At 44.5% G+C, this 72,089-nt stretch overlaps 2 protein-coding genes across 5 annotated transcripts; both read left to right on the forward strand.

Annotated features, from left to right (window-relative positions):
- The first annotated feature begins 34,261 nt into the window (after nt 1-34,261).
- Nucleotides 34,262-56,496, forward strand: STEAP1 (STEAP family member 1). 4 transcript variants are annotated; one of them, XM_072154866.1, is made up of 6 exons: nt 34,262-34,360; nt 38,078-38,160; nt 40,032-40,130; nt 49,693-50,205; nt 51,229-51,393; nt 56,210-56,496. In XM_072154866.1, the coding sequence occupies exons 2-6, from the start codon at nt 38,107-38,109 to the stop codon at nt 56,465-56,467; spliced, it is 1,089 nt and encodes a 362-aa protein (XP_072010967.1). In that variant the 5' UTR covers nt 34,262-34,360; nt 38,078-38,106; the 3' UTR covers nt 56,468-56,496. The 4 variants fall into 4 exon arrangements, with proteins under 4 accessions (XP_072010967.1, XP_072010970.1, XP_072010969.1 ...); XM_072154868.1 differs by having other exon boundaries at nt 34,281-34,360; nt 38,092-38,160; XM_072154867.1 differs by lacking the exon at nt 34,262-34,360 and adding an exon at nt 37,669-37,825.
- A 6,806-nt stretch (nt 56,497-63,302) lies between these two features.
- On the forward strand, nt 63,303-71,901 carry STEAP2 (STEAP2 metalloreductase). Its single transcript, XM_072154234.1, has 5 exons — nt 63,303-63,494; nt 66,345-66,864; nt 68,672-69,199; nt 70,130-70,294; nt 71,306-71,901. Exons 2-5 carry the CDS (start codon nt 66,376-66,378, stop codon nt 71,588-71,590), a joined length of 1,467 nt encoding a protein of 488 aa, XP_072010335.1. The 5' UTR covers nt 63,303-63,494; nt 66,345-66,375; the 3' UTR covers nt 71,591-71,901.
- Nucleotides 71,902-72,089: the final 188 nt, after the last annotated feature.

Here is a 72,089-nt window from a genome sequence, read left to right on the forward strand (position 1 = left end):
GAGAAACAGAATCACAGACTGGGATTGATACGAAACATAATTAGGGAACAGGGGAGATCTTGTACTTCACTATGGTTTAGTGTAGTACTAAACGATAGTATTGCACCTCAGTATTCTATGTGCACCTCAAGAGTAGGTTTTAATATGTCCCCTTTTATTGGATAGGTAACCATAACAAAAAGGGAAAGACTGTCTGTAATAAAGGCTTCCCAACAGTGAAATGAATCTATAGAAAGCAAAAGAATAAATAGGTAGTTTACCCCCAGGGGCAGATGATGGGGTTCCTCTTTGTAAGTCATGATGAGTGTTCTAAAGGATAGACAGTAGATCCCTAGGACTAGAAGCATCCCACTATCAGTCTCGATCAGACTTATCACCTCGGTATTTGGTAGCCGATCATGCATACAAATGTCAGCCATGTGCCATCCGTTTTTTTTTTTTTTTTGCGGGTCCATTAACTTCTATGATGGTCAGTGTGAGAAAAAAATAATTGTGCATGCTGCAATTTTTTTACTCACTGTCTGCACATCAATGAAAAATGGGCAGACATATAAATCAATGGGTCTGTATGCCAACCACAAAAAAAAATCTCATAGCCTACTGACTTTAAAAATTCCCATCTAAATGAGCCCTACGGCTACATTCACATTGCCGTATGGGGGACATATATACGGCTGACGTATATACAGCTAATATACATCCCCAATAGATGGCAATGGAAGCACGGTGCCCTACGGGAGCGGTACGGTGAAGCACACGTGCGGCACTGTACCGCTCCATACCCCGTAGAAAGATAGGACATGTCCTATCTTTCTCCAGAATACGGCGGGTTGCATTGTATTCCTATGGGTAGGGGCTGCGCTCTCTCCCTCCTCTCCCCTGGCACTGCCGTGTGCCGGCCGTGCTACGGTACAGCGGGCAATGGCAGTGTGAATGTAGCCTTAGGGTCTGCTCCAGATGACCTTGACCAGCCCAACCTTGGACATTCTTTGAGAACTGAGAATGAGAACTATCACCAAAAACAACACAAAACACATTTACCTTACAGCATGCAGAGCTTACATATTTTCCAAATACTCGGATCAATTGTTACAACAAAATGCATCAGACTACACAAGGTTTGTTTTTAGTCTGTTACCATGGCGTTTTCATAGGAAATATTAACACAATGGAACATATACTTACCCGGTCCCTGCGCGATCCCCGATCCGGACTGTCCGACGATCATGCACTCTGCCGCGATTCACAAAGATTGTGCACCCGATATCTTGTATGTGTCGCTTCCCCACTCTGGTCCACCAGAGTTCACCTTCTTCTTCCTGGTGCATGTAAGTGCATGGCTTAAGTGCTCGCAATTTTGAAGTTAAATCCTGAGGTTTGTCCAAATCCGTCAACTCGTCTGATGGCCCGTTTTAGCTCCTATCACTCAGTGATGGTCAGTGCAAAATTCCAAAATGTGGGTGGGGACTCTCTAAGCAGACACTGCATGATTCCTCTGTGCTGTGAGATGCTGTGTGCTGACAATGTGCTCAGATTATCAGGATACAAGGTTTCTATACACTTTCATTTACCTCTGAACATTCACAAATATCTGACACAGAAAGAGAGACATGAGACAAATCAGAGATGAGATGATGAAATCCATTAGATGTATATAGCACACAATGACACAGTCAGCTCTGTACATCTCTGTTCTGCCAAAAAAAACTCCATCTGCTGGGCCCCCCGATCTGTGTCACATGAAAGCCGGCACGATTGCGCCAAAATCCGATCGTGTGCGCCAGAAGCGCTTTTAAATCCCTGTCCCAGCGGCGCAAAATGGAAATCGTTGGGATGTCCGACGAAAGAGCGGTCTGCGGGGCCCTTAGTAAATGAGCCCCAATATATATATAAATTTGTGTTTTTTCTATTTTACATTTAGTGGACTAATCAAATTTGTTTCTAAGGTGGCCATTAGGCTTTGAAGTGACTGTGCTCCGTAGTTGTGGGCATGCTCTCGCATATTTTTGTTGGAAACATGCCACGTTTTCACGTTTCAGATATTGGTGTGAGATGAATTATCTTTCTTTGTTTAGCAACATTCTAGAAAGCGAGAAGACGTTGCTAGAATCCTTCTCTCTGCTCACAAAGCGGCTCTAACCTTTCAATCCTCTTATTAACACCCATGTCAGGATTCTCCTTGAGAACGAGCCGGAGTGTCACCATTTTCAATAAGTTCCTTTCATTAGGAGCCCTGTTTCCCTGACATGGGATAACAAATGGTCATTGTCTGATCCTAATGTGCCTTGTAGCAACGCTCCTGCGGTACCAGAGCGCCAATTATTTGTCATTGTAATACAACATGGCACATTCATATACATATATAGTGGAGGGAACGTGTCAAATAGAAATAGAGGGAAATGAAACTTACAATTAATATGTAAAGTTAGAGTAAAGTAAGAAAAGTAAGTGAAATACCTTTCTTTTATCATATTATGAATACAGGGATATTTATATACAGACAGTCCCCGGGTTACATACAAGATAGGGTCCATAGATTCGTTCTTAAGTTGAATTTGTATGTAAGTCGAAACTGAAAATTTTATAATTGTCGATCCAGACCAAAAAATGTTTTGCCCCAGTGACAATTGGAGTTTACATTTTTTTGCTGTAATTGGACCAAGGATTATCCATAAAGCTTCATTACAGACACCTTACAGCTGATCATTGCAGTCTGGGACTATAGTAACATCCAGAGACTTCACCAGAGGTCACAGGGGGCAGAGGGGTCCGTCTTTAACTAGGGGTCGTCTGTAAGTCGGGTGTCCTTAAGTAGGGGCCTGCCTGTAATATATATCAATAGGGTCCTATATGAATAGATACATAAACATCTATAAGGAAGGAATTATAAAAATGTATGTTCCAAAAAAGCCAATACATTCTAGGAGATCTGGGGGTGTTATAGGGGACAGAGAGGGACTATGGGGGACAAGTGAGCATTGTGGGGTATGAGGGGAGTGGGCACGTGGGGGACAAGGCGGCAACTGAGCAAAGTAACTTTGGGGGGGACAAAGGGGCAAAACATATGCAATGTCAAGATTCAGAAAGATGAGTATTTTGGATATATTTTGAGGAGATGTCACTGTTCTAAGATAGAAAGGGGGTATTATTAATGGCCAAAACAGTAACCGCCCCCTTTCTAAAGACAAGTTAAAAATGCCCCATTTATATTATTTTATTCTTTTTTACCAGGTACAGAAATGGGGTATCCACCGGATGGGGAGTGTCTGTAGGAAGGAATATGTAATGAGGATGCAGGAAAAACTCATAACCACAAATGTCTCCTAGCCAAACAGTTGTAGCCGGAAGTAGTCGTCATGGTGGGCTGGGTCACATGAAAAGATAGAAACATTTTTTTTAAAGGGGTTTTCCCATGAAATAAAATTCTCAAATTTCAATCCCCTAGTGATGTTTACACAATAAAGATAATTTTTAACCACTTACTTTACAATTTTACTCAGTGTTATTGCTGTTTTAATGATGGTCAGTGCAAAATTCCAGAGTGCGGGTGGGGACTCTCTAAACAGACACTTCATGATTCCTCTGTGCCATGAGATGCTGTGTGATGACAATGTGCTTAGATTATCAGGATACAAGGTTTATATACACTTTCATTTACCTTCTGAACATTCACTAGTATCTGATACATAGAAAGAGAGACATGAGACAGATCAGAAATGAGATGATGAGATCCATGAGATGCATATAACACACAATGACACAGTCAGTTCTGCTACATCTCTGTTTTGCCACAACACACTACATCTGCTGGGCCTCTCTCCCCCTCTCTCAGATAAAGAACTTATCTGCCTGTAGCTTGTAGCTCTCCTCTCGCTGCTGCTGTTGTTTGCTGGCAGGAACTGAGTGTGTGAGTATCAGTGTGAGCTTGTCCTGGAATGCAAGAGGGAGGAGCCGCTGCAGGGAGCACAGAATATCTCAGCTGCACAGCGTCAGCCAAGATGGCTGCCAAGCCTAAAGTCAGAAGTTACAGAGTCATGTTTAGGGGCAACTGAAATTGTGTACAGCAGGACTGATAGAGACAGGTTGGACTTATATCTGTGAAATGTTGCATTTTTGTTAATAACAGTGAATTAGAAAATGTGTTATTTTGTTATCCTGAGTACATATGAGAAACTTGTCTTTGTGGGAATATCCCTTTAAAGAGATGTCAAGAATAAGTCAAGGTCCTTCTAGTGCAGTGATGGCGAACCTATGGCACGGGTGCCAGAGGTGGCACTCAGAGCTCTTTCTATGGGCACTCAGGCCCTCACCCCAGGACAGAGTTCACCAAACACTTCAAATCTTCCTGCAGTCCCAGGCAAATTAAGGGATGCTGCTCTCTCAGTGCTATTCGACGCTTCGTTGGCTGTTTGGAACTGTGGGAAAAGTGAGGTTTTGACAGAACTGCATTATCTTTGGAGGTCATCATGTTGGACCCGACCATTGTTCCTTTACAGAGAGACTTTGGGGAGAAGCTACAATGAAAATCTGATTTTGCCCTCCTTTTAACTGGTGGCCTTAGACCGCCAATACAAGTGAAAGATGTGAAAGAACAGGTAGCAATAAGTTACTGCTTAAAATTTCATGTTGGCACTTCTCGGTAAATATGTGGATTTCGGTTGTAGTTTGGGCACTCGGTCTCTAAAAGGTTCGCCATCACTGTTCTAGTGGTTTTCAAGGTTAAAGGGGACAATGACTTTTCCTGTGAATCAACTTTATTTTTGCCACCTTAATCACAATGTAAACATAATCCTAATGTATGTTATATATGTGTATGTGAACATACAGTAATTACAGGTACACATCCATGAACTCCTAAAAGGCATTGCGAAAGGGAAGTTCCAAAAAGGCCAACACATTCTAGGGGACATGGAGCATTGTAGGGGACGAGGTGGCACTGTGATGTGAAGACAGGAACTACGGGACTAAAACATATGGAAAGTCACTGTTACCTGTCAAGCAGCAGAAAGATGAGAATTTTTTAAATGCTGCAGCTGTTATGTACCGTATTTTTCGGACTATAAGGCGCACAAAAAATCCTTTGATTTTCTCAGAAATCAATGGTGCGCCTAATAGTCCAGTGCGCCTTATACAGTATATGGACCCGTACTTACAGATAACAGTTGCCTTGAACTGTGCACAAGTCTGCCACCTGCTGGTCATTCATTGATGGTGCGCCTTATAATCTGGTGCGCCTTATGGTCCGAAAAATACGGTAATTGTTTCTGTTTCCAAAACCGTAACAACCCTTTTTCCGTCCCCACTTAAAATTGTCCAATTTGTATAATTTTATTATTCATTATGAATGGGAAGTGATGGTGCTCACACTGTAGTGGGTCCATCTGTGTGACTCCCTTATACTTCCAGACAGTGTCGGACTGGGTTTCCTTAGGCACACCAAAGAAAATCAATTTGGGGGCCCACTCTTCATTATCCCCCAGGAAATATACTCTAGCAGTCTCCAAATTGTGGTGTTTTCTGATGGACCTCTGGGGTTCAGTATTGGGTTGAGCTGGGGCCCACCGGAGGATCCTCTGGTACTCTGGTGGGCCAGTCCAACACTGCTTCCGCATAAGTAGAGGTCTCAAAGGTCGGACCTCACTCATGATAAAGGGAAGGCATAGACCTGCCCAATGATATCTATTTAAAAGACGAGTATGAAGTAAGGATTTTTATAATCGTTTTTTTTTTTTTACTACTGCGGAACAGGATGAAGTTTACTTTAAAAAGGAATGGCCGATATTTTCTAAAACGGACAGTAAAAATAACAGCGGCTTCTGGTGATCTCGGGAGTATACTTTATTTGTCCTTGGAAAAAAAATCATATCCAATGTACCTTTCAGAATGATTTATAGTGCGTTATTGTTACAGGGTTCAATATTGTTCAATACTGAAGCATTGTAGTGATTACCTCTCTCCAGTCTGATTTCGCTCTATCATGCGCCATTATTTACCTCCCGAGGCAAAAACATTTTAATTGGTTTAAAAAAAGAAGTCAGAAGTCTCTTTTATCGATGACAGATTACATCAAAGTGGAACGGATCCGGCACAACGCAGTCCTCCGACGATGGATGCCGCCGCAATTTGGAAGGAAAGACGGTGAATTTGCAGTTATAAGAGTTTTGTTTTCGGGAAGGAGACATTTTTATTCTTTACCTCTTACTATGGGAGAGGGGGGGGGGCAGCTAAGGGGAATATGTGAGATCCAAGTTGATACAAGCTAAATATCCTTTGTGGTGGATTGTCATATACATCACAATACAGGCAGTCCCCGGGTTATACACAAGATCGGTTCTATAAGTTTGTTCTTAAGTTGAATTTGTATGTAAGTCAAAACTGTATATTTTATAATTCTAGATCCAGACAAAAAAATTTTTTTGTACCAGTGTAAATTGGATTTTCCAAAATTTTTTGCTGTAATGGGACCAAGGATTATCAATAAAGCTTCATTACAGACACCTTACAGCTGGTCATTGCAGCCTGGGACTATAGTAACATCCAGAAGCTTCACAGAGGTCACAGGGGGCAGAGAGGTCCGTCCGTCACAACGTATTACATTGTGTTGTGAAAGGTATATATTACTTAGGAGCACAGTGTGTGGCATAGCTGTTATCCAGGGAATGTTATACTGTTTGCAACTGTGGTAATTTTAGGAGCGCAGTGTGGAGATGTTCTGAAAAGAGCCAAAGACATCTTGGGGCAAATTCAGAAGGGATAAGTAATGGCCAGATGAAATTGTCATGAAGTTCTGTACCTGAATCAAAACAATGGTCACCTGTAAATTGCTAGATACCACTTCTACCTGTGTTTGACTGTAGTCACTGACTGCCTTCTAGTGTGTAAGGAATGGAGGCTTTAAAATGTCTGATGTCAGCCCCATAGGATACCATGTCTGCCTCCATTCCCAATCATATCCCATCTTGCATCCAGTCTATAGGAAAACCAACAGGGTCAAAGAATTTGTAGGTCTGCTCATAGTGACGCAGCTTCCACAGAGTAAAATATGAGCACATTTGATCACATTTTTTTTTAAGATGGGGGGGGGGGGGGTCTTCTCAAAGTGGCATATGGTATATATATGGTACATCAGAGGTAGATAGATAGATATGAGATAGATAGATATAAGATAGATAGATGGATATGAGATACATATGAGATAAATAGATAGATAGATAGATAGATAGGAGATAGATAGGAGATAGATATGAGATAGATATATATGTGAGATAGATAGATAGATAGATAGATAGATAGATAGATAATAGATAGATAGATAGATAATAGATAGATAGATATGAGATAGATATATAGATAGATATGAGATAGATATATAGATAGATATGAGATAGATAGATAGATAGATAGATAGATAGGAGATAGATATGAGATAGATAGATATGAGAGAGATAGATAGATAAATAGATAGATAGATAGATAGATAGATAGATAGGAGATAGATATGAGATAGATAGATATGAGATAGATAGATAGATAGATAGATAGATAGATAGATAGATAGATATGAGATAGATAGATATGAGATAGATATATAGATAGATATGAGATAGATAGATAGATAGATAGATAGATAGATAGATAGATAGATAGATAGATAGATAGATAGGAGATAGATATGAGATAGATAGATATGAGATAGATAGATAGATAGATAGATAGATATGAGATAGATAGATAGATAAATAGATAGATAGATAGATAGATAGATAGATAGGAGATAGATATGAGATAGATAGATAGATAGATAGATAGAAGATAGATAGATATGAGATAGATAGATAGATAGATAGGAGATAGATATGAGATAGATAGATATGAGAGAGATATATAGATAGATAGATAGATAGATAGGAGATAGATATGAGATAGATAGATAGATATGAGATAGATAGATATGAGATAGATAGATAGATAGATAGATAGATAGATAGATAGATAGGAGATAGATATGAGATAGATAGATAGATAGATAGGAGATAGATATGAGATAGATAGATATGAGATAGATAGATAGATAGATAGATAGATAGATAGATATGAGATAGATAGATAGATAAATAGATAGATAGATAGATAGATAGGAGATAGATATGAGATAGATAGATAGATAGATAGATAGATAGATAGATAGGTAGATAGATAGGAGATAGATAGATATGAGATAGATAGATAGATAGATAGATAGATAGATAGATATGAGATAGATAGATAGATAGATAGATAGATAGATATGAGATAGATAGATAGATAGATAGATAGATAGATATGAGATAGATAGATAGATAGATAGATAGATAGATAGATATGAGATAGATAGATATGAGATAGATAGATAGATATGAGATAGATAGATAGATAGATAGATAGATATGAGATAGATAGATAGATATGAGATAGATAGATAGATAGATAGATAGATATGAGATAGATAGATAGATAGATAGATAGGAGATAGATAGATAGATATGAGATAGATAGATAGATATGAGATAGATAGATAGATAGATAGATATGAGATAGATAGATAGATAGATAGATAGATAGATAGATAGATATAGTGTAGGTAGAGGATGACATGAACATCCAAGGTTGTAAAGCTATTGAAAAGAAAAGGAACCGCACACAGATTGATGTGAATGTTGTTCTGCTGATAAATGAAATCTGGATGACTGTGAAAATTACCCGGCATCAATGTGACCGGCTAAGAGCCCACCGGGGGCCGCTGTGTAGTAATCTCCGCCATTCTCCCAGGTTTATAACAAGTTTACAAGCAGAGTGTAACCCAGTTGGGGTTTGGAAGAGAAGCTGATATATTACACAACTGATTTTGCTGCTTCAATTGAAGCAACGTGTTCTTCTACCTAATGGGGAATTTTATCGTCAAATAAAAAGAAAGTGAGATTAAAGGCGTCAGCGACACGGGGCGAGCTTTACGGAGAATCTGATCTTGAGGCAGTAGAATGATCTTTGACTTTAGGAAGTGAGGGGCTGGAGGATGACTGCTTATTAACTCGGCACTGAGTCTTTAAAGGGAACCTGTCAGGGGAATTTGGGACACCAAACACAGCACAGATCCTTATGGCCTAGTGGTTTAATAGCCCAAATTTCCCTATGTAATATCTGTCTGGATGACATAGAAACACTCATTTACCTTGTTTCAGAGCTGTATATTCAGTGAAGCCTGAAGTCTAGCGCATGCCATCGAAACAAAGCACGGGCTGGCTGGCGAAATTTGATGACTTGGGATGAGCAGACCCGAACCCAGACTTCGGGTTCAGCTCACCCCCCCCCCCCCCACTACATTTAACACCCGTGATTGGTGCACTTTAAATTATGCCGGCAAAGGGGCATATAAATGCAGGAGTCAGCCGCAATGAAGATGAGGAGCGGTGACCCCTCTCCATTGCAATGCATTACCTATGGCCCGTAACATGGGGAAAGATAGGACCTGTCCCCCGTGTACGGAGCGGTACAGTGTCGCACGTGTGTGGCACCATATTGCTCCGTGCGGACATTGTCTTCTAAGGGGGGCCTAGGTACGGCCGTGAGCTTGCGTCTATACATACATCCCCCTTAAAGAGGACCTGTCACCTAAATTTTCTCCTAGTGCTTAATCAAACGCTGCAGTGTTAGAGTGATTGCGTTACCAGAAACCTCCAGTAACGCTATCGAACACTGCGGCGGGGTACAGTGTAATGAATGTATTCATGAGGGGGCGGTCCGAGGTGCTGCCTCTACCCCGGACTGCCCCACTCGTTCCATAGACCGGCATTGACTGCTGCGCGCTAGGCGGCAGTCACCGCCCCTAGCCACGCCCCAACCCGCACCCTCATGAATACGTCGGACAGCTTGATTACACTGTACCCCGCCACAGTGTTAGAGGTTTCCGGTAACGCTATCACTCTAACACTGCGGCGCGTGATCAAGCACTAGGAGCTGCTTACTTTAGTAACATCTCCTAGTGCCGATAAATTGGGTGACAGGTCCTCTTTAAGGTCGTGTGAATGCGGCCTAAGTATCTCCTAGTAATTTCGTCTTCTATTGTTTTTCAAAGTTACGGGAGCTACTTAAAAGAGGGCATTTAAGTGGGAATAAAATGAAAGGGAACATTATTTGCGAGGAAACTACATAAGAGAGGGGAATTTTTATTTTTGGGCCACATTAGGGGGTATAATAGATGGGGTCCATGGGGGATGAATTACATGGTTTTGGAGGGAGCACAGGAAATAGTTACATGGTGGGGGTCATAGGAAATAGGGCATTATACAGTGTAGGAGAATCACAGGTAGGTGGGCATTATACAATGTGGGGTATTACAGCAAGGAGGGTATTATACAGGGTGGGGTATCACAGGTAAGGGGCATCATACAGGGTGGGGTATCACAGGTATGGGGCATTATACAGGTTGGGGTATCACAGGTGGGGGACATTATACAGGCTGGGATATATCACAGGCAGGGAGCATCATACAGGGTGGGGTGTCACAGGTAGGGAGCGCTATACAGGGTGGGGTGTCACCAGGCATAACATACTATGTGGGGGCCACATGTGGGTTTTATACTGTGTAGGAATAGTAAGGAGATGAGATTATGTGGGCAAAGTGTGTGGCTTAGGACATGACAATCTTTTCTTCCTCTTTCTCCATTGTAAAAATGACTATGGTCGTTGTATGTTGAAAAGTTATCAAATTAAAAAAAAAATTTAAAACATGAGAAAATTGGGAATTTTTTTTTTTCAAATTGGATCCTATAGAATTTTCCCTCTTGGTGGCTGAACCTGAATACTATAATAATCTGTGAAATGAAGATCCCAGATTGTCTCTGTCACTGACTCCCTGCGTGTGAATGGCACAGATGGCTCCATCACATATCAGCCCTGATTTATATTAGATTCTTAAAATTTCAAAAACTGAAGATGTGGCTTAGGATAAAGGTTTCACCCCACAGGAAGGATTGTGAACTGTAGAACCTTTTTTTGCGGCAGGGCTCTTTGTAGCACCAGGCAGGGGGTGCAGCCATATGGAAAAGATTGGGGGAGGGGGCGCCCTAACCTGCTCCAAATCATACTACAATCCCTAGTGTACTCCTGGACAGCGCCCAGTCCTGGTGCTGTATTTCTTGGTGAAGCGCAGTCCTGATGCTGTATTTCTGGATGAAGCCCAGTCCTGGTGCTGTATTTCTTGGTGAAGCGCAGTCCTGATGCTGTATTTCTGGATTCAGCCCAGTCCTGGTGCTGTATTTCTGGATGAAGCCCAGTGCTGGTGCTGTATTTCTGGATGAAGCCCAGTCCTGGTGCTGTATTTCAGTATGAAGCTCAGTCCTGGTGCTGTATTTCTGGATGAAGCCCAGTCCTGGTGCTGTATTTCAGTATGAAGCCCAGTCCTGGTGCTGTATTTCTTGGTGAAGCGCAGTCCTGATGCTGTATTTCTGGATGAAGCCCAGTCCTGGCTCTGTATTTCTTGGTGAAGCGCAGTCCTGATGCTGTATTTCTGTATGAAGCCCAGTCCTGGTGCTGTATTTCTGGATTCAGCCCAGTCCTGGTGCTGTATTTCTGTATGAAGCCCAGTGCTGGTGCTGTATTTCTGGATGAAGCCCAGTCCTGGTGCTGTATTTCAGTATGAAGCCCAGTCCTGGTGCTGTATTTCTGGATGAAGCCCAGTCCTGGTGCTGTATTTCAGTATGAAGCCCAGTCCTGGTGCTGTATTTCAGTATGAAGCCCAGTCCTGATGCTGTATTTCAGGATGAAGCCCAGTCCTGATGCTGTATTTCTGGATGAAGTGCAGTCCTGGTGCTGTATTTCTGGATGAAGTGCAGTCCTGGTGCTGTATTTCTGGATGAAGTGCAGTCCTGGTGCTGTATTTCTGGATGAAGTGCAGTCCTGGTGCTGTATTTCTGGATGAAGTGCAGTCCTGGTGCTGTATTTCTTAATGAAGCATAGTCCTGGTGCTGTATTTCTTGATGAAGCACAGTCCCGGTGCTGTATTTCTTGATGAAGCACAGTCCCGGTGCTGTATTTCAGGATGAAGCCCAGTCCTGGTGCTGTATTTCTGGATGAAGCCCAGTCCCGGTGCTGTATTTCTGGATGAAGCCCAGTCCCTGTGCTGTATTTCTGGATGAAGCCCAGTCCTGGTGCTGTATTTCAGGATGAAGCCCAGTTCTGGTGCTGTATTTCAGGATGAAGCCCAGTCCTGGTGCTGTATTTCAGGACAGAGCTTAGTCCTGGTGCCGTATGTCTGGGCATATCCTTGTTTTGCTGCTGTACTTGTATATGGAGCTAAATTCTGCTGCTGTATTTCTGTAAGGACCTTACGTCTGATACATTATTTCTCAACAGAGCTGGGTTCTGGCGCTGTATTTCAGGATGGAGCTTGGTTCAAATACATTTACTTACCCGGCCACTGGAGTTCACTGAATTGTCCGTGTATAATGCCCTGCACCGCGATTGTGCGCCCGATATCCTGCATGTGTCGCTTCCCCGCTCAGGTCCGCCGGAGTTCACCTTCTTCTTCCCGGTGCATGTAAGTGCATTGTCTTGTGACACAATTTGAAAGTTAAATCCCAATCAGCTCAGTCTGAATCAGTCGGATCGTCCGATGGCACGGCCCCCTAATTTGCTTCGCATGTAGAACTGAAAGACAACAGAAAGAAAAGCCCCAGTCACCCCCACGATTTTCATACAGCCCAAATCCCATGTCATCAGTGGTGTAACCTTGCCTTGCTTCACTAGCTTCTAGTAGCCAGGGGTGCACCATCCATGAAGCGAGTTGAGCCTCTTGCCTCAGGCAGCACCAACTGCAGCAAGACGGGGGGGGGGCAGCAACAGGGGGGGCCATGAAATAAAATAACTTCTCCTTAAAATAATGTCTCTTCACAGTCAGCAGGGTGTGAGACACTGCATGGAGAACCCACTTACTAAGAAATATAATCTAAAATATTACAACTGGATGGGGGGTGGTAGTCGTGGCCTATCCCAAATTTTTCCGGCAGCTCCGGATCTATATTGTAATTTATAGATTTCATCATTTCTATATGACACTAAATATCTCTCCCAGTTTTTGATTCATTTCCATATCCAGCAGCACATCAGCGGCAGAAGACTCCGATCCTATAAATAAAGGCAGCTGCTTTAATTACTATGCTCCATGTGTTCCCGGATATCTTCCGAGGTGTCTATACTTCCAGCAGTTACATTAACACTTTTTTTTACTTCACTATTTTCTTGGCAAACGTCGCTTGTTTTGAAATGTAACCTGCGCGTAGGAGCTGTCACATAAGGGCGCCTCCGAAGACGCCAAGCAATTCTCCGGCCTAGATGGAAACTTCAAAACCATCAGCTTTATTTTTATCTTCTCAAGACGTTCACACCTTTCCCGGCAGCGCGGTCGTCCCCCCAAGTGACAAAGAAGTAATGTATTCTAATATATTTCATGCCCCTTACCAGAACCAATCATCTGGATACTGACACTTCTTCCACAGATATCTGAAGGCTACAACAGATCTTGTGTCCTCCTATTTTTTATTAACAAATTTTTGCATGTCTAATTCCCAAATTGCCTGTAGGGGGAGGTATTACAGTGTTTAGGGAACCTGTGATAAAGACACAGCGGGTTGCGAAAGTAATCACAGTACAGGAAGTCCCCGGGTTACATACAAGATAGGGTCCATAGGTTTGTTCTTAAGTTGAATTTGTATGTAAGTCAAAACTGTAAGTCATGGAGGCGGAGATTTTAACACTGAAGTCAAGCTCTCTTTTCCTCAGAAAGCCCCTTCACTGTAATTGGTGCTCCTGCATCCAGAGACATCACTAACCAGATCTCCTGAAGTCCGATGTATGATGTCAGTCACAGAGGAGGAGGCGTTCAGAGCTCCACACCTCCCTGACTTCAGTGTTAAACTCTCCGCCTCCTTGACTTTATACAACCAATTTACATCTCACTTCAAAGTTGATTTTCTAGATGATGTCACCACCAAGGTCCATGAAAATAAAAAAAAAACTAGAAGGTGTCACGTTGCTTGTCAATATTCTGGTAGTGGTTTATTATCCCTTTAAAGAGAACCCAGTACTGTAAATGATAGTAAAGATGGGGCAATAAATTCTACTGTGAGACCACATCCACTTCAAATCTTATCCCTTTGAAATAGATCAAGTTTTACTATTTTTTATTTATCATATGTCACCCATAATAATAATTCTTTTATTTATATAGCGCCTACAGATAATGCAGCGCTGCACAAAGAATGACAAATTGGTCCCTGACCTAGGGGGCTCACAATCTAAACAACCTACCGGTATGTTTTGGAGTGTACCCAGAGGAAACGCATGCAAACATGGAGAGAACATACAAACTCTTTGCAAATGTTGACCTGGGTGGGATTAGAACCCAGGCCCGCAGCGCTGCAAGACTGTAGTGGTAACCACTGAGCCACCATATTTCCTTACTATCTTTGTATTTCCCATTGCTCTGTCATTTGGTCACATTTGGCGGATGCAGATTTTGTTTTGAGCGGCGGCGACTACAATAAAATGTCCAAAAACCTGAAAACATGTCAGCGTGTATCAATGTGAATGGGACAACAGGACGGGCACACGATGAGTCTGAGCGGTGGATGGGCGATGTGTGTCTGGCAATTAGTGCCGATCCCATATGTGAGCCGAGTTATGTGAGAATCCCGTCATTTCCCATAGTACTTGACATCGTGTGTTATGCAAGCAGCGATAAGCTGCCATATGCATCGTGTTTATTTCTGGAGGTTCTCGAAAATAATTTGTGAGCATGTTATGCGGCATTCACAAATCTCATGGTAATCGCTTTATATTCCCCGGCGAGGAGCAATGTGCAGATTACTGATAAATTGCTGCGCGGATGTAATATTCTGTCTTAATGGGAAAAGTAGATATTATGTCTTTAGCTTCATTACAGTGTGAACTAGAACTGATTTATACTGTGGGATTCTGGGAAATATATGCAGTGTAGGGTAAATAATATATGGCCGTATTATGGATACAAGGCACCGGACCACACGTGGTTCAGCTAGACCGGATTTGGAGTCATCTTCGTGGCAGATGAATATTATTATACAGTTGTTAAGGGAGTGTATAAGCTGTTCTGACCCTAACAAAGTTGTAGCTAGTGTTAGGTATTATCCCTGGAGATCTGTGTAATCACACCTGTGTGTGTTAGTGTCATAACTGAAAATGCATTTATATTCCAGGATTGTAGCTGGACTTCAAGAACTGGGCCAATTATCCCTGGAGATCTGTGTAATCACACCTGTGTGTGTTAGCATCAAAACTGTGAAAAATGCATCTATATTCCAGGCTTGTAGCTGGACTTGAAGAACTGGGCGATTAATCCCTGGAGATCCGTGTAATCATACCTGTGTGTTTTACCGTCAGAAGAACTGTGAAAAATGCATTTATATTCCAGGATTGTAGCTGGACTTGAAGAACTGGGCCAATTATCCCTGGAGATCTGTGTAATCATAACCGTGTGTTTTAGTGTCAGAAGAACTGTGAAAAATGCATTTATATTCCAGGATTGTAGCCGGACGTGAAGAACTGAGCAAATATATTCCCATCTGGAGTAATCTAACAGGACGCCTGTTGCTGCTCTTCTTCAGAGCAAAGAGAAGGGGCAGTTCTGTGAGATCTGACACAGGAGTGCAAAACAGTGCTCCAAGTCCAGATACAATCCTGAAATATGAATCTATATTTCACAATCCTGCTGCTATTTATGCTAATAATGCATAAATGGTGACACAGATCTTCAAGAACTATACCCAACACTGTCTAGTATAAATGTTTAAATGTCTTTAAAATCATAGACTGTAAGCTCTTACGAGCAGGGACCTCATTCCTATTGTTCCATACGAATGTTTGTGCTCTGTCATGTTTTATTATATTTGTATTTGTCCCCTATGATTTGTAAAGCTATGGAATATGATGACGCCACATAAATAAAGATTATTATTATTATTATTATTAAAATGTAGGATAGTATGTGACATTAGATGGGCTTACCAGCTGTGGTGCTACAGAAAGGTGCACTGCCTTCTAGGGATAGTAAACCCAGCACACTGACATACTGGTGCGTGTCCCCTCTGGCAGGATCTGCTCTTCTTTAAGCTTACTTTACCCTGTTTCTTAAGAAAAAAAAAAGGCTTCAAAAAGTATGCAAATGATTCTTAGGGGCTCCATGCACCATTAATACGTATAAAGTGTGGAGCCCCTTAGGCTCATTTGCATAATTCTAAAAGCCTTTAAAAAAAAAACATGGATTAAGAGGTTAAAAGAGCAGATCCTGTCAGAGGGGGCACACACCAGTATGTCAGTGTGCTTGGTTTACAACCCTTCATTGTGGTGGTAGATGTCCTTTCAAAATCTATTTTTAGAATTATGCTAATGAGGCAGAAGGGTTCTTTGGGCAGTAATAGAGCCTTTCCATGCTGTGCTTCACAGGCTGTTACACTGGGGAGGAGCAATTCCCCCCTTCCACTGTGTGAGATTACAGCAGGCAGAGGGAGGGAGAAGGGGGGGACAGTTTAACAGCCAAGTGGGAGGCTCTGGTAACACCCACCCCCTCTCCCCACAGCACTTCATTAAAGAGTGTCTTTCCATTTTTGTTATGGTTACCAATCCACATTTTTGCCTCATTGTTGGTATTATCCTAAATTTTCAGTGACAATCCCAAAATACTAGGCCTGCCCTGACCCCAAAATGACCATTCCTACATGTTTTTGGAGGTAATCTGTGAGGGTGGGGTTAAATGTGCCAATTATGCAACAAAATTTTACTAACTCTGTGGTTATGTAATAATTCGGAATTATAGACACTTATATAAGTACCCTCGCTACTGTAGCTTCACAGCCTGTTACACTGTCTCCTCTTTCCCCCTGCTCCCTCAGCACTTCCCCCTCCCTGGGCCTGATGTACAGTGTGCTCCTTGCACAGTGTAACAGCCTGTGTAACTACAACATGGAGGGGCTCTGGTAACACCCCCCGCAGAGCCCTTCTAACTTTGCATAATTTTAAAAGTTGATTAAAAGGAAGGAGGTCATGGATAACGAATATACAACAGTAACATAACCTGGATATGTGAGTATTTATTTTTTTGGACCTTCCTTCCCCAACAAAAATTAAAATAAAAACCCGAATCTATTTATGATAAATCTCCTAAAATGGTGTCATTGGAAAGTATAACTTGCCCCATAAAAAAACAACCCCCCATATCACTTTATTGTCAAGATAAATGAGAAATTTATGGCATTTCAGATAAAAAGAAAAAAAGAGAAAAAAATATAAAGAAAACATAAAAGGAAATAAGAAAAAAAAATGTCTCGAAGGTCCAAAACCGTCCGGACCTTATCAGAACGTAATAAAAGTCTGTGAAACTTAATTTAACCTTTTTGTAATCATTAAAAATTACTATTTTCTTGCGATATTAGGTAACTCATCAAGAATATAGTTACATTTTTGTGCAGATGGAATTTATATTTTTAGGTCCATACAATTAGATTTGAGGTCACAGCAGCATAATAATCATCCACAATTAAGATTTGCCCTCCACGGACTCCCCAGACTGCGGCTCCCTCGTGGACGTCCATACAATGTTCACTCAATACTCAATTATTCTACAGCAACATGAAAAGCTACGGCCAAAAAATGACAGAAAAAAATCACAAAGGAGGCGAACGCTGCAAAGACTGTGTCAGGGACGGTCGAACAGCTCCCCCTGCTGGTCACTATGTATATGTGCGCTGTTCTTACATCAGATTCTTAGATAACTCAAGATATGAATCATAATTTATTTACCATAGATGGAATTTAATTTACACAACGTGGATCTGTATGGGAGATATACGGGAACTATCTGACCTGACGGTGAAGAGGACGATGTACAGTGTCGCCACTTGGAACTTTTCAGCAATCAGACACGCTTTACTGCACACCTTGCACCAGCAATGGGCGCCAAGACCTTCCATAATAATCACATTTTTATGGTTAAAGAAATTTTAAAAAACTATTTTCAGCTGATTATTTATGGATTGATCAGCTCATCATGGTGAAAAGTTAAATCGGTGTCCTATAAAGAAGCCGATTCAACATAATGGGGGTCATTTACTAAGGGCCCGATTCGCGTTTTCCCGACGTGTTAGGGTGAAGACACACATGGCGTTTTTGGGCCGTTTTTACTAAGTGCGTTTTCAGATCGTTAAAAACGCATGCGTTAAAAAACGCATCCGTTTTTTAGAAACGCATCCGTTTTTTGAAAACGCATGCGTTTTTGTCCGTTTTTCCGAAATTGCGCAATGAAAAACGGACAAAAACGCATGCGTTTTCAAAAAACGCATGCATTTTTAAAAAACGGATGCGTTTTTTAACGCATGCGTTTTTAACGATCTGAAAACGCACTTAGTAAAAACGGCTCAAAAACGGCCCAAAAACGCCATGTGTGTCTTCACCCTACCCGAATATTTCCAATTTGCGCCGATTTCCCCTGAATTGCCCCAGGATTTTGGCGCACGCGATCGGATTGTGGCGCATTTAAAAAAAAAATCTGTTGCGGAGCTTGGACTTACCTTCACTCAGCCCGGCTCGGTGAACTCCAGTGCGTTCCGATGTTTTTCAGTGCAGCAGCGCCACCTGGTGGACGGCGGAGAAACTACCTTAATAAATCCCGGCCGTACCCGAATCCAGCGCAGAGAACGCGACGCTGGATCGCAAATGGACCGGGTAAGTAAATCTGCCCCAATAAGATCAGATCACCGAATAAAAACAAATCCCTTTATAACACAAATCATTTCACAAAATAGTGTTTTGGACCACCAGCCATTAGTAGTAATGTGTAGGGGAACCTGGTAATAAGTGCTCAATTATCCTGCAGTGCCCCCGGAGGAGAAATATGGAATTGCATGTTAAATCTGTGTAATGCACATGCAGGGGTGTACCTAGCCTGTCTTCTGCCTGAGACGATTTATAAAAAAAAAAACCCCACCCCCCATCACCACCCCTTCTGAAGGGTCGAAGAGTTATATACTGGGTTTAGTGGTAATAATGAATTGGGGATCCCATGGATCACAGAATTGGTAGAGAAGCCGGTGACACCCTGCCATATAATGTGCCATTTCCAGCAGCTCTAAGTCTAAAATGCCCCCTTTCCTGCTGCCCCCCTCTGTAGCCCCTCCTAGTGTTTCTTTTTCTGTTGTCTGTCTATAAGAGAAGGGGCTACAGAAAAGGGGACACTATAACACCCCTTGTCTTTGGCCTGGAAAAAAAATATACATACAGTACGTACCCGAGTATAAGCCGAGGCGCCTAATTATACCACAAAAGGAAAGAAAAATGGAAAAACTTATTGACTTATTCACTCTAACGGTTCATGAGCTATCGCCCTGCATGGACCTTAATCTTATATTAATGAATACTATCATAAGGTCCTGGCAGGGTGATTCCTCATGGACAGATAGACATCACATGACCCTCCGTCGGCGGCCATTTTATGGTCAGGAATGTCTGATTGATGAGGTAAAAATAACAGGAGGTTCACTTTACATATCAGGAAAGTGGAGCAGAACTATTACTAGATGTATAGTGGTAAATTACCTCACATCCTTCCCCTCATTATAATATTATAATAGCATAAAATCCACATAATGACTGCACCGTGTAGCGCAGGCCGGGAGGGAGACGTCTCCAGGAGATGCCACATCACTGGTGTCAGGTGTAGACAGGGAAGCGCCCGTCACAAAAATGTGCCATGTGCTTTTCGTTTAGTTAAAGATAAAGAAGGAAAAGTGGGAAACAAACTGCAAACAATTTGTCATTTCTCGACAAGACGTCAGTCTGAGGCTGTTGGGGGCTCCTCGCAAGAAAAAACATGAGTAAATATAACAACAGAAATCCTGCAGTACTCAGGAGACTGAAATCTTTGCTGGGATGTCTCCTGTAGGTTACTTATTTTTGGTAATTAGATGTAAATCTTTAGAAGAGAATTATTATTATTTTTTTTTTTGCTTTTTTTTTTACATTTTAAACTTTTCATGTTGGTGATACTGTTTGCAGCAGTCTGTGTGCGCTTTATGGCAGGTGGAGTTAAAGGAAATCAGGGAAACGTACCCATAGATCTTCTTATATTTGTTATCCATGGCCTCCTTCTTTCTAAAACCAATTTTTAAAATGATGAGAATGAGCCTAAGGGGCTACCCTAGCCCCTCTGTGATTTGGCTTTACAAAATGTTACGATATGATAAAACTTTATTGATAAGGATTGGAGATGGGAGATGGGAGATGGATTGTAGATGGGAGTAACAGTCACATACAATAAGACACAGGTTACATACGCACAATCGGTTACCTACAGGTGGGTGGAGATAGTGTGTGTGTGTGTGTGGGGGGGGGGGTGATGTAGCTTACAGTGTAATGGTGGAACAGCTTTAGAGTGATGACACACATGGCGTTTTGAAACCGTTTTTGGACCGTTTTTAAGCAGTCCGTTAAAAAACGCAAGCGTTAAAAAACGCATAAGTTTTTTTAAAAACGCATGCGTTTTTTGAAAACGCATAAGTTTTTGATCGGTTTTCCAAATTTGGGCAATTAAAAACGGACAAAAATGCATGCGTTTTTTAACGGACTGCTTAAAAATGGACCAAAAACGGTTTCAAAACGCCATGTGTGGCATCACCCTTAGTCAGACGGTGCTGTGTACTGCTCCGGTGGAGCCAAGTGCCTGCACTTTAAGAAGCCTGGCGCAGGCGCCTCCGAAACCGCTTGGTACAGCGTTCTACCTGTCTAGTAGTGATGGGAAGTCCGGCTCTTCTTAGCGAGCTGGCTCATTAGGCTCCGCTCACTAAGAAGAGATGGCTCTTTTGGCTCCTGAATGGCTCCTGATTAATATATATAATAGGGAGCCACAGGCTAGTCAGTCACACCACACCACTTTTAACCCGGCTTCCCATCTCCATATGGGTCCCAGACAGGGGCACGTTGCATTCAGCGGGGTCTAGTGCTATGTTGCAGGTGGTGTGGTGCTGGGGTTGAGCGTACTCTCAGGCCGCGGTCACACGTACCGCTAGGCGTCCGTTCATAACGCGACGCTAGCGCACAGGGGGAGGTCCTCGGCCAGAACGCACATGCGTTTCCAGGGAAGCGCATGCGATTGTTAAGCCGATCGCATGAGTTTCTCTGGAAACGCATGTGCGTTCGGGCCGAGGACCTCCCCCTGTGCGCTAGCGTCGCGGCCTCAACCTCGGGGTCCATTACGTTCAACTGGCCACACCTGGATCTTGGTCAGTGAAGTGTTGAACTTGGGATTCCACTTCATTCGGCTGGCTGTGCACTCATACAGGGGGGGAAGGAAAGTATTCAGACCCCTTTAAATTTTTCATCTTTGTTTCATTGCAGCCAATTGGTTAGTTCCAAAAAGTTTTTGTTTTGCTAATTCATGCACATTTTGCACCCCATCTTGACATAAAAAACAAAGAAATGTATATATTTTGGCTAATTTATTAAACATGAAAAACTGAAATTTCCCATGGCCATAAGTATTCGACTGACCACACGACTGAGATAAGGGCAGCCAAAGACAAGGATGGAAATGTGAGCTGTGAATAAAGATCCAGTTTTTGAACTGCCAGTATCTCTGGTTCTGTAGCTCACACGAGCCTAGTGTGATCTGAAAGAAGAGATTCTTATCTTTGATATGACACCCATAGTATATTTCTAGTTACTATAGCACTGAAGTGACTTCCCCCTGCAGCTTGTCTCATCTAAAGCAAAATATGACACTTTCACCTCATTTGCATATGATTGTATAAGAGATTTTTTTTCTGGGTAAATGGATGAGAATCCAAATAAAAGATAGAATTCTAGAAAGGACATTTTATCCTTAACCTGAGGGCGCTTCTAGATTAATGGGGTAAAATCTGGTGACAGGTTCCCTTTAAGGCTATGTACATATCCATGCCCTGATATATCACTCTGATAAACCGCCATGAAGAGGTGAGGTTCCCTATAGGTAAAGCCTAATATCCTGAGCCACTGGTGTCGAGGTGCGGGCTCCTCATTGTTTCCTTCACCCTTATACATCAGTATATGGAGCAGTTGGCTGAAGAATACTGGGTACATCTGAAGTCATCAGTAGATTCTGAAAATCCTGGAGCCGAGTCCAAACCAGATCCTGATAATAAACCAGAGCAAATTGTAATGTATCGACTGGACTCGTAGAAGATACTACTGTATCTACAAAGATTCTGAAAATGTCACCTTACCCTCAACCAGGTTATGGAGATTACAATAATTGATCCCGTTATCCAGTCTGACATACCACGGCTCGGACACGGAGAAGGCCTTGGAATAGAAACAGAGACACTTTTTGTTAAACTTTGTTAGCAATAATATCCTTTAATTACTATAGATCTCCGATGGAGTCTGTGTTATACCAATAATCCCTATATCCCGGGAATACTGGGGGTCCCAGCAGTAAGACCGCCAACAACAATTATTCTAGTGGGGTGATGACCTATTCTAAGGTCCCCCACTAAACTACCCGAACCCTTAGGGTGGTGACACATGGCGTTTTTAGCCCGTTTTTGGGCCGTTTTTAGTTAGTGCCTTTTCAGATCGTAAAAAACGCACGCGTTTTAATTAATCTTAATTCAAACTGGTCAAAAACCCGATCTGAAAAAACACTAACTAAAAACGTCCCAAAAATGGCCTAAAAACGCCATGTGTGTCACCACCCTTAGGTGGGGTATGAAATAATCTGTCGAGAAATCACTCGTTATCGAGGGATTTTCTGTTTACCTATAATAAATCACTATCAAAGTCATATGCAAATGAGCTGAGAAGAGTCATTAATTTCCTGAAATGAGTCTTGAAGGTGACGTAATATCAGACACCCTTATCTTGGGCTCTATGCAGTAATGGCCTAAACTTTCTGAGCTATAGATGGACACTAACTCTGCCCCACCCAGTAAAATATGTAAGGTTATTTTTTTAGTAATTGGTTTCTCCTTGCTGCCATTAGGTGTGAAGAGACACTATTTTTATGTGTCAGATACTGGATTGTAGCAGGTAGCGCACCCCTAATGCTTCCCTCCCTTCTTGCTATCCTTCAAATCGCATAATGGATTGTGGTTCATGAGCTACATAACAAAAGATACAGAAAAAACAGACAGAGTTGGAAATTGGATCATTATCACCAGCTCAAAATGAAAAACTCTGTATTTAAATGAAAAATCTCTGATTAGAGCAATAAGACTGATACTACTTGAAAGAGGAGATTCTGATCTTCGCAGTGACACCAGAAACATGGTTCTAGGAGCTATAGACTCCAAGATAAGGAGATGTAAACTGTCCCTCTCCCATCCTTTAACCTCTAAAAGAGACTGATCTCAGGTAAAAAGTGACTCTTCTCGTCTCATTTGGATAAGGCTTTGCAAGAGTTTTTTTTTAAATAGGTAAATAGATGAGATTTCACATACAAGAGGGGATTCTAGAACATTTAAACCCTAGCTGAGGGGGGGGGGGGGGGGGGGTAATAGTTTGGTGGTGTAAAAGCTGATGACAGGTTCCCTTTAAAGGGGTTGTTCGAGTTTTATAAAAAAAAAAAGTGATAGGATAGTGGTCAGGTGGGCGTGTCCGGCTGGAACATGGGCCGGCTCTTAGTAAATTCCCACCCCCCCAACCTTAGACTGTGTCACTGTCATTGTAACTTATGACCGGATGTGATACTTACGGAGACGCGGCAGGATTGGGTGACGCCATGTGACGCCATCAGCTTAAATGTCAGATCATCCACATAGTCGTGTATCAGGTTCCTGTGTTTTGCCACAATATAATGCTCATTAGCCGACTGGAGCTGAAACAACAAAAATTTATATCTCAACATCTTAAATTCTTCCAAAAAATTAGATGCTTATCTACACAAATCTACACCCCTCCCCTATTTACACCCCTCCCTCCCCCACTAATGCTGTTTTGTTACCTACCTGTCACAATATTACACAAGTAGAACGTAAGCGATGGCATAACACGTAGCAACAGCGCCACTCTTGTCCATGGGTTGTGTTCAGTATTGCAGCTCAACACTTTAAGCTCAAAATATCCCATAATTCCCCATAAAACAACAGTTGACATAATGCTATAGCTGTCTACTGTCCATATATTACATTATATACTGCATAGTGAGCCACTTACCTCATACAGGCATCTTTCCCCTCCTTCCTTTAAACAGTTGTCCAAAGATGTCCACAGTTTTATTTGTATCACCAAGGAAGTGTATACACTGTGACAAGGAATTCCAAACGTCCTGCATTAGATAAAATTATTCTTACAATCCACTGGACTGAATAATTAACCACAATTTTACAATATACTTTATATATTGGTGAGTGGTGCACCTGTGTGACATCACATGACCAGAGATATAATGAGCCATGCACCTGTGTGACATCACATGACCAGAGATATAACGGGTCGTGCACCTGTGTGACAACACATGACCAGGGATATAACGAGCCGTGCACCTGTGTGACGTCACATGACCAGGGATATAACAAGCCGTGCACCTGTGTGACATCACATGACCAGAGATATAACAAGCTGTGCACCTGTGGGACATCACATGACCAGGGATATAACGAGCTGTGCACCTGTGTGACATCACATGACCAGGGATATAACAAGCAGTGCCCCTGTGGGACATCACATGACCAGGGATGTAACGAGCTGTGCACCTGTGTGACATCACATGACCAGGGATATAACAAACCATGACAAATTGATGCAGAAAATATATAGTAAATTTGCATAACTTTTCATTACACAAACAATATCCACTAGTTGCTTAAAGTAAAACGCCATGTGTGTCACCACCCTATACGCCCCCGTGATGTCCTCCATGGCTCCATATAGGAATCATATCCAGGCAGACTGTAGGAACTTTGCACTATTACAGTATTATTGTATATACATACCAATCCAGTCTGCATTGAGCGTGGAGAGGTCCGCCATGAGCCGGAGGGGAAGATAATACAACTGTAATGGCGAAAAGAAACAAATCTGCTTTACAAAGTGTCTTCATCCCGAGCTGAGAATATCGCACCATCCCGGTCACATAGAAAGTGATGGAGACTCAATAGAAGTCACAAGGATGTCTAATTGTGGAGCTCAGGACTGTCATGTGCGTCCAGTTTGGTCATTTCCTCTCATAATATTCTGCCCAATTTATTGCAATCTTCTTGAAATCTTAGAGGGAAACATCTAAAAAAAAACCTCTTAGAGCTATGGTTGTCAAACTGTTGCAAAACTACAGATCTCAGCATGCCCTGGGAGTGATAACTGTCTAAGTTTCTTTACGTCAGTGGATAGGTGTTATATATATGAGTTTTTTTTTATGAATCTGCTGCATCTTTAAAACTAAACTAAACTTTTAAGCCAATTTTTAGTGTCATCTCCTTACAGACAGTCACTGGATAGTCTCATCTCCTTACAGACAGTCACTGGATAGTCTCATCTCCTTACAGACAGTCACTGGATAGTCTCATCTCCTTACAGACAGTCACTGGATAGTCTCATCTCCTTACAGACAGTCCCTGGATAATCTCATCTCCTTACGGACAGTCACTGGATAGTCTCATCTCCTTACAGACAGTCACTGGATAGTCTCATCTCCTTACAGACAGTCCATGGATAGTCTCATCTCCTTACAGACGGTCACTGGATAGTCTCATCTCCTTACAGACAGTCACTGGATAGTTTCATCTCCTTACAGACAGTCACTGGATAGTCTCATCTCCTTACAGACAGTCACTGGATAGTCTCATCTCCTTACAGACAGTCCATGGATAGTCTCATCTCCTTAAAGGCAGTCACTGGATAGTCTCATCTCCTTACAGAGAGTCACGGGATAGTCTCATCTCTTTACAGACAGTCACGGGATAGTCTCATCTCCTTACAGACAGTCACTGGATAGTCTCATCTCCTTACAGACAGTCCCTGGATAGTCTCATCTCCTTACAGACAGTCACTGGATAGTCTCATCTCCTTAAAGGCAGTCACTGGATAGTCTCATCTCCTTACAGACAGTCACTGGATAGTCTCATCTCCTTACAGAGAGTCACGGGATAGTCTCATCTCCTTACAGACAGTCACGGGATGGTCTCATCTCCTTGCAGACAGTCACTGGATGGTCTCATCTCCTTGCAGACAGTCACTGGATAGTCTCATCTCCTTACAGACAGTCACTGGATAGTCTCATCCCCTGACAGACAGTCACTAGATAGTCTCATCTCCTTACAGACAGTCACTGGATAGTCTCATCTCCTTACAGACAGTCCCTGGATAGTCTCATCTCCTTACAGACAGCCACTGGATAGTCTCATCTCCTTACAGACAGTCCCTGGATAGTCTCATCTCCTTACAGACAGTCACTGGATAGTCTCATCTCCTTACAAACAGTCCCTGGATAGTCTCATCTCCTTACAGACAGTCACTGGATAGTCTCATCTCCTTACAGACAGTCCATGGATTGTCTCATCTCCTTACAGACAGTCCATGGATAGTCTCATCTCCTTACAGACAGTCACTGGATAGTCTCATCTCCTTAAAGGCAGTCACTGGATAGTCTCATCTCCTTACAGACAGTCACTGGATAGTCCCATCTCCTTACAGAGAGTCACGGGATAGTCTCATCTCCTTACAGACAGTCACGGGATAGTCTCATCTCCTTACAGACAGTCACTGGATAGTCTCATCTCCTTACAGACAGTCACTGGATAGTCTCATCTCCTTACAGACAGTCACTGGATAGTCTCATCTCCTTACAGACAGTCACTGGATAGTCTCATCTCCTTACAGACAGTCACTGGATAGTCTCATCTCCTTACAGACAGTCACTGGATAGTCTCATCTCCTTACAGACAGTCACTGGATAGTCTCATCTCCTTACAGACAGTCACTGGATAGTCTCATCTCCTTACAGACAGTCACTGGATAGTCTCATCTCCTTACAGACAGTCACTGGATAGTCTCATCTCCTTACAGACAGTCACTGGATAGTCTCATCTCCTTACAGACAGTCACTGGATAGTCTCATCTCCTTACAGACAGTCACTGGATAGTCTCATCTCCTTACAGACAGTCACTGGATAGTCTCATCTCCTTACAGACAGTCACTGGATAGTCTCATCTCCTTACAGACAGTCACTGGATAGTCTCATCTCCTTACAGACAGTCACTGGATAGTCTCATCTCCTTACAGACAGTCACTGGATAGTCTCATCTCCTTACAGACAGTCACTGGATAGTCTCATCTCCTTACAGACAGTCACTGGATAGTCTCATCTCCTTACAGACAGTCACTGGATAGTCTCATCTCCTTACAGACAGTCACTGGATAGTCTCATCTCCTTACAGACAGTCACTGGATAGTCTCATCTCCTTACAGACAGTCACTGGATAGTCTCATCTCCTTACAGACAGTCACTGGATAGTCTCATCTCCTTACAGACAGTCACTGGATAGTCTCATCTCCTTACAGACAGTCACTGGATAGTCTCATCTCCTTACAGACAGTCACTGGATAGTCTCATCTCCTTACAGACAGTCACTGGATAGTCTCATCTCCTTACAGACAGTCACTGGATAGTCTCATCTCCTTACAGACAGTCACTGGATAGTCTCATCTCCTTACAGACAGTCACTGGATAGTCTCATCTCCTTACAGACAGTCACTGGATAGTCTCATCTCCTTACAGACAGTCACTGGATAGTCTCATCTCCTTACAGACAGTCACTGGATAGTCTCATCTCCTTACAGACAGTCACTGGATAGTCTCATCTCCTTACAGACAGTCACTGGATAGTCTCATCTCCTTACAGACAGTCACTGGATAGTCTCATCTCCTTACAGACAGTCACTGGATAGTCTCATCTCCTTACAGACAGTCACTGGATAGTCTCATCTCCTTACAGACAGTCACTGGATAGTCTCATCTCCTTACAGACAGTCACTGGATAGTCTCATCTCCTTACAGACAGTCACTGGATAGTCTCATCTCCTTACAGACAGTCACTGGATAGTCTCATCTCCTTACAGACAGTCACTGGATAGTCTCATCTCCTTACAGACAGTCACTGGATAGTCTCATCTCCTTACAGACAGTCACTGGATAGTCTCATCTCCTTACAGACAGTCACTGGATAGTCTCATCTCCTTACAGACAGTCACTGGACAGTCTCATCTCCTTACAGACAGTCACTGGATAGTCTCATCTCCTTACAGACAGTCACTGGATAGTCTCATCTCCTTACAGACAGTCACTGGATAGTCTCATCTCCTTACAGACAGTCACATTTCTCCTGCGGTGTAGCTATCAGTGTGTCAGGAGTGGGATATGAGGGTGGCATTGACAATGGGCAGCACTTTAAACACATTTTATAAGTTATTGTAAACTTGTAAATAACTCATGAAAGAATAAAGTTACCTTAAAACCAAGCACTTGTAAAATTCTTAATAAGTTTGATGTGTTACATGACCCTCTTAGCATTGGATTAAATAAAGTTGGATCCAAAATGGCCAAATTCAAAATGGCCTCCATGGTCAACACCCCTCTTGAAAAGTATTCCCCCTCCCATATACTAATATACCACAAACAGGAAGTTGATATCACCAACCATCCAGATTTTTATCAAGGTGTATCCATATAAATGTATAGTAGGTACCCAGAATTTTAGGGTATGAAATAAAAGCGACATATAAGTAACACATTGGGGCACATTTACTTACCCGTCCTGACGCATTCCCCGAAAGTGCGTTGTCCGGCGATAATACACTGTGCCGCGATGATCGTGCGGCAGATATCCTGCATGTGTTACTTCCCCGCTCAGGTCCGCCGGAGTTCACCTTCTTCTTCCCGGTGCATGTAAGTGCTTGATTTTGCGACACAAATTGAAAATTAAATCCCGCCCTCTGTCCGAATTAGTCGGATCGTTAGACGGCACGCCCCCCGATCTGTGAAGCATGTAAGCCAGCGTACATTCGCCACAATACGATCGCGTGCGACACAATCCCCAGTTAAATACCTGTCACAATGGCGCAAATCCCGAAAACGAAGGAAAATCTGAAAAAAGTGCGGCCACGGACCCTTAGTAAATAAGCCCCATTAACTTTTTATAGTGACGCATGTCAGGTGTGACCCATTGGAATCCATATCTATACATGTCATGTTATTAGCTACCACTAGATGTCACTGCTGTTAAGCAGATTTTGTCCACATCCAAAGGAGCTGTAATGAAAGTACTTAAAGGGAATGTGTGAAGTTACCATAAGGATTCTCTGTGCAGGTCACACATGTAACGTGTAATGTTTAAAATATTTTCCAACAACTTTAGGTAAAACTCGCCCATTGAGTTTACTGCAAGGGGGACAGTGGATTTACTATGACACCTCCTTCTTAGTGTCACACTTAGGACATGAATGACAGATAGTAAAAGAAGAACAGGTGACGTAATCCTAAAAATGGAGACAACTGGATCCAGCCAAGGATGATGAAAGGTAGAACCTGGACAGACCGGAAAGAGTCAGACTGGACCGGAAACATGAATGTAAGAAGCACAGAGCCAAGGTCACCCAGACACTCGAATGATCCTACTCCATCTGTTCTCTAGGAGTCGTTCTTACAAAAGTCTATAAAATGAAGCAATAAATTCATGCAATAATCCACCAAATTTTATACTGAGAAGGACCTTCATCCACAAAATCCTTGTACATCTGTTTCTGCTGTCAATACACATGTACACAAGAGCCATTTTAGGACCTTTGAAGGTCCTCCAAAGGTCCTGAAACCACAGGTTAAAATGAGGCATTTCAGGACTTTTGAAGGTCCTCCAGATCCACCGGAGGATCCTATGCTGGACCAGTCCGACGAGCAGCTGTAGTCATTGTTGTGTGCAGTGATTAAGAAGTTTCTGTAAACTTCTGTTCTTCCCATGCAGGGAACTTGGTACTGTCCTCTAATGGTGATCATGTGATGGCACAGAAGCCAAGCACCCTCCAATAAGACTGAAAGGAAATTTACCATCAAAATCCATCCTGATAAACCAGGGACATTACTCATAGATCCAGGTACCGGGACTGTGGGAATCTTCTTATATGTGTTATCCATGGCCTCCTTCCTTCAAAAATCACCTTTTACGATTATGCTAATGAGCCAGAAGGAGATATTGCTAGAGCCCCTGCATTCTGCAGCTTCACAGCTTGTAACACTGTGCTGAGGGGGGAGGGGAGACAGTATAACAGCCTGTGAAGCTGCATCACAGAGGGTCCCTGGTAACGGCCTGCAGAGCCCTTCTGGCTCATTAGAATGATTTTAAAAGTTGATTTTATAAGGAAGGAGATGTGAGGGCAGCTTCTATTTGACTCAGCCGAGGGCAAAGACAGGAAGAGTATTTCTGACAAGTAGATTAAAACATAAATGTCGTAACTGTGGAAAGGAAAGTACAAACAGCAGAAAACGGGCAAAAAATCATTATGAGATTGGAGTTACACTTTAAGGCCCCACAAATTTCAAGTTGTGACAAAGTAACCGGTGATTGGAAATCCGACTCTTCTTAGTGAGCTGGATCATTAGGCTTTGCTTACTATAAAGAGCCGGCTCTTCTAATTACATAGGGAATCATTTTTATGTAACCAGCTCCCCATTCCCACCTGAAACCTGAAATTTTGGGTTTTTTTGTGGCAACGAGACCCACAATTAGGGGCAGGGCTACTCAAGGGGTGGGGCTAAATAAGCTGTTGGATCTCTGCCAAGAGCGGACTCCTGTCATTCACCATAAAGAGCCGACTCATTTCTGAATGACCCTTCACTGGCCAGTCCTTCTGGTGGGTCTATGTGTCTGCTCCTGTCTACAAACTGGTCCATCTGTATCACTCAGGTGGTTAAAATGAGAATTACCTTGTCCATCTATGGGTCCTTCTCAGTGCCAGTTCATAGGGTTCTCCAGGTCCTGAGGTTCCTAGACCATTACCACCCAAAGTATATTAAACTTTTGATTAATCCGTGCCACACTTGTGCATGGGCCATGCATGACACTAACATTGTGCAACACCCCTGCCAATGCAATGTGCTTGCGAATGAAACCTCCTAATGGATATAATAGGAATCATTGAGATTGATCACCTCAGTGAGCCCTCTAGTGTCTATAAACGGTAATGCAGCTGGTTAAAAGCTGGCTGAGAAGGATGGTTAGTACTGTTGACCAGTAGAATGTCTTGTTTTTTACCTATATAACAAAGGTTCTGGTTGGATAACCTGAGCTGGACACTCCCGAAGGAAGGTTATAAAAGCCTTTGGGGTGGAAAGTTCTATGTTTTCTTATCCTGAGTCTTCTCAGTCTCTCTTCTCTCTTGAGCTACTTGAGAAGTACATATGTCAGAGGCCTACAACTGATACCTGCAGGTCTCTACCTTCAAGAGTCTGCATAACCCTGCTGCTGAAGCATACCCTCATCTCCAGCCTGAAGCTTCCTATCCCAGACTGTGATCAACCTCTGCCAACCACCATCCAACTAGCCACCTCTGCCGACCACCATCCAACCAGCCACCTATGCTGACCACCAACCAACCAGACACCTCTGCCGACCACCATCCAACCAGCAACCTCTGCCAACCACCATCCAACCAGCCACCTCTGCCGACCACCATTCAACCAGTCACCTCTGCCAACCACCATCCAACCAGCCACCTCTGCCGACCACCATCCAACCAGCCACCTCTGCCGACCACCATCCAACCAGCCACGTCTGCCGACCACCATCCAACCAGCCACCTCTGCCGACCACCATCCAACCAGCCACCTCTGCCGACCACCATCCAACCAGCCACCTCTGCCGACCACCATCCAACCAGCCACCTCTGCCGACCACCATCCAACCAGTCACCTCTGCCGACCACCATCCAACCAGCCACCTCTGCCGACCACCATCCAACCAGCCACCTCTGCCGACCACCATCCAACCAGCCACCTCTGCCGACCACCATCCAACCAGCCACCTCTGCTGACCACCATCCAACCAGCCACCTCTGCCGACCACCATCCAACCAGCCACCTCTGCCGACCACCATCCAACCAGCCACCTCTGCCGACCACCATCCAACCAGCCACCTCTGCCGACCACCATCCAACCAGCCACCTCTGCCGACCACCATCCAACCAGCCACCTCTGCCGACCACCATCCAACCAGTCACCTTTGCCGACCACCATCCAACCAGTCACCTCTGCCGACCACCATCCAACCAGCCACCTCTGCCGACCACCATCCAACCAGCCACCTCTGCCGACCACCATCCAACCAGCCACCTCTGCCGACCACCATCCAACCAGCCACCTTGGACCAGTTGATTGTTTTCTGCTCTTGTGACCGTTGCCTTGTTCTGGAATAAAGGAAGTGTAAGTTTATGGTTGACATCCCTTGTCTCCTTGTGATCCCTGCCTGCTGCTAACATCAAGAGCCTCCCATTTACCATTCACTCAGGGATCCCTACACCTACATCGGGAGTGTCCCAGGGAGAACTGTTCCTCAGAGACCCAAACAATCACTAGGCCTAGCTCAGCCAATCACTCAGGTACCACAGAGAATCCAGTTCCCTCCAAGCCCAAAAAGGCAATGCCCCAGTGGGGGATGTTGCAATTGTAAAAAAAAGGACCTATGTTTTTCTAGTCTCTGACATCCCCTTTAACTATGGGTTTCTCAGTAGGGTGTTAGTGGATGATTCCTGACTATCTAAAGATTCTGTGATTTTGTGATATTTTTCTCTGCCACAAGAGGGCAGCGATAACATACTGGATGTAACCAGCAGGACAGAGGCAACAGCTGCCGCTACAGGGTCCAGCAACAAGGGGGCTCCTCTATACATCTCATAACATACATAATATTCTGCATCAGTTACAGTCACTAGTGACTATGGACAATAGAGAGGCAGCGGGGGTGGTGCTGGTGGGTGCTATCATAGAGCCCAACAGTATAGAGAGAAATCACTATTCCAAGTATTCACATCATTCATTATATCTGTACTGTGACATCACTGTGTGTATCATCCCTGTACTGTGACATCACTGTGTGTATAATCCCTGTACTGTGACATCTGTGTGTATTATATCTGTACTGTGACATCACTGTGTGTATTATCCCTGTACTGTGACATCACTGTGTGTATTATCTCTGTACTGTGACATCACTGTGTGTATTACCCCTGTACTGTGACATCACTGTGTGTATTATATCCCTGTACTGTGACATCACTGTGTGTATTATCCCTGTACTGTGTGTATTATCCCTGTACTGTGACATCACTCTGTGTTTATTATCCCTGTACTGTGACATCACTGTGTGTATTATCTCTATACTGTGACATCACTGTGTGTATTATCCCTGTACTGTGACATCACTGTGTGTATTATCTCTGTACTGTGACATCACTGTGTGTATTATTCCTGTACTGTGACATCACTGTGTGTATTATCCCTGTACTGTGACATCACTGTGTGTATTATCCCTGTACTGTGACATCACTGTGTGTATTATCTCTGTACTGTGACATCACTGTGTGTATTATCCCTGTGCTGTGACATCACTGTGTGTATTATCCCTGTGCTGTGACATCACTGTGTGTATTATCCCTGTACTGTGACATCACTGTGTGTATTATCTCTGTACTGTGACATCACTGTGTGTATTATTCCTGTACTGTGACATCACTGTGTGTATTATCCCTGTGCTGTGACATCACTGTGTGTATTATCCCTGTGCTGTGACATCACTGTGTGTATAATCCCTGTACTGTGACATCACTGTGTGTATTATCCCTGAAGTGTGACATCACTGTGTGCATTATCCCTGTACTGTGACATCACTTTGTGTATTATCCCTGTACTGTGACATCACTGTGTGTACTATCCCTGTACTGTGACATCACTGTGTGTATTATCCCTGTACTGTGACATCACTGTGTGTACTATCCCTGTACTGTGACATTACTGTGTGTGTGTACAGGAGACAGGTGCTGCGGTGGGTGACGTGTTCGGCGCTGCTACATCGTGTGTCCTGCTCTCATTCTTTCCACATGAAATCTGAGCCATGACGTCACGCCCCGCTGTCACACACATACACGTGCCCCGGTGTGGGCGGGGCTGGGGGTGTGTTGGAGGGAGTGGCCAGCAGGGGGCGGTCCAGCAGAGCAGGAATCACCGGCAACTTCTGTGTAACTTTATCCAAGTCTAACAACCCTGCAGCCTGTGCGCCCGGGTAAGTGACTGACTCGTCCCTCTACATTCAATCTATAGGAGACGACACTGATAAATCGGCTCCGGCTCATGATCTGCGCTGCGTGATCTGACGTAATAGACTAGGGCTGTTCTACGGATGTAGCAGAGCTGGATGTGTCATGTCACTAAAAGGTTTTATTCCTTCAGCACAGTATTTACATCAGATTTTTGATTTTTCCTGGCTAACACGGTACTTCTACAATTTTCTCAACATACTGAGATCACAGCTAGAACATACATTGTGGCGAGTGATAATCTCAGCACTGCTACATCACACTTTACCGTTACTTTGATTTATCTTACGGTATAGCAGAGCTAGCTTTGTCATTTGGCTACATCATGTGTCCAGCAGGATAAATGACACAATGATTATATATAATCACAGTCACATGTAATTTATGATGGTATCATGACTTTTTAATTCTAATTCCCATCATCTTATCTTTAATTGCAATGTGATGCTATATCCTGTGCAATATATGACGGTATCATGACTTGTACCAGCTGACATACTCCTGTCTGCTGCACCGACACACTCAGCACTACTATATTTCTATTTAATTAGACTAATGTTGTTCTAATTATCATCATCTTACATTTAATTGCAATCCTATGATATATATCCTGTGCAATATATGACGGTATCATGACTTGTGCCGGCTGACATACTCCTGCCTGCTGCACTGAAACTCAGCACTGCTACATTTCTATTTCATCAGGCTAATTCTATATTGATTTCTAGCATATTCTTACATTTACTTGCAGTCCCATGTAACTTATGATGGTATATATCATCAGACATACTCCGCTCTACTGCACTGATAACTCGGCACTGCTACATTTCTATTTCATTGGGCTAATTTTATTCTAATCCCTATCGTCTCATTCAATTGTTTTAATCTAGTTCTAGCCTTGACTTCTCTGATATGTTACATGGGACTACAATTAAAAATGAAAAAAAGATAGAAATCGAAATATATAGCAGTGCTGAGTGTGTCAGCGCAGCAAAGAGGAGTATGTTAGCTGGTACAAGTCATGAAAATGTTATATATTACATAGGACTGCAAGTAGTTATGAGAACATGATGGTATCATGGCTTGTGCCAGCTGACATACTCCACCCTGCTGCGCTGACACACTCAGCACTGCTACATTTTTGTTTCATCAAGCTCTTTTTCAAGCTCTCCTTACAACCCTGGTGATATCATACGCCATCTGTCCTGTGTGTGTCCGTAGCAGTGAACAGGTCGGTCCGGTTTCCATACTGTAAGAGCTGCTATGTGATTCACAGAGTATACAGGAAGCCATGATGATGTCAGAGCGCACATGAGGATCCTGCAGATTGTACTGTAGAACTACAACTCCCAGTGTGGACCCAGTGTCACAGAATGTTGCCTTTACATTGTTACTTAAGTTTGAGCACAGACAATGGGTGACAGCAGAGGAGGCCTGCCCTATGTTGGGCACCGGGTAGGGGGCCTGCCCTATGTTGGGCACCGGGTAGGGGGCCTGCCCTATGTTGGGCACCGGGTAGGGGGCCTGCCCTATGTTGGGCACCGGGTAGGGGGCCTGCCCTATGTTGGGCACGGGTAGGGGGCCTGCTCTATGTCGGGCACCGGGTAGGGGGCCTGCCCTATGTTGGGCACCGGGTAGGGGGCCTGCTCTATGTCGGGCACCGGGTAAGGGGCCTGCCCTATGTCGGGCACCGGGTAGGGGGCCTGCCCTATGTCGGGCACCGGGTAGGGGGCCTGCCCTATGTCGGGCACCGGGTAGGGGGCCTGCCCTATGTCGGGCACCGGGTAGGGGGCCTGCCCTTTGTCGGGCACCGGGTAGGGGGCCGCTTTATGTCAGGCATCAGGTAGGGGGCCGCTATATGCCAGGCACCGTGTAGGGGGGCGCTATATGCCAGGCATCGGGTAGGGAGGCGCAATATGCCAGGCATCGTGTAGGGGGCCGCTATATGCCAGGCACCGGGTAGGGGGCCGCTATATGCCAGGCATCGTGTAGGGGGCCGCTATATGCCAGGCACCGTGTAGGGGGGCGCTATATGCCAGGCACCGTGTAGGGGGGCGCTATATGCCAGGCACCGTGTAGGGGGGCGCTATATGCCAGGCATCGTGTAGGGGGCCGCTATATGCCAGGCACCGTGTAGGGGGGCGCTATATGCCAGGCATCGTGTAGGGGGCCGCTATATGCCAGGCACCGTGTAGGGGGGCGCTATATGCCAGGCACCGTGTAGGGGGGCGCTATATGCCAGGCATCGTGTAGGGGGCCGCTATATGCCAGGCACCGTGTAGGGGGGCGCTATATGCCAGGCACCGTGTAGGGGGGCGCTATATGCCAGGCATCGTGTAGGGGGCCGCTATATGCCAGGCACCGGGTAGGGGGGCGCTATATGCCAGGCACCGTGTAAGGGGGCGCTATATGCCAGGCATCGGGTAGGGGGGCGCTATATGCCAGGCACCGTGTAAGGGGGTGCTATATGCCAGGCATCGGGTAGGGGGCCGCTATATGTCAGGCATTGGGTAGTCATTTATCACCTCTTTGTTGGTGTAGAATCATCTCTGTGTTATCCGCAGTTACAGTAGATGTAGTAATCCCGGAGCTTCCGGATCAGGAAATACATTATAACAACATGAGATTTCTGTGTGGTCAGTATCAGTCAGCTCATCGCCCTCCATATCTGAGACCCTTTTTATCCTGTCTACTCGCCCATGTAACACTTGAACCGGATCGGTACTGACAGAGCCCAGATAAGAATCTCATCTTTCTGTAGATCACAAGCTTTCGGTTCTGTGACCTACAGAACTGGACAAACAGGCAGATAGAAAATAGGCGGGAAGTGGATCTTTATCTGCAGTTTGCATTTCCGGCAGTTTAGGTGCCTGTATCTCTATCTCTGTAGCTCACAAAGCCATAAGCCTGATGTGGTCAGAAAGATCTTTAATATGACACCAGCACCGTGTCTCTAGGTGCTATAGAGCAGAAGATAGGGGCTTCTGATGTGACACTTCCCCTGTAAACCACTAAACTTGACTCGTCTCATGTGAAAATGACGTAAGAAGAGTCATATTTGACTTTTGGGGAGATTTATTTTTATAGGTAAACAGATAAAAGAGGGAATTCCAGAAAGGACATTTCATACTGAGGGGGCTGAACGTTTAGTGGGGTTCCCTTTAAGACTGGTGACAGGTTCCCTTTAAGGCTTTACAGAGAATATTTATATATTTAAAGGGGATGTTTTTTAACCTAGACTTAATGTTCATCATTAGAATACATAGGGGGGGGATTATCCCATTTCCTGGATTATCGCTCTCCGGATTATAGGAATGTCGCTATTTTAGTAATTTTCGGATTTTATTTGGCATTTTTCTCTTTGAAGTCCCCGCTTCTATTTCTGGCATGTCCTCTCCAGACGCCCGGTGTTTGCACAAAGTGTCTTGAAGGTAAAAATGTTTCCCAGAAGTTGTAACATTTGCACAGACCTGGCAGAATGGGGCGAGGACTAGAATCCCCCTCTGTGCGTTTATTCACTGAGTGTATTAGGAATGTATAATGGCCGCCATTCATGGGGCTGTGAGGGGACACTGATTACCGGGACACAGAGAGGTTTGTTGTGTGATTCATCCTCTGGTTATTACTAACTGCGTCTGCATTTTGCTTTTCCTTAAAGTGATCGGACTCTTCTATTGTTACAGCGTCGGCTTCTTTCCGGAAAGATGGTTCCATGGTGAATCTGCAGGAGGAAAACATGGAAGAGAAGGAGACAGCGGGTCTCCAGGTGAGGCACATCCAAGAGACCCCTTTAAATTATTATCTTTCCTATGTGATAGATCAGATCAGGAAACCCCCTTTAAAGTAAATCTTCCATCACAATCCATCCTGATAAACCAGGGACATCACTCATAGATCCAGGCACCGGGACTGTGGTATCTTCTTATATTTGTTATCCATGGTCTCCTTCATAATCAAATTATGCTAATGAGCCTGAATGGCCTCTGGGGTGTGTTACCAGAGACCCCCCCATGTTGTAGCTTCACAGCCAATTATACTGTCCATCCTTCCCCATCCTCTGTCTCAAACTGTGTGAAGGGGAAGGGTAGTGCTCCTGCACAGTGTAACAGCCTGTAAAGCTACAGCACAGTGGGTCTTCTGTAATGCTCCCCTCATTAGCATAATTTTAAAAGTTGATTTTAGAAGGAAGGAGGTTATGGATAACAAATATAAGGAGATCACCACAGTCCCGGTGCCTGGATCTATGAGTAATGTCCCTGGTTTATCAGGATGGAATTAGATCGTAGATTTCATTTAAAAACACTTTCCTGCCATTCTAAACCGCTGGTGCCGCTCATCCTGGTCCTGCTGTTTCATGAACAGAAAGACAGTATTACAGTGAAGACTGACACTAGTAAAGGTAGAAAACACTTCCCAGCTTATGTAAGGGCCCAAACAGTGGCAGAAATTTTAGCTTTAAACAAACCCCGATATGATATAAAATAAAAAAGTAAAAACCTACAGAAAATAACAATAAAATGTAAATATTCAGCCTCAATCTCATCGTGAAATTACAATTCTGAGGTGTCTTTTCTTAATCACCCTGATTCCTGATGTCCCTCTTGTTCCTCCTGCAAAGTTATATACAATATGACAACTTGGAGTTACCATTCCCCATGTTGTAGGGATCAAGAGCAACAACATTTCCAAAGGCAACATGACCTTATACGGCTCAAACATCCTGGGGGAAAGAAAAATGTTTTTAAGTGAATAAGTGATAATTTAAAAAAAAATGTCAAATTACCCTATATCGTAAATAAAAATGACATAATGGGGGTCATTTACTAAGGGTCCAAATTGTTCTTTTTCGTCGGGTTTCCCAAAAATTACCGGTTTGCGCCGAATTGCCCCAGGTTTTTGGCGCTCGTGATTGGATAGTGGCGCCGGCATGCATGCGATGGAAATCAGGGAGCATGGATGTTGGAAAATCCAACGGATTCGGAGAAACCGCTGTATTTTTTTTAAAAAATGTGTTGCTTGACACGCGCTTACATACTCTGGCGGATCTCGGCGCAGCAGTGACACCTGGTGCACATCGGGCGCACGACCTTGGTGAATCGCCGGAAGACCCAAATCCTCAACAAAGAACGCACCGCTGGATCGCAACAGGAGCGGGTAAGTAAATGTGCCATAATATGTTAGGTCTCCTATCCAAATATAATTAGATCACATGACCAGGGATATAACGAGCCATGCACCTGTGTGACATCACATGACCAGGGATTTAACGAGCCGTGCACCTGTGTGACATCACATGACCAGGGACATAACGAGCCGTGCACCTGTGTGACATCACATGACCAGTGATATAACGAGCCGTGCACCTGTGTGACATCACATGACCAGGGATATAATGATCTGTGCACCTGTGTGACATCACATGACCAGGGACCAGTGTTCATCCACAGGAAGTAAACAATGAAACTTCCTATATAATGACAGCAAGCAGAGATCTTGAAAACTGTGAGGAATTGATGCAGAAATTATATTGGAGAATCGTATAACTTTTTGTTATACAAACAATAACCAAGATTTGATAAAAATGTAAAACCCCTTTAAGGTCATACAATTCCCTAAAACTATCTTGTTTTTCGGCAGTCACCAAACATGGCAGATGATGAGACGCCTAACTCGTGTACAAGTAATGGCGACGTCTGGTCACCACAATGGAGAAGTACGGAAGGCAAAACTAAATTGGTAACACATCACAATATGAGAATTATCATGTACATTTCCATACAGGGGATGTGTAGGGCCTAAATGTTCTGCAATAAGGTATCCTAATATTGGAACTTATATTATAAGGGGATCAGATTATTAGATGTCACCCAGCTTTCCCACAAGTGATAATCCTCGTCCTAATTCAAGGATGTGGTTGGTCTTTAAATTTCGCAATAATCTGAGTAGAACAGACAAGTTCTGCAAGCGCCTGCCCCGGACCCAAAACTGCATCTCCAGTGCTCTCTGCCAAGCGTCTAGTCTGGGCTGGCTGCCAGCCTGTGCCCGTGCTGTACTGTTATGCAGACAGGTGTCACAGCGCCATATGAGGAGCGCAGCAATAACATCAGAGGTGAGGAGACCTGTCAGGTCACTCTCTATGATCTCGGCTTTGATTGGTCAGGGGACAGGTCTGTGAAGGGTCCGCGGGGGGAGGGGGGGGGGGAAGACAGCGATCACAAAACTTATTTGTTTTCATCCTCTGTAATAAATTAGAGGACGCAATTAAAAATTGAAAAAAAAAATGCATATCTGTAAACAAAAGTAGAAGTTTTGCTATTGCTTATAAATTATCAGGGGCGTAACTACAGCGGTAGCAGCCGCTATGGGGCCCCCAGTGTCAGAGGGCCCTGACCTGACACTAAAGAATGATGTGCAATGTACAGCATAATATGTATATAACATATATGTGATGTATATATGCTGTATCTGTGATGTGTATATACTGTATGTGTGTATATGTACAATATATATATACTGTACATCTGTATATGGCACTCTATGTGTGAGTATATATGATATTTACATCCTCTATGTGTGTACAAGTGTATAAATGTGTGTGCATAAGGGAAGAACTATATGTTTATATATATATATATATATATATATATATATATATATATACTGTAGGGATATAAATGTGTGTGTATGTATGAGTGTAATATGTCTATTTTTAAGTGGGAAAGGGGCCCTATTCAGAAGTCTGCTATGGGGCCCTGTCTCTCCTAGTTACACCCCTGCAAACTGTTATAGGTGCAGTGCTACTTTCTGGCTGCAGTAGGTACAGTGTTGCTATCTGGCTCGGTAATACGGTGCAGAGTTGCTACCTTGTTTAGTAATTAGGTGCATAGTTGCTCTCTGTCTCGGTAATAAGGTGCAGAGTTGCTCTCTGTCTCGGTAATAAGGTGCAGATGTGCTATCTGGCTCTGTAATAAGGTGGAGAGGTGTTATCTGGCTCTGTAATAAGGTGCACAGCATTGCTCTCTGGCTCTGTAGTTGGATGCAGAGTTGCTCTCTGGCTCTGTATTTGGATGCAGAGGTGCTATCTGGCTCTGTAGTTGGATGCAGAGGTGCTATCTGGCTCTGTAGTTGGATGCAGAGGTGCTATCTGGCTCTGTAGTTGGATGCAGAGGTGCTATCTGGCTCTGTAGTTGAATGCAGAGGTGCTATCTGGCTCTGTAGTTGGATGCAGAGGTGCTATCTGGCTCTGTATTCGCTTCAGCTGTGCCTGCAAGACTCCTGATTCTTTTATAGGCTCACTGTTACCTTAGGTTATATTTGACTGAGTAATCTGACTATGCAGGTAGTGTCTTCCGGAGAATTAGTCTAGCTTGAGAGAAGTTTTGCATAAGAGAGTGTAACTGTAAAGATTCTGAGAGCATGTTTGGCCTACGGCGCTTCTCATTTGCTGTCTGTAGGCTCTAGACACAGGAATCCAGGATTGTTTGCCTGAAGTGAATCACAAGGCTGACTCCAGCTGTATCTCCACAAATAATCCTGCGCTACGTGTCCTTTTTTTCTTCCTCTTTTATTGTACGTGCATGAATTGTTTGGCATCAGGTCAGGTTCTGATATTGCATCAGCTCTTCTAACATATGGGGGATCTGGATCTTACAAGGTTTTCACTAGAGCCTTTCAATGGATTCACACGTGGACATTATGGACATTTCTCCCACTGTCAATCACTGTGTGTGGGCGGGGTAATCAGGACTCTCCCTGTCAATCACTGTGTGGGGCGGAGTAATCAGGACACTCACTGTCAATCACTGTGTGTGGGCGGGGTAATCAGGACTCTCACTGTCAATCACTGTGTGTGGGCGTGGTAATCAGGACTCTCACTGCCAATCACTGTGTGTAGGTAGAGTAATCAGGACTCTCACTGTCAATCACTGTGTGTAGGTAGAGTAATCAGGACTCTCACTGTCAATCACTGTGTATGGGTGGAATAATCAGGACTCTCCCTGTCAATCACTGTGTATGGGTGGAATAATCAGGACTCTCCCTGTCAATCACTGTGTATGGGAGGAGTAATCAGGACTCTCACTGTCAATCACTGTGTGTGGGCGGAGTAATCAGGACTCTCACTGTCAATCATTGTGTGTGTGGGTAGGTTAATCAGGACTCTCACTATAAATCACTGTGTGTGGGTAGAGTAATCAGGACTCTCACTGTCAATCACTGTGTATGGGAGGAGTAATCAGGACTCTCACTGCCAATCACTATGTGTGTGAGGGGTAATCGGGACTCTCACTGCCAATCACTGTGTATGGGAGGAGTAATCAGGACTCTCACTGCCAATCACTGTGTGTGGGTGGGGTAATCAGGACTCTCCCTGCCAATCGCTGTGTGTAGGTGGGGAATCAGGACTCTCACTGTCAATCACTGTGTGTGGGCAGAGTAATCAGGACTCTCACTGCCAATCACTGTGTGTGGGCGGAGTAATCAGGACTCTCACTGCCAATCACTGTGTATGGGTGGAGTAATCAGGACTCTCACTGCCAATCACTGTGTGTGGGTGGAGTAATCAGGACTCTCACTGCCAATCACTGTGCGTGGCTGGGGCAATAAGGACTCTCATTGTGTTTATTAGGAGTCCTATCAGGAATTACTCTACTTTCATTCAGAAATGATATAAATCTATATATCACATAGCTCAGCTTCTCCCCCTCTACTATATCCTGCTCTCAGATAGGGAAGTGAAAATCACCTGACAGCTTCACTGTAAATGAAAGGCCTGTATATCCCTATCATAGTAATGTAGTGTGACTCAGAGTGCACTTATTACAGGTGCAGCCATCTGAGAACCATAACTTTTCACATGTTTCATCTTTACAGCTCCCTCTGCCTGACATTTGATTACAGATATAGTTTATTTTATTCACGGACTCTGGACTCTGTCCTTTTATCTCGCATTCTAACTGATCAACGTAAAAACAAAGTAAAAAACAACTCATAAAAACAAAAAACAAAGTAGATTTTACGCAATGTTTAATGTGTGGCCTTGGTTCAGACAAACAGATTGTAATATACAGTATTAGGCAATGGGGGAGGAGCCACATGAATCTCCCTCTCCCGCTAGGCCACTATGGGCGTGTCAGGGGTGGGGAACGGGGCGGGCCAAGGCGTGCGTATACAGCCCGTCATGTTTACTATAATCTCAGCCCGAAAATTGTCATAGACTATAGCAACAAACTCGGCCAGTCCTGATGTGGTCTAAAGATCAGAACTGATGGAGTTTGAATCCATATTCACTAAAAAGTCGGAGCCCCTTAGTGAATATCTGCTCCGGACCCTCAGCAGGGGGAAGTTTTAAGACTAGCGCTATAAACAGCAGTCTTAATGAATCTCCCCCAAATGTGTGTGAGTATTCCCTGTGTGAGTATTCCCTCTGGTGTGGATACTTAATTGTAGTATGTCAAAGATTCCAGAAACAAGTTTTCAAATTTTCCTACAGCGCCTCCGCAGGGGAAATGAAGCATTACATATGCAGTTCTATATATTGTTAAACTGAAGTAATTTGCATTTATGAACTCCTGCCTTCTCTTTACTTAGGTTTGGCATCATTGCCAATGCCGCCCTCAATACGGGGTGGGTTATGGGGTCCCCTACTCTGGCAATAAAACACAAAAATACTGGCAGAACACTTAAAATACAGTTTGGCAATCCTATGCTCTAAAGAAAACCAAATCTTAGCTAGATGCACAGAATTAAAGGGATTTTCCATAAATTCTGGAAAACCCCATGGAAAAAATTTTCTGGAAAAACTTGTAACAAAGAGGAAGTAACACCCCATGACATCTTAGGTGACAAAGGAATCGTCACAGGAGCAGGGATAGGCCTAGTTTACACAACTGTTCACCGGTGTCTGCTAAATTCTTGAATAGACTGACAGACACAAATAGTGAAGATGTGAACATAGCCTAAGTATGCAAGCCTGTTATGGCTGCCACAGGATTTACCAGATTTGACATTTTTTGGCATAAATTATGATGACATTGTTGGCATACACCCACCAATAAGCCCCAAATAAGCTAAAATTTTAAAAAGTTGCAAATTTTGTTGCAAAAATCAGTCCTTGATGACATTTTTTTTTTATTCTATAATTTTCCATTATGATGAATAAATCTGTCAGGTGAATGACTCATTGACTTAAAGGGAACCTGTCATCAGATTTTACCCCATTAAACTAGAAGGTAGAGTATGAAATGTCCTTTCTAGATACCCCTCTTTTATGTGAAACCCCAACAACTTACCTATATAAAATCTCCTCCAGAATCATATGCAAATGAGCTGAGAAGAGTCATATTGTGTCTGAGATGAGTCAAGTTTAGGGGGTTGCAGGGAAAGGTCACTTCACATGCCTCTATCTCCAAAGAGACACTCCATCTGCAGCCTCTAAGCTTGTCTCATCTCGGGCAAAATATGACTCTTCTCAGCTAATTCACACATGTGAATTCACACTCTGTAGGAGATTTTTAGAGGAAAACAGAGGGAATATAAAAGAAGGAATTATAGAAAGAACATTTCTTTCTTGGTAGATACCTGGTAGTTTAACGGGGTAAAATCTTAAAATCTTTAAAGATAAGTGTCCTAAATAGGGCACTATTTAAAGGGAACCTACCACCACGAATCTACCTATAAAGGTAGATCGGGTGGTAGGTGGATGTAAGGGACGTGAGGAGAGCTCTTTTTAGAGCTAATCCTCACGTCCCCGCTAACTTTAGGTACACTTTATTCCCCTAATATGTAAATTTCGTTATGCGGCTACTGGGGCGTGGAGTAGCCGGCATGAGGCTACACAGCGCGGCTACTCCACGCCCCAGTAGCCACATTACTCCTCCGCAGAACGCCGGCCGGCGGCTGAGCAGTCCCAGCTCCGAGGCCGGAGCTACTGCGCATGCGCCGTAGCCGGCTTGTCGGACGAGGGCGCGCAGCTACGAGGAGCTGCGCGCCGCGCGCAACCGGGTAGGAGGAGTAATGTGGCTACTGGGGCGTGGAGTAGCCGCGCTGTGTAGCCTCGTGCCGGCTACTCCACGCCCCAGTAGCCGCATAACGAAATTTACATATTAGGGGAATAAAGTGTACCTAAAGTTAGCGGGGACGTGAGGATTAGCTCTAAAAAGAGCTATCCTCACGTCCCTTACATCCACCTACCACCCGATCTACCTTTATAGGTAGGTTCCCTTTAAAAAAAATTACACATATAATTATTATAAAATTGTAATAATGTATAATCCACCTTCTCCCAGGCTCATTAGTGAAATATTGTGCATCGTGGGAAATCTTCATTAACCCCGTCCTAGGCCTGGGGTCACTGCTGGTAACATTTCCCTCTTTGTATAGTGAACAATGACAATCTTGTTCTATTCAGAGTATGATAATTAAGGACATTTCTCAAACTTTCTTTGTCGCCCAAAGCAAACAAATCACAACTCAGCTGATAACTCTGCCATTTAGAAATATACGTTGTTGTTGTTGGTTGTTATGGGCAACAGAGGCCATTTTACTCTTTTTTATGTCCCATTTAACAAACTAGTCCTAGTTGCCCATGGCAACCAATCAGAGCTCAGCTTTCATTTTCCCTTCGCTGTTTATAAAATGGAAGCTGAGCTCTGATTGGTTTTCATGTGCAACAACAACAATTCAGCTCTCAGACACTTCTGATATATCTCCCCCCATGTTTTTGAAGTTTTACCCTTACTTTAGTTACTGTACATAAATCGCACCAAAATTTCTACACAAATTTTACCTCAAAAAAACCACCAAGTCCATGGTGGTCCTCTTCATGTAAATTTTCATCTGTTTCTGGGAAAACTATATCACATTTAATATAACTATAGCTATAACAGCATCATCCAGCTTTCTTAGACTCCTGAATGGCAGATCTGCCTAGTTATACTGAACTTTATCATAGCATTGTATAAATAGATGAATTGGCAAATTTTGGAAAAGCTGGGTGACAAATAAGAATGTAATGGCATAAATCCATGACATAAAACATTGTGTGAACAGGGCCATACATTAATAAGAACCACATATCTCTGCATAAATCGACAAATATACCTCTTAGTACCTGTGAGCAACTGATCAGTTGTCACACAGCTTTTCCAAAGTACTGAATGATGACAAATCTATGTAGTAATGGAGTTACACAATTTCTATACCACAGCATAAAGAGACAAATTTACATGAATTTTGAATTCTGGAAAAGCTGAGTGACAACTCATTTATTAGTAGTATTAATGACTCTAAATTAGTTGTCACCCAGCTTTGCCAGAATGCTAAATGGAGGCAAATCTTTGTAGTTATTGAACACAAGCAACCAAATCAAGGATTCTGTCTAGGATTCCGGAAAAGTTGGGTGAGGTATGATTTATGAGTTGTAAGAATTACTTTCTAAGATCTATAAATCATAGCAATGTCTAGTCCTATAGTTGACACCCAGCTTTTCCAAAATGCTAAAGTAGTATACAGTATTTGCCTACTTCCTTTGACACTTACAAATGAACTATAAAGATTTGCCTTCATTCAGCATTAAGGCAAAGATGGGTGACAGCAAATATATAACCACTAGGAAATTAGTTGTCACCCAGCTTTTCCAGAATCCTAAATAGAGGTAAATCCTCCTAGTTTTGCAGTAACACAAATCCTATATCACTACGTACATATATTCCTCTACTCAGTTTTAGGAAAAGCTGGGTGACAACTCCTTTGTAATATGTAATGGTTCTGCTAGTTGTCACTCAGCTCTTAAAGGAAAATATTATCCTGATGGAGGCATAAGTACTCTCCCTTTAAGTGTTGCCAATCTCGCTCTTTGCCAAACTATTTTTTCCGGAGTTCCACGTCATTCCAGACATACAACGTCCCGCTGTTCCCTGCGGCTCCCTGGATGATGTTCTCGTTGCGTCAAGAAAACTTGTTAGGACATTCATCTCGTGTGGAAGTGACATTGATAGGACCTGGGACATGTTCTGGGCTCACACATCACAGTGGGCACAGAGGAGACGCCTGATGGGTTTCATTAAAATGTTATTAATGGGAACCAGATGGTGGGGACAGTCCTGGAGGACGGAGCCAAGTCACCGGATCATTATTACCTTCCTTGTGTCTTTACTATGTGATCATAGATTATATGTTCACTGATTGCCATGGGTCGCTCTCAATTTACTGTATACTGTTCATTTTCAGCCGAAACATAAAGGAGTTGTCCAAATAATTCATATTGTATGTGTAATGAAAAGTTATCCAATATACCTTCTGTATCAATTCCTCACTGTTTTCTAGATTTCTACCCGCTGCCATTATATAGGAAGATTCATTGTTTACTTCTTGTGGATAAACATGCTGCTCATGTGATGTCACACAGGTGCACGGCTCCTTATATCAGTGTTTTAACAAGCCTTGCACCTGTGTGATATGACATGACCAGGGATATAACGACCTGTGCACCTGTGTAACATCACACGATTAAGGATCTAATGAGCTGTGTGACATTACAAGACCAAAGATATAATGAGCTGTGTACCTGTGTGACATCACATGACCAGGGATATAATGAGCCATTCACCTGTATGACATAACATGACCAGCTATATAACGAGCCGTGCACCTGTGTGACATCACATGACCAGGGATCTAATGAGCCGTGCACCTGTATGACATAACATGACCAGCGATATAATGAGCCGTGCACCTGTGTGACATCACATGACCAGGGATCTAATGAGCTGTGCACCTGTGTGACATCACATGACCAGGGATATAATGAGCTGTGCACCTGTGTGACATCACATGACCAGCGATATAATGAGCTGTGCACCTGTGTGACATCACATGATCAGGGATATAATGAGCCGTGCACCTGTGTGACATCACATGACCAGAGATATAATGAGCTGTGCACCTGTGTGACATCACATGACCAGCGATATAATGAGCTGTGCACCTGTGTGACATCACATGACCAGCGATATAATGAGCCGTGCACCTGTGTGACATCACATGACCAGGGATATAACGAGCCATGCACCTGTGTGACATCACATGACCAGGGATATAACTAGATGTTCACCTGTGTGACATCACATGACCGGGGATATAACGAGCCGTGCACCTGTGTGACATCACATGACCAGGGATATAACAAGCCGTACACCTGTGTGACATCACATGACCAGGGATATAACAAGCCGTGCACCTGTGTGACATAACATGACTAGGGATATAACGAGCCGTGCACCTGTGTGACATCACATATTTAGGAACTGGTTTTTATCCACAGCAAGTAAACAATGAAACTCCCTATAGAATGACAGCAAGCAGAGATCTCGTAAACTGTGAGGAACCGATACAGAAAGTATATTGGAAAATTGTAGAACTTTTCATTACACAAACAAGATCTATTATTTGCTCTGACATAGCTGCTGGACCAACTCTTGTATATATTGACCTTTTAACAGATGTTTTTCTGGTTACAGTAAATTGATTTATTTTACTTTCTCTGGAACAAAAAGCTCCAGCAGAGGAAATCTCATCACCGCAAGGAACACACCCGTATGTGATCTGCTCCTACGGGAAGGACAACATTGCACCATGACAATCTGCATATCCTAAAATATGGAACCCAAAAATGTTTTTCATATTTTTGTGATTCTTGTGAGGGGGCTGCTAGTTTCATGTTTTAACAATACATATGCAGTGGCAAACCCACTATGATAAATCTGAGGAGCAGAAAATCTAGAAAATTGGTACACTCTTCCTGCCTAAAGATGAATGGCCCTCTTAATCCTGTACAGACAGTCCCCGGGTTACGTACAAGATAGGGTCTGGAGGTTTGTTCTTAAGTTGAATTTGTATGTAAGTCGAAACTGTATAGTTTATAATTTGTAGTTCCAGACAAAAAATTTTTTGCCCCCAGTGACAATTGGAGTTTAAACATTTTTTGCTGTAATAGGACCAAGGATTATCAATAAAGCTTCATTACAGACACCTTACAGCTGATCATTGCAGTCTGGGACTAAAGTAACATCCAGAGACTTCACCAGAGGGGTCTGTCTGTAACTATGGGTTGTCTGTAAGTCGGGTGTCCTTAAGTAGGGGACCGCCTGTAATGAGAACACATCTGATGCTACAGTACCCTATTAGATTTCATTACTGTACAAGGAGCTCCGAAAAAAACGACAACACTACAAAAAATATTAGCAAATGCTAAATGGTATTCCACTTGATTTTAATTAATTTCCCCTCATTTTCTTTATAGAATCTGGATTTACAGTTAACCAACGACACCTGCGACCCTAACAGCTTTGAAAGAGCAGATAATTATGACGCCTTTGACTGGGACTCGTCCAGCATCTCCCACCGGAAAATGGAACTTTTTCCCAAATGGCGGCTACCGGCAAAAGTAGCTGCAGCCCTCACCCTCTTCTTTTTCATATACACATTTCTACGAGAAGTCTTACACCCGTTCGTGGTACAAAAGAAGAATGAATTCTACAGAATCCCAATACTGGTGGTCAACAAGGTTTTGCCAGATGTTGCCATCACACTATTGACTTTGGCCTATCTACCTGGAGTGTTGGCCTCCATTGTCCAACTTCACCGGGGAACAAAGTACCGAAGATTCCCAGAATGGTTGAACACATGGATGCTGAGAAGGAAGCAGTTTGGTCTATTGGGTTTCTTCATGGGGGCAATGCACGCCATCTACAGCTTGTCCTACCCCATGAGAAGGTCCTACAGATATAAACTTCTAAACTGGGCCTACGAGCAGGTATTATCTTCCATATGTTCACCTAGAGCAGGGGTCAGGAACCTTTTTGGCTGAGAGAGCCATGAACGACACATATTTTAAAATGTTATTCCGTAAGAGCCGTACCATATGCACATGCCCCCCAGTAGATAGGTAGTCCCAGTATCACGGGTGCCCCTGCGATCTAGGTCTTGGATCCCAGACACACGCATGCCCCTCTCCTTGGCGGCGCCCCTTTCCGAGCTCACTCAACCCACCACTTTCCGGCTCCCGTCCCGACTGGCCAGCATGCGCGAAACGACACTCGTGGATTTAAAGGGCCAGTGCGCCGCTGATTGTCACTGTCCACTTGCGAGGTTCCTATAAAGACCGGCACCTATCAGATAGGTAGCCATAGCACATGTCCCCCAGTATATAGGTAGCCACAGCACATACCCCCAAGTAGACATGTAGCCACAGCACACGCCCCCAGTATATAGGTAGCCACAGCACATACTCCCAGTAGATAGGTAGCCCCAGCACATACTCCCAGTAGATAGGTAGCCACAGCACATGCCCCCAGGTAGAGAGGTAGCCACAGCACATGCCCCCAGGTAGATAGGTAGTCACAGCAAAAAAAAATCAATTACTAGCACTCCCTGCAGCCAGCTCCTCATCGCTCCAACACTCTTCTTTGACCCAGGCTTAGACGATGGTGCCTGGGTCGTACAAAGGACATAGGCAACAGTAACATTGCTGCCTATGTCCAGTGATCAGTCTAAGAGACACACAGCAGCCATCACTATTTATTAAAAACCTGTCTGAGAGCCAGATGCAGCCAACAAAAGAGCCAGATCTGGCTCCCGAGCCATAGGTTCCCTACCCCTGACCTAGAGCTTGGGCATACAAGGTCCTCCAGAGCCAAAGTGGCTCTTTTGTGGCTGTTTTCGGGTCTCGCTAATAAATGAGGGTCCTAAATGAGGGTCCTATATGTGCCCCATCGCACAATTAACCTAATTTTAAGTTTTGTAAATAATATTTATGTATCATATAATAATTCTACAGGTCCAACAACAAAAAGAGGACAGCTGGATTGAGCACGACGTGTGGAGGATGGAGATCTACGTCAGTCTGGGAATCCTAGCGCTGGCCATATTGGCTATATTAGCCGTGGCGTCCATCCCTGCTGTTGGAAACTCTTTATCATGGCGAGAGTTTATCTTCATTCAGGTACTGGGACTATTAGATTATATAATTGAAATTACAGAGGTCGCTGACATTGGACAACCCATTTCTATCACAAAACAGCCCTATGCCTGTAGAGTCTGCCGTGGCTCACACCCTGTTCTCCTGTCTTGTCGACACTTTGTCTCACACCATGTCCTGTCTCTTCTCCAACCACATCCTGTTTCTTCTTCCACAGTGTCCTGTCTCATCTCCCACCATACCCCTTTATCTTCTCCCACCATACCCCTTATCTTCGCCCACCATACCCCTTATCTTCTCCCACCATGTCCTGTCTCTTCTCCCACCATGTCCTGTCTCTTCTCCCACCATGTCCTGTCTCTTCTCCCACCATGTCCTGTCTCTTCTCCCACCATGTCCTGTCTCTTCTTCCACCATGTCCTTTCTCTTCTCCCGCCATGCCCCTTGTCTTCTCCCACCATGTCCTGTCTCTTCTCCGACCATGTTGCATCTCTATTTTCCATTTTCACCATATCCTCTTACCTGCTTGTTTCTACGTTGTCTCATCAAGGAGATCATGTCTTCTTCCACCATGTTCTGTCTCTTCTTTGTTACATAGTTTAAATGGTTGAAAAAAGACACTTGTCCATCAAGTTCAACCATGGAAGGGAAGGGATTGGATGAGGAAAGGGATTTAGGGGAAAAAATTTTATATAACATAGTCATCAATCTTATTTACTGTATATACTCGAGTATAAGCCGACCCGAGTATAAGCCGAGACCCCTAATTTTACCACCAAAAACTGGGAAAACCTATTGACTCGAGTATAAGCCGAGGGTGTAACATACAGCTAGCCAGCCCCGATGTAGTATACAGTCAGCTAGCCCCCATGTAGTATACAGTCAGCCAGCCCCCTGTAGTATACAGTCAGGCAGTCCCCTGTAGTATACAGCCAGCCCCAAGTAGTATACAGCCAGCCCCATGTAGTATACAGCCAGCACCAAGTAGTATACAGCCAGCCCCAATTAGTGCACATCCAGTCCCAATTAGTATACAGCCTGCCCCCGTGTAGTATACAGCAAGCCCCAATGTAGTATACAGCCAGCCCCATGTAGTATACAGCCAGCCCCCCGCCAAAAAAAATAAAAAAGTTAATACTCACCCTCCGGTGTCTGGATCGTTGGCGTGGGTCCCGATCTTCAGAGCGAGGCTCCCAATCTTCAGCGCGGGTCCCGGTGGCTCCTCTTCTTTCTTTTTTCGCCGGCAGAGTCGCGTCCATGCAATCTGCCGAAGGGCGCATACTATGATGTGGCAGTGTCCCTGCTGATGACGTCATCAGCCGCGACACTGCCGCATCATAGTGTGCGCCCAGATGCGAATCTGCCGGCGAGAGAAGCGAGAAGAAAGAAGAGGAGCCGCCAGGACCTGCGCCGAAGATCGGGAGCCTCACACTGAAGATCGGGACCCACGCCAACGATCCGGACACCAGAGGGTGAGTATTAAGTTTTTTATTTTGTACTTGACTCGTGTATAAGCTGAGGTGAGTTTTTTCAGCACATTTTTTGTGCTGAAAAACTTGGCTTATACACGAGTATATACGGTAGATGTAAAAAGAAATGCATCTAGACCCTTCTTGAAACTCTCTGCTGTCCCTGCTGTGACCAGCGCCTGAGCTCAGCTATTCCACAGATTTCTTCCATCATGTACTGTAACTTCTTCTACCGTTCCTTGTCTCTTTTTCCACCATGTCCTATCTATTCTCTCACCATTTCCTGTCTCTTTCCCCACCATAACCCTTTTCTTCTCCCACAGTGTTCTGTCTTTTCTCCTACCATAACTCTTGTCTTCTCCCACTATGTCCTGTCTCTTCTCCAACCACATCCTGTTTCTTCTTCCACAGTGTCCTGTCTCTTATTCCACCCTATCTCTTGTGTTCTCCCACCATGTCCTGTCTCTTCTCCCACCATGTCCTGTTTCTTCTTCCACAGTGTCCTGTCTCTTCTCCCACCCTGTTCATTGTGTTCTCCTACCACATATTGTCTCCTTTCCCACCATGTCCTATATGCTGATTCCCTGTCTTGTCCTGTCTGGGCTGCAAAGCTTTACACAGGGAGAGCCAAAAAGTTGTAAAGTCTCTGAAATCCCATCTGTCAGCGACTGGACCTATTTCACTAATCCCATGACTCAGCGCTTACTGAAATAATACTGTAATAAAAACTGCTACAAAAATAGCGAGTCTGGCAGCAAAGTGTCTGCACACAATATCATATGACATAATAACAGCTCAGAAATAAAAAAAGAATTAGATGTGAATCTTAACAAAACAAATCAAATCCTCCTGACCTTTCAGCGCCGTCACCATCTCCAACTCTCAATAAGGTCACGATTCTGACACAGCTGGAATAATTATTTTTAACTATTATGCTAATTAGGCTCTTTCCTGTTAACTGTGTATTCCTGTCCTGGCACCACCCACATGACATTAGAGAGCCTAATTTGCATATCTTTTTGCTTAGAAAGGGCCAGAGAAAAAAATCCAATTGTGCAGGAATCGGTGCAGGAAGTTAGAGTTGGTGCAGGTGATGAAAGGTCCTCTTAAAGGGGTTTGCCCATGTAAAAAAAAAGTCCACAAATCTTAATCCTCTAGTGATGTTAACATGATAAAGATGATTTTTAACCACAAATCACACTCACTTGGCTCTATCTCGCCTAACCACTCACACACACACTCAGCTCTGCTATCTCACCTAATTACTCACACACACACACTCAGCTCTGCTATCTAAATTAACCACTCACACACTCAGCTCTGCTGTTTCACCTAACTAACCACTTACACACTCAGCACGACTATCTCACCTAACCACTCACACACACACTCAGCTCTGCTATCTCACCTAATTACTCACACACACACACAGCTCCGCTATCTCGCCTAACCACTCACACACACACTCAGCTCTGCTAGCTCACCTAACCACTCACACACACACTCAGCTCTGCTAGCTCACCTAACCACTCACACACACACTCAGCTCTGCTATCTCACCTAATTACTCACTCATACACACACACTCAGCTCTGCTATCTCACCTAACCACTCACACACACACACTCAGCACTGCTATCTCACCTAACTACTCACACACACACTCAGCTCTGCTATCTAACCTAACTAACCACTGACACACTCAGCTCTGCTAGCTCACCTAATTACTCACACACACTCAGCACTACTATCTCACCTAACCACTCACACACACACTCAGCTCTGCTATCGCACCTAACCGCTCACACACACACTATAGCAGGTCTCCTCTTCACCCTGCTGGACTGGAGGTGCCTGTGGCTCTGCTGCTCTCTGCCTCCTCACCCCCCCCCCTGCTCCTGCAGCATGTTCACTTGATAGGAATCTGACCAGACAGGAAGATCTGCCTGACCATTTTAGTTTGTGGTTGTATCCAATGCCAACCAAAACGCACAGCATCCGGTATGATACAGATAGGTTGGAATTATATCTATGAAATGCTGTATTTTTTTTTTAATAACATTGAATTGGAGAATGAGGTATTTTTAAGAATTTTGTCTTTGTGGGAATTTTTTTCTTCTACAGTTTTTTAAAATCTCTTTGCCCCATAAGTCATGTTAATGGCTGATCTCCTTCTTCACACCGCACTATTTGGTGCTATGAGGGTGTGGTAGGAGTGCAGCCATATAAAAGTTTTCTCATGTGTCTAGTTATGACGTAGATAAAACGCTTTCCTTGAAGTCTGGTGATCACCGACACTTTCTGACTTAAGATCCTTGTAAACTCCACTTATTAACTTCAAAGTAGGAAGAAACATTATTCCCTACGCTCCACTGGCTGCAGTCTAATCCCTACATCCTGCACAGTGCGCTACACATGGGAGGACAGCGAACAGAACCTGACGTGAAGCCTCAGCAAGCGCTTTTTTTTAGTTTTACATATACAATTAATTAGTGCAACAACTCAATATCATATATATTAGTGATACTAATATATTAAACTCATTTTCACAGTCCTGCTGCTACAAAGGACATACAAAACTGTAAAAAACGCTCTCCAAGGCTAATACGTAATTTCCACAGGCCTGCTGCTACTAAGGACATACAAAACTGTAAAAAAAAACACTCTACAAGGCCAATACGTAATTTTCACAGTCCTGCTGCTACAAAGGACATACAAAACTGTAAAAAAAACACTCTACAAGGCCAATATGTAATTTTTACAGTCCTGTTGCTACAAAGGACATACAAAACTGTAAAAAACACTTTCCAAGGCCAACATGTAATTTTCACAGTCCTGTTTCTACTAAGGACATACAAAACTGTAAAAAAAAACAAACTCTCCAAGGCCAATATGTAATTTTCACAGTCCTGCTGCTACAAAGGACATACAAAACTGTAATAAAAAAACACTCTCCAAGACCAATACATCATTTTCACAGTCCTGCTGCTACTAAGGACTTACAAAACTGTAAAAAAACACTTTCCAAGGCCAACATGTAATTTTCACAGTCCTTTTGCTACTAAGGACATACAAAACTGTAAAAAAAAAAAAAACTCTCCAAGGCCAATATGTAATTTTCACAGTCCTGCTGCTACGAAGGACATACAAAACTGTAATAAAAAAAACGCTCTCCAAGTCCAATACGTAATTTTCATAGTCCTGCTGCTACTAAGGACATACAAAACTGTAAAAAAAACACTCTCCAAGGCCGATATGTAACAAGCGCCTGCGGTTTCCATGGTCTAAACTGCTGACTGATCCCATGTAAATTTCATTTTCCGATGAGCTGTGCCCGTCTTGTGATTTCCGTATTGTTTCTGTCTCCGCAGAGTAAGCTGGGCCACGTGGCGCTATTCCTCTCCACAGCCCACGCGCTGGTGTTTGCCTGGAATAAATGGGTGGACATGAAGCAGTTTATTTGGTACCTTCCCCCCACGTTCATGCCGGTCGTCCTCCTTCCGTCCGTGGTTCTGCTCTCTAAAGTCATATTGATGTTACCCTGCTTCAGTAAGAGGATCCAGAAGATCCGGTGCGGATGGGAGTCCGGCAAGGGAATGGCCAACAGATGCGTTCTCACCGACTTATAGTATTTATTTCCAATAGAAGATTTGTACAATGTCGTCTCCTTGTCGAGTTATTGTGTGTCCTGTGACTTATTACTGTGCCTAGACCCTTCTATCATTAGCTTCACACAGGGCCCACCGCTGGAGATGATTGAGGACCACCCTTCAAATACACACTATTCCAGTGATTTTGGGGTGCAGGCACACAAATCTCTGGGACACTACATGTGGCCACCTGGACCGACCATCATTTGACTTGATGGAGGCTATGAATATCTATCTGACCTACTGGAAAGATATAGGTCTATCTATGGTCCTCGTTTTTGGCCACCCTTGTAACAACTCCCATCAGTTTGACTTTGAGCCACCTATTAGGGTCTCATCACCCAAACACCCCAATCTTCACTGTTTCACCCCTATACAGTGATCTGTTCTTTGCTCTTAAGCAAAGTGGTGTAACTAGAAGCTGATGGGCCCCAGTGTAAAGTCTGTGCCAGGCCCCCGACTATAATGTATGGTTTATAGTAATAGTCTTCTCATACGGGAAAGTGACACCATAAGGGCCCCCTAAGCATCTTGGGCCCAGGTGCAATCGCAACCTCTGCACCCCCTCAAGTTACACCCCTGGTGTTTCAGGTCAAGAGACACCAGTGTGTAGCACCAAGCGTGAGACAAAAGAGTAGTCAAGGACAGGCCAAGGTCAGGCAGAATACGTGCAAGGTAGTGGATCGAGGCAGGGAGCACAGGGACGGTAGGTCAGAAGCAAGATAAAGCAGTAGAAGTCAGGGGAAGTCAAGAAACATCAGGGGTCAAACATGTGAAATCAGGTACCATATTTGGCTTCACTAAACTAGTTAGGGGCTGGGGAAATGGGCAAGCTGGCCAATACAACCCTCGGTGACTGCAGATAGTATGAAAATATGATAAGAAACAAAAAAAAACTGGCACTCGCACCCTTCGGGAGCATAAAGAGGTGGGACCAGTAATTCGAGATACAGGAGGGCACCAGGGGACATTTGATGAAGAGGCAGATAAGCGAGTAAGGGTGTGGGGAGCAACAGGACTCTTCAAGGCCTTAACAGTTAAATGGAATCTAATGCAAATAGGAGTGGAAATTGCCACCAGTGTTACACCCCTGCTCTCTGTGCCCGCCCCTGAGGAGTGATGCATGCCACAAACCGCATTTCTGGGGAAGAGCCGGATAGGTGAGTACAGGTATCAGTAGCAACAGGACTCTTTCAGGTACAGCAACTAAATTTAACGTGATGCAAGTAGGAGTGGAAGCTTCCAGCAGCATTACACCCCTGCTCTCTGTGCCCGCCCCTGAGGAGCAATGCATGTCACAAACCACATTTCTGAGGAAGAGCCGGATAGGTGAGTGCAGGATAGGGAGCAACAGGACTTTTTCAGGTACAGCAACTGAATGTAACCTGATGAGCATTGGAGTGGAAACTGCCCGCAGCATTACACCCATGCTCTCTGTGCCCGCCCCCGAGGAGCGATGCACGGTATAACCCACACTTCTGAGAAAGAGAAGGATAGGTGAGTACAGGTATCAGGAGCCACACAACTCTTTCAGGTACAGCAACTGAATGTAACCTGATGAACGTTGGAGTGGAAACTGCCAGCAGCATTACACCCCTGCTCTCTGTGCCCGCCCCCAAGGAGCGATGCACGGAATAACAAGCATTTGCTATATACCCTAGTGCTGATGTAATTAGATCTGCTCTTCCTTCTTCTTACTAAGCTCCTAATACCTTCCACGAACCTTCATGAACAACTAACAATAAGCAGGAAGAAGTCATTTCCCCAGGGAAAATATTTACCTAATAAAGAACGTACTTCATGGTATGTAAATAAGAGACTCCTACACAGAACCACTGACCCGTTTCTGGCAGTGCACAACTTCTTCCATGTGTTTGTTCTTCCATGGTTAATTTATTATCCATCGGGGTTATACTTTAAAGGGGCCTTCTACTTATTAATAAGTATCAATAACCTAATAGTGCATGGATAGGGCTTATATACTCGTGCCTTAGAATAGCCACCCCCTCTATAATAAAATATTACCACATCATATGCACATATTTATGTCCAAATAATACTGCTACACAGGGATCAGGTAACATCTACATAAAGTCTCCAAAATACAGTTGATTGTTCTCACATAACACAGCTATTCCAGAAATATGACCTCACTGTGCTCACTTATTAGGGTCATTCAGTGCCCGTACAGTGACTACATACAGCGTCCTGAAACACTACATATCTTTGCAGCAAATAATACCGCCATTCGGTGCTATGTACTGGATGGCTACATAGTGCTTGTGAGGGGGCACCTGGATTTCATGTATCAGGTGTATGAGTGCTGGGGGCACCTGGACTTCATGTATCAGGTGTAGGAGTGCTGGGGGCACCTGGACTTCCTGTATCAGGTGTAGGAGTGCTACTGGGGGCACCTGGACTTCATGTATCAGGTGTAGGAGAGCTGGAGGGCAACTGGACTTCATGTATCAGCTGTAGGAGTTTTGGTGGGGGGCACGTGGACTTCATGTATCAAGTGTAGGAGTGCTGGTGGGGGGCACCTGGACTTCATGTATCAGGTGTATGAGTGCTGGGGGCACCTGGACTTCATGTATCAGCTGTAGGAGTGCTGGTGGGGGGCACCTGGACTTCATGTATCAGGTGTATGAGTGCTGGTGGGGGGCACCTGGACTTCATGTATCAGGTGTATGAGTGCTGGTGGGGGGCACCTGGACCTCATGTATCAGGTGTATGAGTGCTGGGGGCACCTGGACTTCATGTATCAGGTGTAGGAGTGCTGGGGGCACCTGGACTTCATGTATCAGGTGTAGGAGTGCTGGGGGCACCTGGACTTCATGTATCAGGTGTCTGAGTGCTCTGGGGCACCTGGACCTCATGTATCAGGTGTAGGACAGCGGGGGGGGGGGGGGGGCACCTGGACTTCATGTATCAGGTGTATGAGTGCTGGGGGCACCTGGACTTCATGTATCAGGTGTAGGAGTGTTGGGGGCACCTGGACTTCATGTATCAGCTGTAGGAGTGCTGGGGGCACCTGGACTTCATGTATCAGGTGTATGAGTGCTGGGGGCACCTGAACTTCATGTATCAGATGTAGGACCGCTGGGGGCACCTGGATTTCATGAATCAGGTGTAGGAGTGCTGGGGGCACCTGGATTTCATGAATCAGGTGTAGGGGTACTTGGGGGCACCTGGACTTCATGTATCAGGTGTAGAAGTACTGGGGGGCACCTAGACTTCCTGTACCAGGTGTAGGAGTGCTGGTGGGGGGCACGTGGACTTCATGTATCAGGTGTAGGAGTGCTGGGGGCACCTGGACTTCATGTATCAGGTGTATGAGTGCTGGGGGCACCTGGACTTTATGTATCAGGTGTATGAGTGCTGGGGGCACCTGGACTTCATGTATCAGGTGTAGATGTGCTGGGGGCACCTGGACTTCATGTATCAGGTGTAGGAGTGCTGGGGGCACCTGGACTTCATGTATCAGGTGTCTGAGTGCTGTGGGGCACATGGACTTCATGGATCAGGTGTAGGAGTGCTGTGGGGCACCTGGATTTCATGGATCAGGTGTAGGAGTGCTGTGGGGCACGTGGACTTCATGGATCAGGTGTAGGAGTGCTGGGGGCACCTGGACTTCATGTATCAGGTGTATGAGTGCTGGGGGCACCTGGACTTCATGTATCAGGTGTATGAGTGCTGGGGGCACCTGGACTTCATGTATCAGGTGTAGGAGTGCTGGGGGCACCTGGACTTCATGTATCAGGTGTAGGAGTGCTGGGGGCACCTGGACTTCATGTATCAGGTGTCTGAGTGCTCTGGGGCACCTGGACCTCATGTATCAGGTGTCTGAGTGCTCTGGGGCACCTGGACCTCATGTATCAGGTGTAGGACAGCGGGAGGGGGGGCACCTGGACTTCATGTATCAGGTGTAGGAGTGCTGGGGGCACCTGGACTTCATGTATCAGGTGTAGGAGTGTTGGGGGCACCTGGACTTCATGTATCAGCTGTAGGAGTGCTGGGGGCACCTGGACTTCATGTATCAGGTGTATGAGTGCTGGGGGCACCTGGACTTCATGTATCAGATGTAGGACCGCTGGGGGCACCTGGATTTCATAAATCAGGTGTAGGAGTGCTGGGGGCACCTGGATTTCATGAATCAGGTGTAGGGGTACTTGGGGGCACCTGGACTTCATGTATCAGGTGTAGAAGTACTGGGGGGCACCTAGACTTCCTGTACCAGGTGTAGGAGTGCTGGTGGGGGGCACGTGGACTTCATGTATCAGGTGTAGGAGTGCTGGGGGCACCTGGACTTCATGTATCAGGTGTATGAGTGCTGGGGGCACCTGGACTTTATGTATCAGGTGTATGAGTGCTGGGGGCACCTGGACTTCATGTATCAGGTGTAGATGTGCTGGGGGCACCTGGACTTCATGTATCAGGTGTAGGAGTGCTGGGGGCACCTGGACTTCATGTATCAGGTGTCTGAGTGCTGTGGGGCACATGGACTTCATGGATCAGGTGTAGGAGTGCTGTGGGGCACCTGGATTTCATGGATCAGGTGTAGGAGTGCTGTGGGGCACGTGGACTTCATGGATCAGGTGTAGGAGTGCTGGGGGCACCTGGACTTCATGGATCAGGTGTAGGAGTACTGGGGGGCACCTGGACCTCATGTATCAGGTGTAAGAGTTCTAGAGGAGAGCACCTGGACTTCATGTATCAGGTGTAAGAGTGCTGGGGGGCGCTGGACTTCATGTATCAGGTGTAGGAGTACTGGGGGGCACCTGGACCTCATGTATCAGGTGTAGGAGTACTGGGGGGCACCTGGACCTCATGTATCAGGTGTAGGAGTACTGGGGGGCACCTGGACCTCATGTATCAGGTGTCTGAGTGCTGGGGGGCACCTGGGGGGACTTCATGTATCAGGTGTCTGAGTGCTGGGGGGCACCTGGACTTCATGTATCAGGCGTAGGAGTGCTGTGGGGCACCTGGACCTCATGTATCAGGTGTAGGAGTACTGTGGGGCACCTGGACCTCATGTATCAGGTGTAGGACAGCGGGGGGGGGGCACCTGGACTTCATGTATCAGGTGTAGGAGTGCTAGAGGAGGGCACCTGGACTTCATGTATCAGGTGTAGGAGTGCTGGGGGCACCTGGACCTCATGTATCAGGTGTAAGAGTTCTAGAGGAGAGCACCTGGACTTCATGTATCAGGTGTAAGAGTGCTGGGGGGCGCTGGACTTCATGTATCAGGTGTAGGAGTACTGGGGGGCACCTGGACCTCATGTATCAGGTGTAGGAGTACTGGGGGGCACCTGGACCTCATGTATCAGGTGTAGGAGTACTGGGGGGCACCTGGACCTCATGTATCAGGTGTATGAGTGCTGGGGGCACCTGGACTTCATGTATCAGGTGTCTGAGTGCTGGGGGGCACCTGGACTTCATGTATCAGGTGTCTGAGTGCTGGGGGGCACCTGGACTTCATGTATCAGGTGTCTGAGTGCTGGGGGCATCTGGATTTCATGTATCAGGTGTATGAGTGCTGGGGCACCTGGACTTCATGTATCAGGTGTAGGAGTGCTGGGGGGCACCTGGACTTCATGTATCAGGTGTAGGAGTGCTGGGGGGCACCTGGACTTCATGTATCAGGTGTAGGAGTGCTGGGGGGCACCTGGACTTCATGTATCAGGTGTAGGAGTGCTGGGGGCACCTGGACTTCATGTATCGGGTGTAGGAGTGCTGGGGGGCACCTGGACTTCATGTATCAGGTGTAGGAGTGCTGGGGGGCACCTGGACTTCATGTATCAGGTGTCTGAGTGCTGGGGGGCACCTGGACTTCATGTATCAGGTGTCTGAGTGCTGGGGGGCACCTGGACTTCATGTATCAGGTGTAGGAGTGCTGTGGGGCACCTGGACCTCATGTATCAGGTGTAGGAGTGCTGTGGGGCACCTGGACCTCATGTATCAGGTGTAGGAGTACTGGGGGGCACCTGTACCTCATGTATCAGGTGTAGGAGTACTGGGGGGCACCTGGACCTCATGTATCAGGTGTAGGACAGCGGGGGGGGGGGGCACCTGGACTTCATGTATCAGGTGTAGGAGTGCACCTGGACTTCATGTATCAGGTGTAGGAGTGCTGTGGGGCACCTGGACTTCTGGTATCAGGTGTAGGAGTGCTGTGGGGCACCTGGACTTCATGTATCAGGTGTAGGAGTACTGGGGGGCACCTGGACCTCATGTATCAGGTGTAGGAGTACTGGGGGGCACCTGGACCTCATGTATCAGGTGTAGGAGTGCTGTGGGGCACCTGGACTTCATGTATCAGGTGTAGGAGTACTGGGGGGCACCTGGACCTCATGTATCAGGTGTAGGAGTACTGGGGGGCACCTGGACCTCATGTATCAGCTGTAGGAGTACTGGGGGGCACCTGGACCTCATGTATCAGGTGTAGGAGTGCTGTGGGGCACCTGGACCTCATGTATCAGGTGTAGGAGAGCTGGAGGGCAACTGGACCTCATGTATCAGGTGTAGGAGTTGTGGGGTTTGGCAGCTTTGGTTTCCCTGGATGAGGGGGATGAAATGTTCTGCAGGAGGACTACACGTCCCATCATCCCCTGCATGACAGAATAATGGGACCTGCAGTGCCTCTTAAATATTTTGCAAGAAATGATAGAGTGGATGTGTAGATGACCCCTACCCTCCACCACAGTGCCTCCTCCGTCCTCCCCGGTGCCTCCTCCGTCCTCCCCGGTGCCTCCTCCGTCCTCCCCGATGCCTCCTCCGTCCTCCCCGGTGCCTCCTCCGATGCCTCCTCCCAGCTCCTTCCTCAGCAAAGCAACAGCAGCGGCGATGTCAGCCAATCAGCGGGCGCCTCTCATGCTCGCGCCTCCGGCAGCACCAGGACCCGGACAGTCTGCTGCTGGGAGAGAGCGCTGGACCCGGCACCGGTACCGAGGAGAGAGCAGCATGAGCCCGCACCGGAACCGCCGCCCGCACTGACCCCTGCATACAGGTGAGACACTGCCAGCACCACCATCATCATCATCTACACTATTACCCCCATCATCCTAATGCACTGTGCAGCTGGTGAGGGGCATGACCTGTACAATGACGAGGGAGATGTATATATACTGTATATACTGCATCCTGTCCTGAGGATAGATAAAAGGTCATTTTATGTGTAGGTGGATACAGAAACAGGAGAGATAGATAGATAGAGAGATAGAGGAGATAGAGAGATAGAGGAGATAGATAGATGGATAGGAGATAGATAGATATGAGATAGATAGATAGATAAATATGAGTTAGGGCAGATTCACCCTGGAGCTCCCGTTGCGTTTTATCTCTGTTTTGATCCGTTTTGTCCACACAAAAAAACTGAAGATTATCATTGGTTAGAATAATTCGTGGCTTCTTAGTCTCATCAGTGAAAAACAGACCTGTCCTCAGTTTTTTTTGTGGACTCATAGGGGCATAGGGGACTAATTGGTTGTATTTTAGTGACTGTTTAGGCGCTTTGTGTTACTTGCGCAATTTTCTATTCTATTCTATTTCCAGCGGTGCGCCGGAGCCCCCCGTGTAGCAGTTTTGTCCCTAATTTGTCTCTGTATTTCTCCCGCTTCCAGATGTTTGCGCTAACAATGGTTTGCACCTAAAAGGGCTTAAATAATTGCGCAAAACACTCCAATCCTGACCATTCGCAGGAAAGACAATGGCAGGAGTTTTTTTCTTAATTTGTGCCTTAAAAAACCTGCATTTGACGGCTGACACTACAAAGACAAATGAGGTGAAAAAAAGAGTTACTAGAGGTGCAAAAAGAGCACAGGGAAAGGGGGAACATAGATAAATGACCCCCATAGACTTCTAGGGGGACATTGATCATATGCTGGTGCTAAATGCGTCAGAATATGATGCTGTGCCCCCCCCCCCCCAGCTTAGCTTTCGCCGGATCTATTTGGAGGCTCAGTGCCGGGAATTGCGACTAAATCATGGCTTTTACGCCTATTTTCAGACGTACAAGCTGTGATAAATTTGGCGCAATGGCTTAGGTAAACATCCGTGAAAATCTGTCTGAAAAAAGAATCGGGAAATGTATCAAGTGACTTGTACAAAAATGTCGGCCCCATTCCTTTTAGGGATCAGGTACATCCGCTCTCTCTTCCCTTGATGTCAGGATCTTGTGCAACCATAAAATAAGGGGCAGGATTGAGTCATGTGACATTTGGAGATGTTATACATTGTATAAAAGTGGAATTATCCTTTAACCAGATCCTGGAGTCAGCGCCATCCTCTCCATGACCTCCGCACTGCTTCCTATTATGTAAATATCTTCTAATGAGGTCATGTAATTACAGGATAACTTCCCAGATGATTATATTTAGGGTGAGGTATTATCACCTAATTAATCACATCCTCTTATGTAATTACATACTCCAGGTAATCACTATCATTTATTACATGTAGATGTCATCTTAATGGTATTAGTTGTGTTACACTTACCTGTATACTATTTTGCTGAATTTTTAAAGTCATATCATACGATGAAGTTTTGCAGAAGGATACATTTTTAAATTAATATTATATTGGCTACTGGCTGAGCTTTACGAGACATATTTTAATTGTTCTTAATTAAAGGCAAGTTCTAAAACCCAATAAGGAACAACTGATATTATAAGCTACTTAGAAAGTTGTTGACTATTTACATCCAATGATAGAGAAAGCCTGTGAGTCCTGCTTCACCCTCCCACTCATAGAGAAAGCCTGTGAGTCCCGATTTCCCGACCCACTCTTAGGGTTCATTCACACACCATGTGCTGGAGGTGAGGAGGGGCTGACCCCTCCTACCTCCATAGGAAACAGCGGCGCACGGCCGCACACTTTTTGCACACATCTTTTTGCGGTGTGCGACGCGGATCGGTGCCACATATGTGTGGCATCATACCGCCGCCAGGCCGCCATTGCCGTGTATGGGGACGCATATGCGGCCGCAAATTTGCAGACGCATGTACATCCCCATGAAAGGCCGTGTGAATGAGCCCTTAGGGCAGTGATGGCAAACCTTTTAGACACCGAGTGCCCAAACTACAACCAAAACCCACATATTTTTTGCAAAGTGCCAATGCAATAATTTAAGCAATAACTTATTATTCCCTGTTCTTTCACAGGTTTAAATTGTATAGGCACCTGAGGACACCAATACAGTAGAAAGAAGGAGAAGAAGTTAGGATTATCATTGTAGCTTCCTTCTAGAGTCCTGGGCTCCCTGGGACTGCAAGAGGCCTTGAGCCCTGTCTGGCGAACCCTGCCCTGGGGTGATGGTCGGAGTGCCCATATAGGGGGCTATGAGTGCCTCCTCTGGCACCCGTGCCATAGGTTCGCCACCACTGCCTTAGTCCTGATTTCCCGACCCACTCATAGAGAAAGCCTTTGAGTCCTGATTCCCTGACCCATTCTTGGAGAAAGCCTGTGAATCCTTCTTTCCCCACCCACTCATAGAGAAAGCCTGTGAGTCCTTCTTTCCCCACCCACTCATAAAGAAAACCTGTGAGTCCTGCTCTCCCTTCCCACTCATAGAGAAATCATATGAGCCCTGCTTCCCCCTCCCATTCATAGAGAAAGCTTGTGAGTCCGTATTTCTCACTCAGTCATAGAGAAAGCTTGTGAGTCCTCAATTCTTCAGTGGTGACTAATTGTTTCTAGTCTGATGGGACCAGATGCACGGGAGACTAGGTGCTTCCAGGTAGCCATTTTGAGACAAGAAGAGCACCATCAGGTTTTCCATCAGAATATACTAGCCATAGACCTTACTATTGTTGCAATATGATCAAATCTTATATTTGACAGAAATCTTTCTCTTTTTTAGCTAAATCAACATAAAAAGCATCTTCTGAGCAATGGAATCCATCACCATGATGGGAAGTCCAAAGAACGTGAACGAAACCTTTTTGCCAAATGGAACAAATGGCATAAAAGAAGACAAGACCACCATAGGAATACTCGGAAGTGGAGACTTTGCCAAGTCCTTGACCATACGGCTCATAAGATGCGGCTATCATGTGGTCATCGGAAGCCGAGAGCCCAAATGCGCCGCCGACTTCTTCCCGCACGTGGTGGACGTGACTCACCATGAAGACGCCATATTGAAAGCAAACATCATATTTGTAGCAATACATAGAGAACATTACTCTGCTTTGTGGGACCTGAAGCATTTATTGGCTGGGAAAATCCTGGTGGACGTCAGCAATAACATGAGAGTGGATCAGTACCCCGAATCCAACGCAGAATATTTATCTTCGCTCTTCCCAGACTGCTATGTGGTGAAAGGGTTCAACGTGGTTTCTGCATGGGCATTGCAATTAGGCCCGAAAGATGCCAGCAGCCAGGTACGTTCCATGCTGCCGACCTTGTTATGTTTTCATAGCCATGGTGGTGACGTATGATGTCCTGTCATCATACAGTGACAGATTTTATCTATGTAAACATCAACAAGGTCCTTCGTAAGACATTCCCCATGACGCCAGCGCTTACTCAGAGCTATTTTCGGATTGTTATTATTTAGGAATTTACATACTTGGCCTCAAAGTAAAACCTGTAGTCATTTAAGACATAAAGGCTTATTAGGTGTCATGGATAAAACAGCTGGAAAGTTTGTAGAAACAACATCCATTAGGGCTAATTTCTGATATTTCTTTAATGCTATATTCACACAACCATATCGGGGATGTATATATACCGACGTATATACGCCATATATACGTCCCCCATAGGCGGCAATGGGTCTCCATACATCGCTGTGGAGGGCTCCTCTCCCCGCTGCCGATGTGTGCCAGCCGTGCTACGGTACGGCAGGCACACGTCGTGTGAATGTAGCCCAAGTGTATGTGCACACATGACATGAAATTTCTGTGACTAAAAAATGAGTCCTATTATCTTTATAATATTTGCATGAATCTATGTATAGGCCTCCAAAACATTCCTATTAAAAATACAACTGATTTTTAGTCACAGAAATTTCTGGGAACAAAACCTGCCACATGCGAGTAGAAACCAACCAGAGCTCAGCTTTTATTTCTCAAACTGCTCTGGTAAAGTAAGAGCTGCGCTGTGATTGGTTGCTATAAGTAACGAGGCCTGCTAGGTTAGTTTTGAGAAATGAAGCCTATTTTCTTTTGCTAAGAAACTGGTCCTGATCAGGGGCCTCCCATGTGATAACCCATTATATACAGCAGAGGTCAATAGAATATTTTGGGCTTTAGGTCATCGCCAGATAAATCTAGGAACAAATTTTGCCCTTTTATTACTTTAATTGGCAAGAAAAAACAATCCAAGAGTTAGAAGCTTCTGAGGTCAACTGGCTACCTAAGACTTGACAAATGTTGTTATAGGCCCAGTTCACACTTGTCTCTTGTTGGAGTTCCTATATTTTGTTTATAAGGAGAACCCCTGATCACCTATGATCTCTTATACATAAATGAAAAGAAAATGACATGCGGCTTCCAGTTTAGGAAACGGTCGTCACCCTCATTGGCCTCTTTGCACCTAAGTTTTTATCATCCATTCCTTAAATGATAAATATGGAAGTCTAACAGATCCTTTAAACGTCCATTGATTTCAATAAACTTCTGATGGCTTCCGTTAGTGTCCTTCTTTCTGTTAGCGCTTCCATTATTTGAGGCGGAAGCAATAGTTCTGCAGATTCTGTCCAAATTTCAGCTCAGATAATGGAAATCAATGGATAATTTATATCATCTGTTAGCTTATTATTCATTATCATCATTTTAATGACGGATTGTAATAACGGAGGTTCCAATCCAGATGTGAACTGATGCTATGGCAATATATATGGCAGTATATAGGGTGGCATCCTATGTTAAGGACCCTTATGTCTTGACCAGTTACAAAGAGCGCCTCTTATTCTGCAGGACCTGTCCTATATCACACACACACACATTTTATTTTTTAACACCATACATAGAATACATTGTGTGTCCTGCAGAGGCGCTGCAGGGAAGTTGAGCATCCAGTTTCCTCAAAGATTACAGTCTGAAGGCAAGGGGTGCCAATAGGGAGATTCTTTATGATTTGCATATTTTAGTCATTTAGAGTAAAGAAGTATATAAGCCCTTTTCTACATGCATATAGGTGTTATCATCAGCTACAGTCTTCTAATAATTTCCAATGTTCTTGCAGGTCTATATTTGCAGCAATAACGTTCAGGCTCGCCATCAGGTCATCGAACTTGCCCGTCAGATGAATTTCATCCCCATTGACATGGGCACGCTATCGTCCTCCAGGGAGATTGAGAACTTGCCCCTGCGCCTCTTCACCCCATGGAAGGGCCCGGTGGTGATCGCCATCAGCCTGGCCACTTTCTTCTTTGTATATTCCTTCATTCGGGACATTATTCATCCGTATTTTAAAAACCAGCAGAGCGACTTCTACAAGATCCCCATCGAGATTGTCAATAAGACGTTGCCCATCGTGGCCATCACCCTGCTGTCTTTGGTGTACTTGGCGGGACTCCTGGCCGCCGCTCACCAGCTGTACTATGGCACAAAGTATAGGCGGTTTCCTCCTTGGCTGGAGAACTGGCTGCAGTGTAGAAAACAGCTGGGGCTCCTCAGCTTCTTCTTTGCAGCCGTGCATGTTGTGTATAGTATGTGTTTACCAATGAGGAGGTCGGAGCGCTACACATTCCTGAACGCCGCCTATCAACAGGTAAGGTGGCAATGTCACGCACCTGCATACATAAAAGGGCTCCTCTACACCTTATGTTTGGAAAAGATCCCAGCAGGTGGAAGAAGGAACATCCTTGTTTAGCTCTTCCTTCCTGCTCCTGCTGGGATCCAATCCAAGAAGTAATTATAGACCTGAAGAAGGTTTGACGCTTACACTTAAGAAAATACTACCAGATCTTCTAAGGGCCAGTTCACATTCGCGTTCAGAATTCCACTATACATTTTCTGTTTTTGGAAAACAGATATAAAACAGACAGATCCATTAATAGCAAAGTGCTTGGTTTACAATGATTGATGCTGGTGGTAGATTTCTTTTAAGGGTAGAGTCACATGTTCCAGCTGACAGCCCCACCACAAGCACATACTACAGGCTTTAGAGTATTACAGTTAAAACTAAGGATTTACCTGCAATGTTGGCAAGTCATAGGCTGCAGAATGTAAGTGGGACCTCGGACATGGTGGTAGCAGCAGCTGCAAATTGTAGTAGGATTTCAAGGAGTTATGACACATTAGACACTTACACCCTATCCACATGGGGATATGTATCTGATCACAGGGTTAAACAGCAGTCGGACTCCACAACAATCAGAAAAATCCACAGGTGGATTAAGAGAACAGGTGACTGAAGGTCCCCTGAAGTTCTACGTACCCAACTGTGCACTGGGTTAACCATCCCATAACCTGCCCTACAAGTCACATAGTAGTGATAGAAGTGCATGCTCAACATATGTGATTTAAAGATCTGTACATAAAGCGTATATAATTTTTTTTATCTGGTAGTGTCTGAATAGACTGGTCATTTAGGGCTATACAGTGGCACAACATGTTATGGGATGCATGCATTGCAACTATAGGGTGAAGCCATGAAAACATCCTTTAGTTGACTTTGTCTTTACTGATCCATTCCTAGGTGCACGGTAATGTGGGGAACTCGTGGAATGAAGAAGAAGTGTGGAGAGTGGAAATGTACATCTCCTTTGGTATCATGAGCCTTGGACTCCTCTCCCTGTTGGCCGTCACTTCTATCCCGTCTGTCAATAGTGCCTTAAACTGGCGGGAGTTCAGCTTCATTCAGGTACAAAAATATATATATACGGTAACCCCTAAAATGTAGCTCATATAAATATACAACCCAGGGCTACTCTAACTGTACATTGCTCCCTTTATAGAGAGCAGAAATCGTCCTACGGGTGGAAGGTATAGAGGTATAGAACGTACGCGCTGTACAGGAACTTTGTATATAGACAAGTCCTGCAATGTTCTAGTATACTTTGTGTTTCAACTATGGAGAGATACATGGTGCACTGCGCCATAATACGGGGTAAGATAGGACATGTCCTATCTTTTCCCTGGGTACAGAGCGGTATGGTGCCGCACGTGTGCTGCACCGTGCCGCTCCGTGCGCCCATTGGCGGCCTATGGGGGATGTATATTCGGCAGCCACAAGCTTGCGGCCGTATATACGTCCTCCAACAGTCGTGTGAATGTAGCCTTAGTGTAATTAGAGTAATACACACGTTATACACGGCTTTCCTATTAGGGCTTCTAAACAATGCAGCATTCATTTCTCATCTGCTGCTTGCACTCTACGAGAGAAACTGGAGAAGAAGGATAAAGTGACTTCTCTAAGTTAAGATGAAAAGAGAATGTTGAGCAGGAAGATGGAATTATTGATAATGAGCGATAAACCTGAAATCTAAGCCACCAGGAGATCTGTATAATATCACATGTGATGTACAGCACAGAGCTCTGTATATCTTATATACAAGTTTTATATCACTGCGCTATATAGAAAATTAGAAACTTAGCAAAAATTATCTCAAAGGATTTTGTGTTTCTCAATAGTGACAGACATTTCTTTTTCATGTACTTTTTGATTCGTTAAACAGTTCCTTCCTTTATGTGTCAACAGCTTCTATGCAGACTTGTACATTCCCATGGTAACAGACTGCAAACAAGTCCGTTGTAGTCTGATCTTGTAGTCACTTGTTTTTAATACATCCGCCCCTATGTCATCTCCTTCAGTATGTTGTCATACAAAATTTTTTTAAAGATTTTTTTATAATGTTTTTTTTCTCCCCCCCAGTCCACCCTCGGATATGTCGCCTTGTTGATCAGCACCTTCCACGTTTTGATATATGGCTGGAAAAGGGCCTTCGAGGAAGAGTACTACCGGTTTTACACCCCTCCGACCTTCGTCTTAGCGCTGGTCCTACCCACAATAGTCATCCTTGGGAAGATTGTATTACTCTGCCCGTGCGTCAGCAAAAAGTTACGACGGATTAAAAGGGGCTGGGAGAAGAGTCACTTCAAGGAAAATCCCGGTAGCGCCGCAGCACACGTCTCTCCCGAGAGAGTCACGGTGATGTGATGAGACACGTGCACGCTGTCTGCACTCCATTTAGCCTTCTTGCCAGCAGGGGGCGTAACAAGCTCATATGGCAGCACGATAGTAGGAAATAATGTGGCGGATATTGCTACTGATCCCTTCTTTTTATTCCCATTCACACCAGCTGAAATTAAGGAGCGCCTGTTGCCCGTATACATTGGAAGTAGTAATTCTATGTAATGAATTCACATACATATTCAGCACAGCAGAGCTACTATTAGTATAATCAGCCCTGCATCCTAGTAAATCCATTCGTACCTTGGTTGTGATGCCTCTATAATCCCCCAGGGGGCAATATAATATTGTATATAAATGGGTCTACTGCAGTAACAATGAGGGTAATATGGTTAAATAATGCCATCATTCCCTGGCTTAACCTCACAAGCTACAACTTAAAATAGGTCATTGTAGGTGGGACACTCCTCATGGGTGGAGTTTATTTGTCTACACACATAAACCCCACCCACGAGGAGTCTCCCAC

The sequence above is a fragment of the Engystomops pustulosus genome, chromosome 5, assembly GCF_040894005.1.
Source record: "Engystomops pustulosus chromosome 5, aEngPut4.maternal, whole genome shotgun sequence".
In the NCBI taxonomy this organism is placed as follows: domain Eukaryota; kingdom Metazoa; phylum Chordata; class Amphibia; order Anura; family Leptodactylidae; genus Engystomops; species Engystomops pustulosus.

Coding starts and splice junctions, on each gene's coding strand:
- STEAP1 (XM_072154866.1), top strand. CDS start 38,107: ATGGTGAATCTGCAGGAGGAAAACATGGAAGAGAAGGAGACAGCGGGT. Junction 50,206..51,228: donor TAAACTGGGCCTACGAGCAG/GTATTATCTTCC, acceptor ATAATTCTACAG/GTCCAACAACAAAAAGAGGA. Junction 51,394..56,209: donor GAGAGTTTATCTTCATTCAG/GTACTGGGACTA, acceptor CTGTCTCCGCAG/AGTAAGCTGGGCCACGTGGC.
- STEAP2 (XM_072154234.1), top strand. CDS start 66,376: ATGGAATCCATCACCATGATGGGAAGTCCAAAGAACGTGAACGAAACC. Junction 66,865..68,671: donor CGAAAGATGCCAGCAGCCAG/GTACGTTCCATG, acceptor ATGTTCTTGCAG/GTCTATATTTGCAGCAATAA. Junction 69,200..70,129: donor TGAACGCCGCCTATCAACAG/GTAAGGTGGCAA, acceptor ATCCATTCCTAG/GTGCACGGTAATGTGGGGAA.